At 40.3% G+C, this 64,917-nt stretch overlaps 1 protein-coding gene across 1 annotated transcript; it reads right to left on the minus strand.

Moving 5' to 3' along the window:
• Positions 1-3,504: 3,504 nt before the first annotated feature.
• Positions 3,505-60,723, minus strand: SYNJ2 (synaptojanin 2). The gene is made up of 26 exons (XM_009582192.1): positions 60,645-60,723; positions 51,270-51,540; positions 48,613-48,838; positions 39,347-39,430; positions 37,454-37,515; positions 34,495-34,591; positions 31,068-31,240; positions 30,578-30,659; positions 30,208-30,357; positions 29,945-30,110; positions 28,475-28,666; positions 26,228-26,312; positions 24,842-24,982; positions 22,324-22,516; positions 20,465-20,623; positions 20,093-20,249; positions 17,929-18,046; positions 15,632-15,850; positions 14,363-14,441; positions 12,899-13,067; positions 12,358-12,510; positions 9,574-9,708; positions 8,294-8,406; positions 7,443-7,551; positions 5,913-6,115; positions 3,505-4,275 (listed from the first exon to the last, which is right to left on the minus strand). The coding sequence occupies exons 2-26, from the start codon at positions 51,371-51,373 to the stop codon at positions 3,505-3,507; spliced, it is 4,140 nt and encodes a 1,379-aa protein (XP_009580487.1). The 5' UTR covers positions 51,374-51,540; positions 60,645-60,723.
• Positions 60,724-64,917: the final 4,194 nt, after the last annotated feature.

The raw sequence follows: 64,917 nt of genomic DNA on the forward strand, positions 1-64,917 counted from the left end.
CCTCAAGACTGATAGCTATCACTGAGAACGTTGGTTTCCACTGATAACGTCCTAGTGAAAATGGGCAGCAGAGCTGAGGACAGAGCCGTGCTGTGGGCTCCCTAGTTGTGGACGCCAGCTAGCGATGGTTCACGTTACTTAGCCTCTTTTCACATTGTGGTGGGGCCCAGCTTAATCCTGAATGAGAAGGAAAGAATCACCGCCTCCTGCCGTCTGAGTTTTCTGTAGTGGTTTCCCAAAGGCAGAGCAAGTCTGGCCCTGCTTAGCTTCTCCTGAGCATTAAAACTAGAACCCAGGTCACAAGCACCTGCCTCTGAAAAAACACTTGGCTGGGGTGTTGGGCACCAGTGAGGAAGATAATATATCGAGACAGGCGATTCCTCATTCTTTGCTGTAACCTTTGCAGCTGGACTGTCTGTTCCTTTCCCTTGATTTGCTGCAATTGAACTGTATATGCTGTCACTGTTAGTATAAACCAGCTAGCTGCAGGGATTCATACTTCAGTGGGCAGCTTGCCACATACATAGACATAAGATATAATGCTAAAGGCTACATACTTCTGTTATTCAAGGAGAGCAGTAAAGCAGATTTTATTTGACTTGTATAAATCCACTTTAATTGGCTTTCCTGCTAACACTTTCATTAACATGTAAATTAACTGTCCTAGAGCTGTTAATTATCTTTGCAGAAAATGTTGGATATGGTCATATAACGTACTCTTTCTTTTTTACTGCTCTTGATGTTTTATACTGAAATGTGCCCATAAATATACACTGTGGGTTTTTTTAAGAGGAGGATGAAGAGGCTAAGGCTCTGTGTCAAAACTTGCTTCAGCATTATTCACCAGCCTGCTACCACGTTAAACTGACACTCATGTAAGAAGCTTAGTGCTGGATTTTATTGGTTTGGCCTTTGAAGGTTTTGGGGATTTTTTTTAGCGTGTCTGGCAAACGAGGGAGCAGAGCAGGATGGCAGGTGCTCAGACAAAGGCAGAATCCTCTCTTACAGGATATCTTGTGTTCAAAATTTGGCAGTGGCAGTGAAACAGGTAGGCATTACAATTAAGAAAATGGCTGAATTCCCAGTTTCCAAGAAGCTGAGAACAAGCCAATTAATTTTCCTATGGGAAAAAAAAAAAACCCACCTCTGAACTTTCTTAATACATCTTTTCTGCAAAAAAAACATCTGAAAGCAAGAGGGTTTTTTCAGCTTCACCAACTGCTTAAAAATGCTCTCCTTCCTTTAATAGTAAAAGATCTTGATGCTTCTCTTAACAAGTTACCATGACAAGTTGCAATCTGTTTATCATTTTTAACTGCCTGCTTTGAACAAATGGCATCTGTAGTGTACAGTTTTACTGCATAGGCAAGGCAAAAGCCTCCGCAGCTAAAGCAGATAACAGACACATTTAGCACCATGGATTATCCTCACCAAAATCTTGGGCTTCTGAGAAGCACGACTGCTGGCTTGCTAATAAACGAGAGATGACTTCATTATGAAGATCAAGTCTGCTTTGAGCTGAGCAGCAATACTTCATGAGTCAGCCCACTGTGGTAAGTGACCTATAGACTCACCTGAAACACGTGTTCTGTGGGCTCTGGTGGAATACTGGGTAAATAGAAGGGCGAAGCAAAGCAGGCACACAGCAATACTTGCCTGGAGTTCCTACAGTGGTTAACAGCGGGTGCTTCCCCTAGCTAGGCTGTCCTAGTCTGAACCATTGAACATGATCATCTTTTAAACCTTTTGTGTAGAACAGGTCAGGGTAGTTGCTCGCCTGTTAGTCTTACTCTGTGTGTTGCAACTGCCTCCTAGGTACATTCCCTGTATGGATGCACAGTGCACCTGAGCAACAGCTTTATTTACAGCGGTGCACATGCTTCTTAAATTTGTCCTGTCTTAGATACAGTTGCCCATGTCTAATTCCATTTCTTAGCCTTCCCAGCTCACGTTCAGTGATCGTATTGTTTCTCAGGGCTGCCTGACCCTCCGCTGCAGCACGGCTTTACAGCTGCTGAGGTGAATGGGAAGCACATGGCAGCTCCTTCCCTGGTACAAAACAGACTGCATAGCTGACGATCAGAAATGCACAGCGAGAGCCGTAGCTCTACACACTTCCACCCCCTACCAGCCTACCAGTTTGGTGTCCATGTTGAGCTTTACTGTGAGTGGGCAAACTCATTATTTGGCTGTCAGAGTCCGTTCCTCCCTGCAAGAGGGTTCTGCCATCCCCAGTTGTGTGCTTGTGGCTTAGTTTCAGGATGTATCAGCCTGTGCTGCACGTGCATAACATTAGGTTCCAAGACCAGCTCTTTCCTCGTCTGCACTGTGGGAATAAAAGACTGACATGGCATTTCTTACAAAGAAGCAGAATGGGAACAGGGACACAACTACTGAATTACTAAACTGCCTTTAGCATAAGACATTAATATGCTAATGACCTGTGTTACCAGCTGGTCTCAACTATTCACCATACTTCCACAATATTTGCATAGATCATACACAAGCAGAATATAGCGTTTCTTTGAAAAGGGGCTGTCATTGTCCACATGCTATTTCATTGTAAAATATGTTGTTTGGCATTGGCTTGCTGTGAACAAAAACCAGGGTGAGTTTTGGAACTGTGGTAGAAAACCAACTAGGGATGCCTTTGCTCTCATTGTAGGTCGGAGCAGTATTTTGAGAGGCTACCCAGTCCTTTTAGAATAGCTGAGGCATGTTATTACAGTGCCATTAACAGCATAGCACTTAGAAGAGGTCTGTTGTAATACGGGGGTTCACTTGCCTGGTCTGGAGTAAGAACAGGCGTTTCTCGCTGATGTGGGGGCACCACCTCTCACGGTTCTGCTTTACAGCCTTATAGTACACACTTTTCCTTTTACTTCTAACACAGGAATGAGTTTAACAAGGTAAGTACTAGGGCCTGCCAACACTGCAGCTAGTTAAGCTCTACAAGATACCATCTAAGCCTTGCTTCCACAGCAGAAGCTTGGTAGCAGAAAAATTCCGGTCTTACTGCTGTAGTTATACTGGTATATATTCCCCTTTTGGATGCTTGCTCCAGAATAACTGTAGCAGTCTAACTATTCAAGATAAGGGTTCTTTATTTCAGGTGACAGAAATTGATTAATATATAAATTTCACAGGAAAATGTTTTTCTTAACATTTTTTCCGTACATCATTACATGTCCTTACATATGATTTGTACCTGAAATGAAACAAAACATCTTAAGATGGATTAATAAAAAGAAATAACTTAGAATAAAGAACTTTGCCAACAAGCTGTAGGTAATGTTAGGTTGTATATACTCTATACAGTTCCCTCCAGGGATAGTATCTTTGTCTTTAAACATGAAAATGAAATGTAGCATGGACAGATAATCTATTTCCTTAAATAAAAATCTTTGTACAAAAGATTTATTTTTATTTTGCATGATATTTCTGATTTCTATAGGAACATTAAAGGGACGAAATTTTACAATTCTAAATCAGTATTTGTCTTCATCAGGTATTTTTGTTTTGTTCTAAGACAAGCAGTTTGTTGAACCCTTCTGACAGTGCACTACTGTCTTCGTCATCACTAAATGTAACCCAGTGACTGAAATCTTTCAAGCTGGGGAGTTTTAAATTTGCTGGAGTGTGTGCTGGAGAAGTAGCTGATGCTGCCTGTATGGAAAGTGGGCAGGAAGAATCCGTGTCCAGGTCCAAAAGATTGGCATTCTCTGGAAGGGAGCTGGTATCCGAGAGCTGTGGATGCTGGCCGCCTGGTACAGGAAGGCCCTGAAGGTTAGCCAGCAATTCTGCAGCATTTGGTGCCAAGTGCTTAGTTGTGGTGTTTTCTGGGCTGGCAGAGCATGTAGGAGCTGAGAGAGCAGACTGCACAGGGACCTGAGAGTTGTGAGCCTGGGGGCAGAACCCAGGATTGTTGTTGTTGGAGTTGAACATTAACCCACTAAAAAGTGGGTTGTCGCTGCTCTGGAGAACTTGCAGATGAAGAGCTGCAGGAGCTGACTTCTTTCTTCGTGGTGGCACTTTTGGGGCAAAGGAAGCACTCTGGGGAGGCAGTGTGATGGCCTCAGCCATGCTTCCTGAGGGGGGCTGCCTTTCACTGCTCCCCCTGCTCTCCTGAGGCTTCCCAGGTTGTGGTGTTCTGGGTTTAGGGACAGGAGTAATCCTGGTCGGACTAAGAATAGGTCTGGCTTCTAGACAGGGCTCTGGCAAGCCAAAAGGAGACTCTACTGTCTGTTGGTCAAATTGCTCTTCTGTAGACATAGCCTGAGGGGGAAAAAGAACAAGAAATTTGAGAACAAAAATGGTACCTTAAACTGAGTCACTTCTAGTGCAAGTCTTATTGATGGTGTTACTGAGAAAAGCTGATGGTACTGGAAGAAAAAAAAAAAAGCAGTACAAAGAGGAGGCTTGACAGCACAGATTTACACTGTACCTGCTTGGTTCTGTTCTCATGCATCGTGCCTTGGACCAGTGTTCATTTACAGAGTGTTATTTGAAGACAAGGATCCTACAACCTGTTCGCTCCCTGTATCAAAAAGACATCTCTTTCTGACCACCTCTCTTTCATGTTAGGATTTTGCTCCAGACCAAATTAACACAGTTCTGAAGAGTTATTTATTTGTTACATCTCTCTGCTGACTAGTATTATTTAAGCAAGAATGCATAGGGAGGGGTAAATGAAGAGGGCCATTAGCACATGCTTTTGGGTATATTCTGATACATATGGTTGGAGGACAATTAGCTTAAGCTAACCCAAGAAATGCATTAATGGCTCTGTCATGTCTCACTGATGCTAGGAACTGAAGATAAAAGCAAGCTCTTGAAATACAATCTAGCATATATTCAATATTTAAAAATATATAAATAACTGGAACCCAGCTCAGTCCAAGAAGGCAAGGGCTGCTTCAGATTTCTCAAACTCAGTGTGACTGAACGAAAGCATTTTAATTCTTTATTACTCACCCATAGTATTAAAAGATAATATACAGGCTTTTTAATGCAGTCAAAATATTTAGTCAATATTTCATGACGGACATATCCCCTGCTACTTCTGTCTATATGCTGCTGTTAAGTTGCCTACGTTTGACTGCATGCTTTTTTTAACGATGGAGGTGGTTTTCAAGTACGCAAGTCCCATCTGAACTCACTCAGATGGACGAAGGAGCGGAAGTCTGAAGCAGAGTCAAACTGAAATAGATATATTCCTGCAGAAGATTTCATATAACTAACACCAAAATAGCAATCCAGGTTCTGTCAAAGGGAGAATATAAAAGGTTATATTTGTCTTTCTCTTGTACTTAAATTGCTTTCACCATTAAATACTCATTTTAGCAGCTCTAGAGATGAAGAACTATTATCTCCGTTGTAGAGACCTGACAGAGAGACAGATTAAAACCCCAACACCTACAGGTTTGTATTTTTTAAGACCCTGAACTCTTGAGCAGAATCCAGAATCCAAAGTGAAAGGCTGAATGCCATTATAAGGTGCATGAGAAAAGTTTGATGTTTCTGAACAGGACACAGAACAGCGTACTGCTCAGGAAGCTGCCTCAAATCGATACAGAGCAGACCACTCATGATGTGGTCAAAAGTAAACACTGTGATAAAGAAGGGATGAGTCTTAAATCCTGACGAAGTTTAGACAACCCAAAAGAAAAGTAACAAAATCTAAGAGAATGGACTGGCAAATAGAAAAGCTGAATACAGCTGAGTAAGGAAGTCAAAGCTCTTTTTCCTTTCCGATTGCCTAGTGCATTTTTATGCCTTGATGGCTACAATACACAAAATCATTTCAGTACCTGCTGGCTAAGAACTTTAAATTACAGGACTTCACACAGACCGTTTAACAGCCCACCCCTCTTGTAATAGAGGCTGGATGCATTTTGCTGCAACTATCTTACATTTTCCACCTTGACTCCGGTCCTTTGCAGAGGTACTGGCTTCTTCGTAGTTGGAACTTTGGGTGGCGGGCGATGGGGCACAAGCACTGGTCCTACCTGCGACCCTTGAAACGATGCTGACTTTGTCATGCTGGGAAGAGGCTCGGGTTTGGTGAACATTTGGTTTCTAGTTGGAGCAGGCTTTAGTGCATCTTCCTGTAGTCCTGAAAAGCAAAACCAGTTAGCATCTTGGCTTGATCAGAATGTAGGTTGAAAATAATTAATTTCACAATCATGTTTCCCAAAATGTGCATGCCTAAAGGGAATGTGCTCAGGCCAGGAAGGTAGGTTTTAGAAATAAACACAGACCTTTGCAATCCGGTCACTCCCCTGTCTGAAATAATTTCATGCCAAAACAGCAGTGCTGTGCCATCGTTTGGCCAAGTGGATAAAACACTGGCTGGGGGTTCAGGAGTACTGAACTCAAGTCCTGAGTCTCCTTTTGCCTTTGTTTCCTTATGTGGATAATCAAGATAATGATACCGACCACGTCTTGTAGAATACTTTGGGAAGAACTGTAAATGCCAACTGGTAGTACAGCACAAGGGACTGAAAGTGATGTTGACCGGACTAGTTTTCTTACCCACACTGAGTGAAATGCTTAATGTGAATTTCAAAATGAATGGAGAGTAAATCTGATTTCAAAAACAAATGTACAGCACACTCTGAGAAACAAACATCAAGATGCCTTTATGATATTTCTAATTAAATTGGATTATTCCAGACTGCATTTGCTCCATTTACAAATGAAAAGGGATGTTTTTCTCCTGAGCTGAGAGCCTTGCAAACTTGGGTAGCGATCTTGGAGTCATACTGCATTCTTTCTCATTCATACAGCATCAACAGAAAGACTACTTGTAACCATGGAAGGTAAAGTCACACTGCCTAAGTTTCAATAGCTAAGCTAGTTTCCTGCTTTAACTTGCCCTTGCAAGAAGCTTTCTTCTCCAGGGATTAGATAGAGAGCCTAAACACAGAGTAGCCTTTTAGCTTAGCTATTCAAGCTGAAGTGGTGCAAGCTTCTATCTAGGTTACAACTATACTTGCTGTCCAAATGTGAACAGAATCCAGGTTATTTCTCCCACAGCTGTATTTGCTCTCTAGTTGTGCTTGCAATAGTGAGCATTCACCAAATAGAGCAGCAAATATCTTTTATGCAACTCTGAGCTAACACAGGCACCATCAGTTTAGTAAGATCCCATCTTTATCTTTTAATTTTTCAGACTAAATCAGGACATAAATAACCCAAGGTGCTCCTAGTAACAGGTTCTACAACAAAATATACAACTTGAGTCATCTTGAAAAAGAAGATTAATATTATCAGAACTGACAGAGAACACCAAGTACCATCTTGCAAGAATGTGTATGTCAGTGTTCAGGTGAGCTTCTGAACAGAAATATGTGCATCGGGGCTATGACAGAAAGGATGAATACACCTACAATTTTCTTTATTTAAAGATTTCTAGAAGTCAGTTAGAAAGCTGTGCTCACCTCCTTTAGCTTCCATAAGACATCTAATAGCTGCTTCTGCTTCCTCAGCTGTGGTGGTTTTGATCTGCTTGACGTTGTAAGGTTTACTTATTCCAGTCCGGACTTTAGGCTTTAAAAAAAAAAAAAAAAAAAGAGGATGAGTAACCTTCAGAGAACTGTTTTTTCTTGTACACCTTTAATCTTACAGCTAAGCTCACACACCTGTAAAGTTCTGGTTTTGCCAGTGGCTATTCAGCAATCTATAAATACTACAGAAATGGTGGGGAGTCTTTTGGCAGGTATTATAGCTTTGTTACCAGCTGACAGACAGGCTGATGGCTTACTGCCACAGCTGGTCCCTTAGCCATCCCTTGTTCAATACATCCAACAAGACAGGGGTGGGGAAGTGTTCCCACATTCCAGTCTTGGTCTCCTCAGAGGGGCTAGCAGCCTTGCTGGCAATGGTCAAGACTTTTCCTGTACGCTGGGCGCTAGCATGGCCCATCAAAAAAAGAGGCGAGAAAAGAATTAAAGCACATTATTGTGGTGTTGAAAATTCAAGTTAGCATCTGTCAGAAAGCAGCACGTGGAATAAACCAACAGTGCCCTGGTCTTGCACCATTCTCTCTCTCCCTCTTCGGCCTTTCTAATTCCTGGCAATTTAATAACATTTTTCTGGTGTCTAGCAGGTCCTAATGTCTAGTAGTACATTACAAGAAGTTCATCGTAGCATTTCCAGCTCAGGCATATGATGGACTTCCTTCCTTGTACGACAGGTATGTTGTGTACGTGATGCTCAGTGTCTACAGTGTCTATGTAGATGGGGGAGATCAGGGCAACGCTAAGTGGCCATGCTGAGCGGCAGGACTCACTGGCTGCTGAGGGGCTCCAGGTAGCAGCTTTGCCGTTGCCAGGATGGAGCCGGTGGAGTGGCTTCCTGGAGAGAGGGAACCATCTGAGGGGGACTTTTTCCCTGATGTTCCGGCTGAAAGAGGAATAAAAATGACTTTTTACATTGAAGAGCTGGTACAGCATTTTATCTGCAATGGAGCAAAACCAATGTAATTTGAAATTGTTTGCGATAAATAAAAGAGATGCTGTCGCCCTCCCTGCTCCTCCAGGGACAGACATATTAGGCAAGACCTTGCTGTAGGACACTGGGGACCTTAAGTCCCTCTGCCTAAGTGCCAAGAGCAAGACACTTCGATCTAGAGGAGTGATGGGCTGAACTGTTACTGGTCTAATCTAAGGTGGAAAAATCTCAACACAGAATAAAATGCTGAAATCTTGAACTGTTTCAGGAAGCAGTTTCCTGTTAGTCTTGCTTTCATTTAATCAGTTCAATAATCTCAGCTAAACATTAACATTGCATTCCAGGCACAGAAATACATATACCAGTGTTGTCACTTCTGTGCAACAGACTCAGAAATGAATGGGAATAACCCTGAAGAACTTATCTTCCAGCAGTGAGTCTGACAAAACCTTTAATTTAAGGCTGGAAAATATATACAGAAGAGAGACTTTTGGACTGCAAGAAAAATGTGATGTATAGCTTGTGTCATACAGAAGGCAAAGATGATTATGCTGATCTAGCAATCAGTATTCATGCAGAAGTAGCCACAAAACAGGAGCAGCATAGCACCGATGGCATCTCAGGTGGGTAGAGCTTAGGTAAAGAGCATCACTTCCCCTTTGTGCCTCACTGAAAATCATAAGCCACTTTGCATTTCTTTCATAAAACACAAAAGCAAGCAAGAACTGCTTGCAAAGCAGGAAAGGACAAAAACTGTCCATAAGTACTTTGTCAAAGCTTTTTAAAAGGAAGATTACAATTAAATCAGGAAAAAAACAAACTATAAGAAAACACTCAGTGACTGGTCAACTTGCTAACCTGAGTGATGAGTTAGTATGAAACATATGGGCTATTCCATCCTCACTAAAGGCATTTTTTGTGGAGTATCTGTCATCTCAAAGACAAACTTCTCCCATTGCTAACTGCAGCCATAGTCAGGCTGAAACAGACTGGGAAGCAAGTACAAGTACCTCAACAGCCTGACATTTCAGAACAAGGTATTGCTTGCTTTGTCACCCAGAAATGGCAGGCAAACTGTTCAGCTGGGGCCAACACAACATTAAAGAACATTAAACTCACCAGGGGGGGGAGGCCTCTGTGGCGGCTGAGGTGGCCGAGACCTGGTAGGAATGGACAGAGACCTGCTTGGAGTCCGGCGGTGGCGTTCCCCACTTGCCTCCAGCTCTCGCTTCAAATCGGCCAGGTCTGTATCATCTAGGGAAATTTTAGAAAGGATCTGTATTAGATACCTGCTGGGTGAGATGCACCAAATCTGAGTGGTCAGAAGAGAGGTGATTATGAATGGCAAGCCTCAACCAGGTATCTCAGCAACATGACGTGGCTCCTTTCATACTATTTTGCTCTCCCTGAACGCCTCCCTGCTCCCACTCCAGGAAACGTCTACCCTTTTGTCAAATACTTCTCTCTCTCCTTTTCCAGCATTTATTAATTGTTTGTGCCAGCACACAGACTGCCTGCATCTGATTTCATGGTTACTAGTCACCTTGTTAGATTCTGAGCTTTTCACAGCCAGACATGGTGGCAACCCGCTCTCATTCAAACTGTCATGGCAGCCACGAGGAGGCTAGTCATGGTCAATCCCTTGCTCTTCCTTTCTGAATGCAGGAATTCCCTCTGAGGATTCGACAATGTTCCTTGCTCAGGAGAACTGTTTTTTATGCCAGAGAAAAATCTGTCTGAATGGCTCACTCATCACATCTCTGCTTTCCAGCAACGTCTCCTAACAGGTACACCTACCTCAAACTGATAGCGCTTGGCTGCACCTTACATGTCTAGGCTATTACAGAGTCTTTCATCCCATCTTAGCCTCTCTGACAGCTGGAGAGGTGAGGAGTAGGGATTGCTTTAGTCTCCCAGTCTGCTGAAGTGAGGGCTTTCACTTCAATTCTCTCACCTCCCTTCCCTGCCCAGCCATGTAGCTATATTCTTTAGGGCTCCAAAATCCACTGGGTTTAGTTTTGTCCCTGTGGTTTGGAGAGGATGGGGAAGGAATTGTGGTAGCAGCAGTCTCTCACACTTCAGGCATTTTTACACAAGTTTCTGTTTTTCAGAAAGCTGTGCTCTGCAGGGAATACTGAGCTGCCTCTCAGTTTCCTACTCCCACTCAGCAACGGATGGTGGCCACAGAGACACAGCCTGTGATCTACGCAACCCGCCCTCCCCCTTTTCTCTGCATTTTCAATATTTCTAAGCTGCAGATATGGGCTCATCGGTAGGATCCAAGGAGTCAAGCAGGCGCCTAAACGCACAGCTTGAAATTCTGGTAGTAACGCTGAACACAAGACCAGCCACCACCACTCTATCCCTTCCCCTAAAAGGCTGCTGGTTTTAGGCAACGGCTCCCAGGGACATCAGTTTTGTGAGGCTATGCCCTTCTCTGCCCTCAGAAACACACATACACACTGTTTTGCCCATCACTAGTTTCCATCTCTGTCTAACACCAGCTATGCAATCATCATACCTTTGATTAGGAGTTACTCAGGCAGAATTGGAAGCTTATGGAGGCATCTGAAATTGCAGAGACTTTCAAGATGGCTTGAATATATTATATTCTGAGTTGTGTGAGATCATGACCCCACCTTGACCTCCTTCCAACTATACTTTATAATCTCCATTTACTTTGTGATATTTTTTGTGGAGAAGAGTTAGTGTGGGTGAAAAGAATCACTGCAATTCTCTGTAGCTTAATGAATCATCACACAGTAGGCCAGAAGTGTTTGGAGGGCAAGGCATCAGTGATTGGCTTTACAGTATTTAATAATGACAGATTACTCCTTGGCTCAGGGCTAGGTTTCTGGGTCTGGCCACACTGCACCCAGCCTATGACTCAAGGTGGGCAAGAAAGCTGTATATCACTCTGATTGTTTGGAAAACCTGTCTGTATAAACTTACGAATTTCATTTAATCTTTTTGAACTCTACTTCTGACTCAACCTTTAAAAGTGAAAACTTTAATACCTTCATGTCAGAAGACAAAGCACTTCTGAGAGAATGCGGAAAGACAGCTTCTGAATCACTTGCTGTCGTGATGAAGTGTTTAATACGTGACCCAGCCTATCAATGGCTGGTCACTGAAGCATGTCCTGATCACATTCCAATTAAGACCACCACTGGCTTGGCTAGTTCTTGCTACAGTTTTTATCTGTATTGTCTTCACAGCTTTATCTTCTCTTTACCAAGCCATTTAACAATAATGTGCAAACAAGCCAGGTGACCAGGAAAAAAGGTAGCACGTTTATGAAGCACTAAAAGAATTAATATACCTGTTGTGTGAACCTCGACTTCTTCAGAAATAAATAAAATAGGAATAAAGGAGAAACTTTAGGCTTCTTTGAAGTAAGTCATTTGAACACAACAACCTCCTGGACTGTCCAGCTTGCGCCTGACTGCACTGCCACAGCTATTGCTCAAAGGACAGGGCCAAGCCCATCACTGAATCAACAGGATTCCTTTGGTTTGGTTTTGCTCTGGCCCTCACCAATAAGAAAATAACGGACAATTTTTTGTTGTATGCTCTGCTGCTGAACAACATCAAATGGATAAAAAGACTTAATTTCTCTAATTTCTACAAAAGGAAACCAGCATTTTTCAGCACTCCTGCCTTGCCCTAGGCTAGAAAGAATGAGGATCTAAGCTTTATTATTTGTACTGCTGTTACGCCTGAGGGCCTCAGTTACACTCACTAACTCAAGGGGGGTTGAGCACTGTATGAACATGTACCAAAAAGATGATCCTTATCTTTAGAGGACCTACAATGAAAATATAAATGAACAGGGAAGTAGAGACAAAAGGAGAACAAACAACAAGCCTTCAGGTCTTACTTTAAGGAATGCAGATAGTTTACCTTTATACAGCCGTGGGTTTTGTCCAGATTCGTCTGACTGACTTATGGATGCGAAACGTCCACAGCCTTCAGGCATATCTTCTGCTGTGTCTGCTACTAGGTGTTGACACAAAGCATCATCTAAATAATCATCTTCATCCTCCACTATATCACCTGAATTAAAATATTAGATAAAAAAGGCTTAGTGAGCAAATGCATTCTCTGTTTCTCTCTATTACCAATCAATGAATTTAATATATGTGTTGGGCAAGCTTCTCGTGTAACCCATGTGTTTCATTACAATTTGTTTCTATACAGACAACAGTACCATACTTTGGATTTGCTAACATATGTTATAACACTAAATTGATAGGATGCTCTAAGCAACAGTTCTCTGCCTAGGCACAGTGCCGGATCATTGCTGTAGTTACAATCCTCTTTTTTAAGAAGTGTGGCTTCGTTACAAATTAAGATACCACTAACACTTATACTGTACCTTCTCTGTGCAACCAAAGTCAGCAAAGCAATTTCTCACAACTTAGCTTAGAAACCTGCTGCTCACCTTCTGAGTCATAGTCCAAAGTTGAGAAGTCAAAATTTTCATCCAGAAGACAGGAGTTTGCCGTGGGGGACATGGGGGCAATGCTGTCCCGTTTTCGAGCAATTTCCTCCTGAAGGCCCTTTAGCCAGTCCTTGGTCTTGGGCCGGATCTTCACTGTTCTGCCTCTAACCTAATGCAAAGAAAGAATTGTTTTCCGTTTGCCAAGCAACTTCACAAAATGAGAATACTTGAACAGAATAAGCAAGTGCTGCCAGTCTATTGTATAACTGCTTCAGAAACTGATGTAACTAAAGCTTCATTTTAGAAGCTAAATGAAAAGGAAGCACTATTCCTATCCCCATAACCAAGTTTTCAGACTGTAACAATATTCTTGAAAGAAAACTAGCTTCACAGCTCAAAAGCACTGCTGCTGCATTTGGGAAATATTTGAGAAATAGGTGAAACATCAAATATCGTCAAAACAATACTGTGATAGTAATAATGGTGTGGGAGGGTTCCATTTTTGAGTCAGTAGCTTTAAAACACACAAGAATTTGCTACCTGATGCCATCTGTAAGGAGACTCTCTGCTCAAAAAAATCCCTTATATGATGGTTGATGTATAAGGGAAGTATATTATTAAACAGATTAAGACCACGGCTGCTTATATGTGTTGCTCCATGACATTTGGGGTGAGATGTATCCAAGGCAGCAGCTTCAGCAGCAAAATTACTTTGGAAAGTTCCTGAATCAGGTTCCCAGCACCTTCACACATTGTGCACGTACAATTGTGTTTGGGTCTGTGCTATAGATTACATCAATGAAATGAGCCAAACTAATAGATAAAACTCCAAATACGAAAAAAGAATGAGGGTTAAATCCATTACTTTAATGTTAAATTTATAGTGCAGCCCCACAAACAGTTTTGTCGGAATAAATGAGGGGGTTGATGAATTGTAGAGTATGTGCGTGGGAAGGAAGAGCAGGGATGGGAAGGTAAACGCCTACTGCTAATGCTGAGTTTGCCATGGAGGCCAATGAATCATGTTGTTCCAGCTTGGTAGAAGCAGTTTATTTGATACACTTAAGAGAAACAAAACATCTCCAAACCACAATCGTGAGGATGCTTTGGCAACAGTATAAAGTTACACATAATTTCAGGAGAACCGCTTCAAGTGCCAGAACAATGACCGAGTCCATGTATTCTGCAGCGCTATCAGAGGCCAGATACTAAGCACTGCTTAGGAGCTCCAAGAAAAGTCACCTCCTGCCTTCCTGAAACTGAAATACTGCATTAAAACCCTCAGCAGCTGTGAAAACTAAGGACTTTGTGAGCACTAAGTTGCTTTAAAATAACGCTACTTGATTTAGCTAGAAACTCAACTATCTCATTCTAAGCAACCACCTTTGAGAAATTTGTCATGAAATTATTATTATAGGTTTTATTATTATAGGTTTTATTATTATAGGTTTGAGAGAGGCTTACTTTGACACCATCTATATCCATAACACGAAGAGCTGTCTTGCTGTCTGCAAATGTCACCAGCATTTGACCTCCACTGATCCTAGTAAAAAAAGGCAGAGGAGAGAAAACAGTGCATTTTACTTCACCATTGAATGAAAAGCCTGAAAGGCAAGCATGATAGTTTCGTACAGCTATGTATTTGGTTTTAGTTGTATTTTCCTCACAACTCCATTTTTTGGGGAGGAGCAAGTGATCTATGAATCCTAGTTGGGCTCTTCCTCTCCCCCATCCTCCCCTGTGTGACCCCAGCACCCTGCCCTTTACTGGGTTGCTCCTGAAGCAGCAGATCTCAGCAGCTGTTGACAGGATACCTAGTCTGATATCCACACTCCCCCTCTACTAACTTCCATGGCTCTGCATATCCGTCACCTCAGAGGACATGTGGTGTTCCCAAAGACTAGTATACCATCAAGCTCTAAAGCAATTAAAACCAAAACAAAACCAAACCACCAAAGCATGTTCTTTTCTTGCTCCTTTTCTCCACAAGCAAAATGGTGCTGCTGTTACTGCAGGGCTGTTTTTGAACCCTCAACGTATATTTGGTACTTCATAAAACCATACAAAAACAGGTCATCATTTTTTTCTATTAAAAAATGGGTCAAATACAACAAAAACAAGTTTCTGGTCTTGTTTCCAAGGTCAACTGTCAGGTCTTTTGCCTGTATTTCTCAAAACAGAAATCTCATAGATATGCTGGAGCCCTGTACAGAATCAACCCGAATGAAATTAAACTGCTCTGCCAGAAGCTATCACACTCTCCCTCTCAAACTGCGAGAAGCCATACTATTAAAAAATAAGCAAAATGACCCCCAAAAGAAAGGAGAGCCAGCCAGGAAATCCTAGGAAGTGTGAGAGAGTGCTGGAAGAGAGCAGACCTCCTCAGAGGAAGTGAAGCAGGGCCCCCAGGACCCACCAGCAAAAGCAATGCACGGTAATGAGGCCTGAATCTAAAGGTGATGATTCACATCAAAGCCTCTGCTTTATGGTGCTGTACCAAATAAAATTCTCCTCCACTTAGCCAAGAGAGCCGTTAGACTATTTCCTTAACATGTTGATGAGAGGTAAGAGCTCTCAAATACTTGTATTCAATTTCTAATGAAGCATTCAACATGCAGTAAAGGAATTCAGCATACTACTTTCTAATACAAAGTTAATTCTGTCAGAACAAAAAGGGAATTTCTAGTTTGTGTTTTTGAATAGACGACACGCCATTTCACATCCCAATCTTACCTGACCAGAACAACAGTGCCATAATCCTCAAACATTTGCATAAGCTCTGTACGCAAGTCCTCAGGAAATTCATTTTTCTCTTCAGGTGTTGGTGATAGCAGATTTACCACTACTGTGGCATCCAGTGGTCCCTGGAAAGATGACACTTCCTGGAAAACACTCTCACGGGCAGCCTCATTAACTTCCTGAACTTCCACTTCCACAATAGCTAATACTGGCCTATGTGAAACAAAGCAGAAATGCTTATATAAAATTAAGATCAACATCACCCAACAGGAAATGCTTATATAAAATCAAAATCAATGTCAAGCGGTAGGACAGGTACAAACTTAGTTGTGTGAAGGCCAAACAGTATCTTGTTTAAACTCTATACATCTATGATGATTTTTAAGTCCACGATGTCAAATTTCATTGCAAATATTTAATTAAGCCTGCTATACCTTAGAAGGAAGTGATTATTATGTATGTTCTACAGAGAAAGAGAAGCAGAACAAATTATTTAAGGTCTCACTGCAAAAAAAGCACTATGGCTGGCAATACAACCCAGAAGTTCAGAGTCTGGTAGATTGTTTCATTATTCCTGCAGTGGAAGATCATGCCTTGAGCACTGTTAATTATATTTACCAGCCCTGCATTACCTGAATGTAACAGTGAGGACACACCATAAAGGAATTCAAATAACAATTGTGTGTAGCACTTCTGGCAAACCTGCAGTCTAAAAATACCAGAATACTTCACTCATTATCAAACAGCTGTCTCCCAAAAATTCTATAGATCAGGAAGGCAATATATTATTTTCTGTTAGACAAGGCCACATAAAGATGTCTTCTTCCAAAAACTAAGGACAAGGTACTCTAAGTGTATATTGTGGTTATGTAGCAAACATATGTCAATCCATCACATTATTAACAGTCAACACTGCAAACTTGCTTCTTCAGCCATTTCTTACAAATGACCTCTCTGCATGTTAGATCTAAATAAAATTGAGAAAGCTGTCTGAAAGAGTAAAGCTTGTCTCATCTCAGTGGATGCAATCCACTTTCTCAGATTTCCACCTGCACATATATACAAAGCAGTAACTGGGATGGCTGCTCTTCTAACTATGTCAAAATTGCTGCCTCCTACTTGCAATAGAGCAGGCTCTGGAATACGCATTACCGGAACATATGAAAGCAACAACAGCAGAGCTAAGAAGGAATAGTAAAGGGAAAAAAAAAACCATATACGAAGTCTTAACTATTTCTATAAGCACCATGAATCATAATGCATTTCCATATGTCACAAAGACAGCTAAGCCCTTTCTCCAGCACAAACCCTGGGAAAGCAAACCTGCTGACTGTAATTAAAAAGCAGTTTTTGCAGTCAAGTTTGCTGAAATAGAAAACCAATGTACAACAGCCACGTTTCACAGATTGCATCCTCAGGGTTCTATATAATGAGTGCAGCAGTTCCACTGTGCTTTGTGGAACACAGCAATGTCAAAGCCTTGACACAGAGAAATTGATTGCAAGAGGAATGTTCTTCCATTGCTGGAGGAATACAGAACAGTCCTCGCGCATAAGAGCACCATGAGAAGCGCAGAGCGAGATACTGCGGGTCATTGAGTGCTGCTATGAGGAACAATATTGTAGCATTTCCATAGGGCATGCAAGGGGTGAGGCAAAGATTATTCTGAACGCAAGGGAGCTTTCAAGGTGTATTTATTAAAGAATTTGTTTCAGAGAAGTGAAGTGGTGACAACTTTAACAAAGAAAGGTCATTCATATCCCTAAAGAGAAGTTAGTGATATGGACCAACCAGAGGCACGGGTCTTCGTATTTTCCTCCTTCTCTCATCTCCATTTCTAAGGGAAGCCCAGAAGCCCAATGCTTCACTGCTCTGAAGAGGTCACACCTGGCCCTATATACATGGCTTACACCTCTTCAGGCCACACAGTCCCAACCTCCTCCTCTCCCACAGCAAGCTGAGTGGGAGTCCATCAGAGCAGCTTGTTTTGGTATCGGAGCTTTCCAAAACTAAGCAACAGAAAGCCCTGTTTTCTATACCTGTTGCTGCAACTTATCCAACCCTTGCCAAGATCACAGTGCAGCAGAAATCAATGCAGGACCATAGATACTTACCACTGTGGTATAAAACCCACCACGAGGGGAAAAAAAACCACCAAATGGATACTGAACACAGAATAAGGGTGTAATTCCTGTTACAATCAGACTCGGTCCCTCACTCTGAAGGTGTACTTCAGTACGACACATTCTAACCTAGCAGCCCTTTCTCTGATTATTTGCTTAGGACTTTACCTGTGGTCAGATGCTTGCAGCTCTGCTCTCCCATAGTACATCAAGGCTCCAGGGGTCCAGGTGTGCCTGACTTTAGTTTCAGCATTCAGATCACTGTCTAAAAGATTGATCTCTCCAGCTATGAAGCACAAAACATAATTTAAAACTCACTCAAAGCTGTTTTACTAAGAGTAAAAAGCTATTTTATTAGGATGCACTTCACACACTCTAGCAGTGAGAGGTGGGGTTTTTTCATTCTTGTATACACCATTCAAAGAAGAGCTTGTATCCTAAAAGATTCACAAGTTAGGGACTAGGAAAAAAAATACAGAAAGGACAGGGAGTGCAACAGAGACAGCTGATCACTAGAATAAGACACCTGCAAAATGGTTAACCTGAATGTCACCCAATCAATTACCTGTACAATCTGGATTGACAGAGTCATATTAGTATTTTCCCTCCTGCCCCTTCTATTATTGAGCATAGAAACAGACACTGTACTTGCAAAATACATGGCAATCTGAATGCACAGGGATTGGAGAAATAATACACAAGAGATGGGAGAAAGCAAACCCATGCAAATCCAACCTCCAAATACTTCTTTTGCAATGCATTAAGGTGACCAAAAGTGCTCCAGACATTGTGCTACGTTGAGGTATTATACTGCTGTCAATAACAGGAAAGTTTTTAGGTCAGTGTTTGGGCTAATGGATAACTCTCTCTCTTTTCTGTGCAGTTGAAAATGAGTTAATACGGAATATGGTGTTTCACCTAATCACTCGCACTGGGGCTACACTTTCTTCTCAGAAGGCAAATAGTCCTCTAGCCTATAGCAGCAAAAAGAAGAAAGACAAAAGAATTAGAGCCGAGAGGCAGAAGAGCCTTGCCACCAGCAGTAAAGGAGAGAAACTCTGGCAGCAAACCAATTAGAAAAGCTTTGCAGGGCTGGGAAGATCGGTGAACAGACAAGGTATCAGTCATATACCCATGTGACCTAGCTGTGGGAGGCCTACAAGCTCTAAAGAAAGGAACCTGCCTCAGCTCTTGTAGACCAGCTAGATAGGCCCTACATGCTGTGTCTACTCCATCAACTAAAGTCCTCCCAGGGGCAGGCCTTGCCATGCAAAATAAGGAGTATGTATTGAAAATGCTGAAGGGTTTTCTTTCTCCTAAAATGAAAACAGCCAGCACAAGAGGACTGTTTTAACTTCCTTATTATGTCTCGTACAGTTTTTCTTTCCCAGATTACATTTCTATCAATGGTTTAAGCTCCTCATTTTACTTTATTTTTCATTCCCTAAATAAGAGTGAATAACTCTACATCACATTGACATGTACTCTCTGATTGCCTAGTTTTGCTCTGTAGTTTTTACACTTAGTGTACCCATCGTATGACTTGCATTCCAAGCAGTAGTTCCCAGGCATGTGAAAAATCGCATCTGCAGGCACACACCAAATTACTTCTCCAGCGATTACACTTTTAATATGAATTTGTTCAGATTTTATGAACATTGGGAGATAGATGTACCTGCAGACTGAGGGAATCATTATGAAAACTGTCCCTGGATACGCTAAGAAATACTTTTTATTTTGTTATTGTAACTTTTGAATAACAAGTGAAAACAGCCCTTCTGTTGTGCTGGCCACTCATGATCTCAAAGTATTTTATAAGCACTAATTAATGAAATCTCCCCCAATTCCAGAAACTAGCAGAAATATTCCTAAGAATTACCAAGGCAGAAGAAATTACAGAAAAGTGCTTATACATCTACTGACGACAACAGTTACAACAATCTAGCCATTATAAACACGGGAACTTTATGTGGACTAATGATTCTGTTAAAAAGCAACAGAATAATTTCTAGATTGCTACAGCTGGATTGTTTTCAGTTCCTCAGCAAGCTCCCGGCACCTTTAAATCTGTAGCATGAGCCTTTTTTCACACGCTCAAGCAGAAAGGGCTCTCTCTTATCTCTGCAAGTTACTCCAGTGAAGCTGAAAGAACATCTGCTTGAGTAAAGCCACTGCAATTTGCCTAAGCCTACGGGCACATCTAAAGACAGCTCTGAGCGCAGAACTCACTAACTCCCTTCTTCACCATTCACTAGATTAAATCCCCTTATGTGGGTTCTGGATGAAATCTAAAACAGCTTTCAGATAAAGAAGAAGGAAAGATCCTACGCACCTGTTTTTTCAAAAGGCAATTTCTTTCTCCACCAAAGCACTCTGTCAGTCCAAGCTGGGGTTCTGCACTTATCACTTGTATCATAAGCCTCTGAGCCGACGTCATATTTATATGTTGGTCCAAAATTAATAGTCCCTTCGTGGAAGTCTTTAAAAATCTATGAAAAGAAATACCATCTCTTTGATTAAGTTACAGATGAGGTAGGTGCCATTGTGATGTATCAACTTCCTTGCAAACAAACAAGATTTTTAAAGAAATTACTACATTCATGTACTACAAACACAGGTCTAAAAATGCAACTTTTTCACTCTCTCAAGGAATTAGACCAAGCCAACATGTAGATATTCAAGAAAATGAGACACACTGCCTTACTTTTCCATTGGATTTTTGCTGTTGTAGTTGATCAAATTCCAAAAGTGTCTTCCAATCTTGACGTTTGAGAAAATAAAAGACTTCCTCATATGTTAGATCAATGCGATAGTTAAAATCACCACACCAGAAGACATAGTCATGTGAGAACACGCTCCGCCCCTAGTTTGGAGGTACGGAATACTGTTAATGTTAAATCACATTCATGAATACACCTTTTACATGCACTGAAACGTACCACTCAGTTCCTCTGAATTACTAAATACCGGACCTACTTGCCACATTTTATTTGCTAAAATCCATCTTGTGCTAAAATGGAATGGTTCTTTCAGTGTCTTTTGCACCTCGCTGAGCTGAATTTTGTAAACAAGAGTGTCAGACTCTGACCCCTGTTTCCTGAAGGTATGTCTAAGCTATCGTGAATATTAAAAATATATGTTTGTTTCCCTAACACAGTTCACACACATGTATTTACATATTCTAAATAAAACACAAAATGTGCTTCTGGTACCAAGGCACATTCAGCAACAAAGGTCCTGAGTAAGAATAAGCTCCAAATTTGATTTTACGTGCACATCATAACTTTGCAAATGTACTGAAATAAAACGCCAATGAAAATTCACTCCAATTCTAAGTTTATCATCCTATCCTCTAACTAGTCTTTTGTTGTTTTTTTTCAGTTAAGCTACAAACTTCTAAAACCCAGAGATTCGTAAAGGAAATGTTCCAGAGCTATGGCTGTCACAGCACTAGAGGGCACTCTTTATATGCATTATACACACAAGGTACATTTAGCTATTGTGAATATAAAGGACATAAAATAGTTAATGAGGTATTAGAAGGAAAAAATACCGTGAGTACAACTTTATGGCCATTTGGAACAGATATGCTATGCAGGACGTTCAGACTGTCAGTATTAGTTCTTACATAAAACAACTGATTGATACGCTGCATGTGCCAAGCCTCTAAACCTTGCAAACAACAGGGAGTTAAAATTTTAGGCTTTGCAACCTAAATGTCATTTTTTGCTGACTAATCAGAATACACAAACAGGTCCATTCCCTCCCTGGTTTAGGACCTCTCCAGAGAGGTCTGAGAAAGCAAGCATTGTGGAAAATAAAGCAACCAACATTACGGAAAGCAAAGAGGCACTGCTACCAAATCCCATGGATTATCAACTGGCCTGAGGAGACTAGTGTGAAACAAAACACTAGGGTGATTGATTTGACACGATTTAGGGGAAAAGTTATTCATACAGACCAGTAGTGCCTACTTGCCACACACTGAGAAAAGCCAGCAGTTCCTCAATAGTGACACATTCATGAGGGCAAGATGAAGGGAAGAGAAAGTACCATATCAGTGACCAAGAACTGATATATCGTACCCGAGCGGGAGCAGCTAAAGCACTGATGTACCGAGTGGCACAGATGGTCTTTTAGGAACCCTTACCAACTAGTGCAGCAAGAGCTACCAATACCATGCTCTCCAGCTCTAACACCAGTCACCTAGGTCTTATCCATGAGGTCTTACAGATTTGCCAGTTAAGTTGCACTGTTCTGAAAGATCAACTTGAAAACTGCTCAAAGGTGAGGACTTTTCAAGCACTGCGGCAACTGTATTTTTTGAAAGGCATAGAACTTTTGTACAGCAAGTGCTATACTGGGTGGTATCTGGTCTCCTGTGAAACATGCTTTTTTTCTTTTTTTTTTTTTTTTTTTTTTTACGTTTTCTTTACCAATTTCTTTTATGCCCATTCTCCATGGCACTGAGATGACTTCTTTGATGACCTGAAACCAGCTTTCATAATGTAAAGATACAACCTTTATCTCCAATGTTTTTAGCGTATGTACACCTACACTTACCATTGGAAAGCTGAGTTTCTGTGTGATTTCTTTATAATCTTCATTCCTCTCTTTCACCTGAGTCTGCCCAGCAGTTAAGTGACTGCATATAAAGCAGAAACTGGTACTATAGAACTGAAAACGGATGCTCACTGCCCCTTTATTTCCAGCTTTTCCTCCCATTCCTGTCTTCACGGTGTCTACTGCTACATCCCTGTATTTAAAAAAAAATAGAAAGAGAAGAGAGTAAAGGGCTGCAGGGACAAACATTCAATTAACTTTGACTGCAACATAAAGGAAAAGCCAGTTTACAATGCCATGTCTTCTCCCCTCCAGAAAGCTTGCTGCTTTTAGGCACATCTTTTAGTTTCTTGATGATGTTCATGTACTTTTGTTTCATTAAGTATAATATTAAAGTAAATTAAGTATAATACAATAGTATAGAAATAAAACTATTTGGAAGTATTTTCCTCCTCTTCTTGTCCCTTCCAAACAGACAAGCAAGACATTATTTCTGAAATATTGGGAATTTCTACAGAATATACTTTTCAAGTTTACCTCTACCATGATCTTCAAAATAGTGACAATAACTAAGTTTACTATTATATTTCCTTTTACTTTTGAACATATGGGAATCTGTTTTTCAGACAGTTAACAATGTAATTAGCAACTATGTGTTGAAACCCAACTTCACAGTTGGTGCCAGATTTTTCAGTCAATTGAAGAGCAACAGATCATAATCCATAATTTGTTAAATCAGATGCAATAAAATCAGTGATTATTAGATACAACTATTTATACCTAACTCTTAAAATGAGTTCCGTACTGATGACAAATTGCTTAGGTCCTCCATGTTGTTAATTACATAGTATTTCAATGTCGTGATTAGCATACACTTTACTACAGAAAGATGACTCGCTTGGCAAAGCAGACCACCTGCTCACAGGATAATTTCTCCCAGATAGCCAGTCTACTCTGAGAATAAAGCATGCCTGTCTGATCAGATAAGTAAATGACGAGATCATCGTTGTAAGCAACCCCAGCACCATGCATGTCCTTCCCAGTGAGAAAATTTTACTTTCCAGATAGAAGTCAAGCAGATCTGGACTAGAATATTACTGGCTTTAAGCAAGGGGCAGAAGGAAAACCATTAAGTCTTAAATTTGAGTTACTGTCAAGCATTCATGATCTCAGTGACGCAAGATGTTGCAGGCTCTCTTTTTCCCCTCCTTTTCATTTTCCTCTCTCTTCCCCGCATCCCATCTTTTCTATCTTTTTTCCCCCTTTACTTTCCTCTCTTTTCCTGACTGCAGAAAACCTCCAGAAAAGACACTCTCAAGGGAGGCAAAAGGGGATCATCAAGGTTTTCTATGAAAAGATGGGTTTCAAGCACTCTGAAAGAAGCACGTGTTCAGTCTTTTCACTCTAAGGAGTTCTCCCTTCCTGCTGCCTGCCTACCCAACTGCTGACTGATACTCATCTGATGTGCATTCACGGCAAAGGTTATATTGAGATAACCCACTGTATGTTTAACTTCTTGATTGATGAAATACAAGCATCATCTTCCTGCACTCATCTTCTCAGTAGATATGAGACCAGAGGGAAGAAAGAAGCAGCTTTTGATATTTTAGTCACAAAATGCAGTGGCGAATCAGTGCCTCTAACGTAGAGTAGAGGGCACTATTTGGATCACTCTAGACTTTAAGGACAGTGATGCCCAAAGATAGTTTGGGCTAATTACTCATTTCCTACCCACTCACACTTAGCCTGCAAAATTCTTGCTCATGGCAAAGGCATTTGCAGAATGCAAAAATCCCTGTGGCTTGGTACTCTTATCTTTCCTCTTTAATCAAAATGAGAATCTTCTAAGGGCAAGAGGAGTTTGATCAGTCTCCAGGGACATCGGTGCTAGTAAGCGGAGGACACACAGCTCTGCACCCTCCTGACTAGGCACATAGTTATGGTTCTTGTGACATCCAGGAGAGACAAACACTTAATGGGCTCTCAATTCTATAAAACGTCAGGGGGCAAAATTAGCTTTCTTTCCCCACCTCCCTTTCCTCCTTTTCCACCATTCTTTTCAGGCCTGGAACTGGCCCTGTTTCCATATGGAAACACTAAGGAGAGGGGTAGAAAGTAAAACCTGCCCTTCGGGCAGAGGCAGGCACTTGCCTTCACTTGGTGCTCCAAACACTCTTGGACTTACTAGCTCAGATCATTCCTTTTCCAGAAAGACAGCACCCAAACGAGGTGCTACACCCTGGCTGCCCACCTGGAGCATGCCCGGCTTCTCAGCTGAACTGGAGGATGATATTGGGGCTGCCCGACCTTTGCGCTACCCAGGAGGATGGACTCCAGACTAGTGCTGCCTGGAAACATGTGTCTCTCCCACACTGAGCAGAGACCAGAATCCAGGTTTGCATAATTCCCACCAAGCTGAAAAATCACTCCCACCCTCTCTGGCCGCACTCCAACAGCAGATGTTACTGAAGACACAGGTTGGGGGTTTTTTTGTTTTGTTTTTGGTTTTTTTTTTTACCTGATGAAAGGGACATGATAGGGTCGTACAAAGATGAAAAGACAAACACCAACAAGCTGTGCTGATGTCAGCTGAATGTAGCGATGAGTCCTGGAAATAGCTTTTTGAAGCTGCTCTCCCCACATTTTTCTATTTGTTGTACTGGAACAAACATAAAATCATTTAATGGAATCAAAACAAACCACATACAGTCAATAAAACAAACAGATTAACCGTGCCTTAGGTTTACAGACATCCATTAGGCTGTACACACACTGGCTCCAGAACTGGAAGTGCTGTAGGATGCATGGCAGAGACAGATAATACCTCCTTGTGAGCCAGCCCAGAGTTAGCAGGTTCAGTGAGCCCAGGTACAGTGCACAAATACAGTTATCCCACTTCTGGACCTGAGACGGGTTTTGTCCAATATGCTTAGAAAGATCCATGCTCACATGACGTTCGATATCCCCATTCACTGGGGGTAACTGGAAGCTGATTGTAATAATCATAACCATAAAACTAAAAATCCATGTGAGTCTCAAGACTCGTAAGATTTCTTGTGCTCACAGTGAAGAGAAGATCTTCTCTGGATCTTCTCTGACTGGGAGATGACTGGCTACCCACAGCTGTTGGCTGTTCTTAGCCGAAGGTTTGTGGGTGGGTGCAGATACCTTCGCTTCCACAGAGCTAGCGTTTTCTTATCTCCAAAGTCAACTGATACATGCAGATATACTGCCAGCCCAGCAGCCATGCTAAGAACTGCTGTAATTTGTCATTCCCAAAACAGACAACTAACTGGTCAGCCTGATGAATCAGCGTGGGAAACATTATCTTCAGGGTTCCATCCCTGTTCCTCCTTCAGATTCAAAAGGACCAGTATACACCACAGCCTACTGTATATGCTGACAGCCAAGCTCCGGCTTTGCCTTTAACTCTTCTCTAGCCATAATTTTCACAAATACAATTAGCCACAGAGACATTTCCTTCATTTTAGAATTACCACATGAATGCCAATTATGTTTGTAGTCACTGAGCACATTTTTCCAACATCAGACGGGGATTTAAGGACAAGCGTTGAATCAATGTCAACTATCAGAATCCTCCTCTGCCAACACAAAGACTTAAGAGACTTAGAAAACACAGTGTATTCTACTGTACAGAAGTTCACAGAGAAACAGCACTTTCAACACTGTCCCAATGCCATTTGTTAATGATAAACATATTTCCAGCTATGATTACAAGCAACAGACTTGGAAGGAAATATTCAATACACCTGACCATACAAAGCACAACTCTGGAAGCTTTTGTTTGGCTGGTTCCTTTGGGGAAGAGACTGTTCTTTTGGGGGGTTTTTTTGTTTGTTTTTGAGGTTTTGGGTTTTTTGTTATTTTGGTTTTTTTAACCTACCTGGCATTCACAATATTCCCTGCATTTAATTCAACCATCTCTTCAAATCCGACTGCAAATATGTCAGGAGGGCAGTTCTCATCATCTGTTGGCAAGAGGAAGAAGTCATACAAGAGTTACTATTTTGTTGTTTCTTCTAATGACTTGTTTTGTAATTTCTGTCAGAGATCATTCCTGTAGTTCTATCTTGTGTATCCCCCGCCAAGCTATACATATTCATAGCTCCTTTAATCTAATCTCACAAAACAACCCCTGCAGTTCCTCTGAAATTTCTTCCTGCTTTTCTCCCACCAGTTGGTCTCCGTCTCTCTTGCAGGAAGCAGTTCAGAACAGAGCATTATATTGTAGCAATGTCAAGATGAGAAAATATTCAACGTTCTCTCTCCCTCACCCCACTCATCACTAAAGCCACAACACCCCACCACCCACCATCTTTCACCCATTTGTCATTTTACCCAACATGCTTTTCCTTTTCCTTTTCATTTTTGACACATTGCTATGTAACTGAACTTACTGTCCACACACCAGTATGTCCCTCCCCCTCTCAATGCTTTTAGTAAATTTATCTACTCATTTAAGGAAGCATTTGAAGTTTCTTCTTGTCTTCTTTCTTCTGAGTCTAACTTAAGGTTAGGTTAGGTCACTCCAGAGCACAGTGACTTTCCCTTCCCTGGCCCAGGCCTGTGGATATTAACCTGGTAAAACACCAAAGATCCAACGCTCTCATATAATAATAGTGTGAAGCATATCTGTTGACCCATCAGGTCTGTCCATTGCCTAAAGGGATTTTTTTTTTTTTTTTTTTTTTAAACTGTCATACAACCAAGGTAACAGTAACTTAATCCAGCATGAAGACATAAATAGTAGACAGCCACAAGAACCTAAATCAGACCTGCCTCAGAAAATAAGAATGGAAAGAAAAGTAAAATATGCAGCAACTCTCTGTAGACACAAGGGTGAAACTAGCACATGACAGCTAGCCTCCTTTACTGGCTTAACATGACAGGCACTGTCATATGTGTATTTCCCATTAATAACTTTGGACATTTGTCTTTGACACTTACCCATTGATGTAGGCACTGCACTGACATTACCACGAACACAGACATTTGCATGGTCATACCCTAGCTCTGCCCCTTCACATAACTCAGCTCCCTTCCTTAAGCTGCTTAAGATCTATCACGTTATGGCTGCCTGTACCATTTAGCCCTGCTCCTCCGATTCTCTCAGGGGAAGGCCTGGCAAAGCTAGCACATGACAGGCTCTCAACAAATTCTGGTATCGCGGGCATAGTCATGTGCTAACACATCTAAACTGTTTCTGAAACAGACTGGACCTATCACCCACTCGAGCTGCTCAGAATACAGTTGTCTGCACCTAATCACATATCCATGCACTCAAGCACTAAGGGTTCAAACAACACAACTCGTTTAAGTAGCCAAGGATTTGAGGAATGAATTCCTGAGCTTGAAAGTTAGGCACAGGAATATCCCTGTGATGCCTGCAGGAAGATAAATGTTCCACCATAACAATAAAAGCTCAGGTTTTGCCATAGTTTTGCAACCACTCAATTTTTAAATGACGGAACATTCACTTTTCATTTTCCTTAATAAAATCTGTAAATCAATTACAATACTTGACCTTGTTCTGTAAATAAGAAATTCAGCAGCCAATTTAAGCAAGCCACAAGAACAAGAGCTTTCTATAATGATAAAGAAAGGAAATTGCCTTCAACAAATGCAATAACATAACTCTTTTTGTCTGCAGGTTTTGACTATAACATTTCCAGACAATCTCAGAATCCAGATTGTACAGATAATTTAGCTCCAGATAAAGACCAAGGAGACATTCTGAGGGCACCTAAGCATGTAGCTCCTACTCGCAAAGAAGAACAAAGGACAGAGATATTGAAGGGAAAAAAAAAAAAAAGGAATGCAGAACAGGCAGATACATCCCACAATGGTGTGAAAGAGATCTCTAAATTCTGAGCTGCTGAAGGTTCAAAGCAGCCACCTGGCACAGACCCATGAGTTGCTCTGTCAGGAGCCCTTCACATGCACCGTTCCACTGCTGAGGGGAGGCAGCACAAGTCTACATGGGGCTGAATACACCCCTGAGAACTGACAGAAAATGCTCTCCAAAATGCACTGCCTTTGAAAGGAACAGCTGGTCAAATCTGTGTCCCAACTCGCTGTCCCTAAAAATGATAACAAATACTGCTTACACATTTTGACTGTGAAGTCTTACCCTGAAATTCAGAAACTCCAGAGAGCTTGGGAGAATCCAGCAGCCAGTCTGTCAGCTCGCTGGTACCAAGGATGTTGCTTCGAAACTGCTTCCCTCCGTTCACGTTCCAGGTCCCCGTGGCAACACGAACACGCTTGAAGCTTGTGAATTCAAACTGACGCTCTGACATGGCCTTCAAAATACTTGGAGTTACTGACAGAAGAGGGGAGACAGAAAGAGGGCGTGTAAAAGAAGAATGTGCTGTAAAAGGATAGAAAGCATACAGACAGCAGCAACACAGTAACTGTGAAACAATGATGTTACCCTAACAGCAACAACACAAAAACTAAGGAATAACTCCAATGGCAATAAGTACAAGATAACTGGGGTTGATGTCAGCAACTTCTCTTCCAGAAACCAGGTACCCTTTGAAAGCTTGTGAAGCTACTCACTTTCAGCATATGTTTTCCTGCACTTCTTCAAGTAATAAGCAAACAAATTCTTTTTCCACCCTTAATCTTTTTAGTTTAGCCTACAGCGATCAAGCATGTCACAAGTTATGACTTAAACTGAAGCCCTAAGAAGTTTAGGGTGTGAGGGGAAAGGCAGAGAGCAGCACAGAGTCTCACATCAGTCCAAAACTAGCATTGTTGTGGCTCTCTAGCCTGGTCAGAACTCCTCACAGGAAACAGTTTTATTTATTTTTGATGAGTAAAATTAGCAATGTGCTTTTTTTGTGTGAACACCTGAGGTAACCTTAATCTTTAACTACCTGATTTGCATTGACAGTCAGGCATAGAGAAGCTATCTCTATTTTCCTTGTGGTCTGCATCAGGAACAGCTCCAGTATTGAAGTGGCACTGAATGGTTCACGTCTATCCTATTAAAATCCAGTAGTTCTCTGGAGCAAACTGACCACCTGATACTGCTTGTGGGTGCAATTATCCTATATTTTGCACATAAGTATCTTCACAGAGAGAGCTAAGCTGGTTTACTCTAGATGAGTGCAAACAAATGTGTGTATGTTGTGGACTATCAGGGCCTGGAGTAAAGCAGGGAATGAACCAACATAACAATGTAAATGTGCCTTTAAAGATCCAAATGGCTAAAAGCATGTGCAAAGTGCAGGCCAAAAACAAGGAGATAAAAAATCTGAGTTCAAGAGATTTCCTCAAGACAAACTCAGACAGGATCAGACTGGGAATATAGCCCTAAAATCTTTCCCTCTGGTCCAACTCCTCTAAACTGTCAGAGGAGATCATCATCAAACAGCAAACATACTCAGAAGTCCAAAACAAAATACGAGAAATAAACACAGTGGAATTAAAACACACAGATTTGTGCTATGGTCACTTGAAAGCAGTGTTTCAAGCAATAGATTTGTGCAAAAAGTAGCTTATTTATTGATTTTTTCAAGAGGGTGCAATTGCTTATATCAGACAGCTAAAAACAGACACAAAAGAAAAAGTGAAGGATTTCCACTGGCCTTACCCAGCAGTGCAGTGTGGTCCATGAGCATCTTGCCTTTGTCTGCATATTCCTCGCTGAAGAAGTCACCCATGAGCAGCAACTTGATGGCTTCCTGCTTTACTGCATCAAAAAAATTTGACTGAATGGTGCGAGACACAGAGCGGGCGCCATCCTTGAGTTTCCCAACCTACATCAGACAGGAATCATCAGCGCAAGTGACACTGAAGAGTAAATCGGACATCTTTCTTTACTTGTGAATAAACAGTTTTGCCATTTTTCTTTACCTTGTGCTTCCCCTCAAGGGCACGACTGCCAGTAAATACTCTGCTCAGATTATGACCGTTGAGAGTCCACATTGCTTTGTAGGATTCCACAAAGCGTTCAATAATAGATTTAGAGTTCAACCCAAGGCTCTCCAATTGAGCAAGCAGGATCTGGATTAGGTGCAAAAGGAGAAAAAACAATAACGTTGTTTTTAAATGTGGTTTTGCTTTTTATCCTCAGTTTAAGTATTCCCACCAACACCATTCTGTATCATAGAACTGGCAAGACAGACTTGTATCACTGAGGCTTATGCCCTCTCTCCTGTCTTCCCCACGGAACAGACAATGTACGCAGAACAGGCATCCATGAAAGGTCCTCTGACAAACTCACCTCCAGTGCAATGAAGGACTGTACGCTATTAGTACGATCCAGGCAGTCCAAACAATTCATTCGAAAAGTACCTGTCTGCAGACTTTGGTAACCAAATACAAGAGGAGGAAGGAAAAAAAGGTATATTTTAAAATAACATCTCATCATGAGTTGATTGAACAAGATCATCAAATGTTCAGCCTGAATATACCCACCCACATTTTGACAGTGCAAGCACATTGTGCACAATGTATTCCATTAACATGTCTAATTACTTGACTACATCTGCAAAACTGTATTAGCAAATCCATGCACTGGTAATTTTCCAGATTTCAAATAATGGAGATGCAGTTAAGCCAAATAATCTATTTAGCACCAAGACTACACTTTGTCTCAAAATTGTATTTCAGGATGGTCATTTATGTTCATGGTCCAAACACAGCAAGCAACCTGGGAAGGCCAAGACAGGTGGTGCCTGGCTATGCTGGGACAGAGGGGCAGGGACACTCACCGTAGACTTACATTCTCGCCCTTTGTGAAGATTCCAAAGTCTTCCCAGTGCAACTTCAGCTGAGGCCTCAGCAAATTTTCCAGTTTCTCAGTTTTCCCACCTTTTGCAAATTGGTGGTAGTCAAAGTTTATCATGGGAGTGTCTTCTGCATGGGAAGAGGCCCATAGCAGTTTCTGTTTAGATAAAGAATGAGGGAAAACAAATCCTACTCAAGCCACAGTGTAAGGATTGACACCAGCATGCTTTTATCATTACTAAACTTTGACTGTTTATCACATTTTTAATATTGAGAAGTTCATAGGGAATTTCGAAGGGCCAGACATGGCAACTGACGTTCCCTATTTGTTTTCTTTCCAAAAGTAAACTGGATCTTTAGACCACAATTTTTCTGCAGGGGAACTCAAACTGTAACTGCGAAGTATACCTCAGAATTGCTGCTGTCTGTGCCTTGGCTAGTGGCAGCACTGCACCAGTGGGCTGCTACCTCTGTGCCTAAGGGTGCACAGCAACAGTGATGCTCTGGGCAGGCTCAAGACTGGGACCCTGATGGGAAGGGTGTCCAGAGCTGCTTAAGGTACAGGAGCATAACAGTGCATGGGTGTGGTTTTTAACCATTCCTGAAGTGCCGAGATACGGGAAAACGTGCCCCTAAATTTAGGTAGAGGGTGCGTGGGGAGGAAGTAAGAAAGAAATTATGTCCCAGGAAACATATTATAAAATGTTTCTGGTAAACAACAAAAGTGAAAGAAGAGGCACGAATAGCCTCATTATTTGATCTCCAATTTCCATGATCTCACATGCATTTCCATAATCACCACAAACTTCGTTAAGGTATCTGTAATAGATATGACAATAATACATCCTGCTCTCCATGACAGAGCCAGCGAGAACTGTTATATTAACTCTAACTGTGGAAGCCTTTGTGTATTCCCTTCCCTCCTGCACGTTCTCATCTCAAGAGACGGCTACTTTACTCCACTTGGATTGTGACACAAACTGAACAAAACAATTCTGATATTACACTAGAAGTGTACATGCAGCAGTTATGCATACATTACACACCAGTATAATTGTATCAAGTAAGCCATTAAGCCTTCCCCGCAGAAACAAATTTAAAGGTGTTGCATGGTGTTTGGAGAGAGACATGCAAAATGCATTTCACTACAGTTACAAAAGCCAAAACACTTGGTATCTGCTTCTCTGTTGTTGACACCTCAACTTGCCTTTACAGCTGCTGGCCCTTGAAGATGATATGTACCCACTGCCTCAGTGTAAATCATTGTCAGAGTATTCGTAACTCTACACTACGGCATTGCTTTTACTGTAAACATAATTACATCTGTTATAGGGGATGCTTATGAGAGGAACAGCATTACTGGGAACAGTATTGATTTTTGGTCTGGTAACAACTGAAGGTAAGTTGGTCATTTACAATTTTTCATTTGCTCCTGTTGCATAAACAAACGGTAGCGGTGACATTCTGATCGAGGAAACGCAGCATCAGTAATTACAAGAGTATTTTGAATCAACTCTGATAAGAATTACTAAGATTGCAGCAAGAGTTGGGAAAAGAGGAAGGAATACAAGCAAAGGAAGATGGAGAAAAAAAGAAATAAACTAATGACAGAAAAGGAGAAAAGTTTTCATTCCTAATCATTCCCCTATGAATTACTTTCTTTTTAATTCAAGCTCTTTAAAATTATCAAAGTAAAAATTAACTATATATTCTTTCCAAACATTCATTTATTAAAACACAAAGGTAAAGAAAAGATCAAGAGGTGGTTGTTTTGATCGGGTACAAAACTTCAGTTTCCAGTGCTGTCAGTCTACATTCTTTCAGCTCACAGAGTGCTTTCATAATTTATATTTTTAAACATCAATAAAGTTTAACAATAAAACAGATCTTTATTTAAAATAAATGAATGAATGCAAGGTCTTTATTCTAGAGATGCCCTGTTTCTGACTTAATCTCTGTTTGTATGATACTGGCCAGAACACTGTCTTCAAGAATGCGAGTGTTTGATAAAATATCAGTATTACATTAACAAGAGAAGTCAGATTTGTATCCTCGTAAGTTATATGAGCATTTTGCAAGTGATCATCTCTTACCCCTAAATTTCAATGTTTTTGCAAAATAAACTATAAAAACTATTTTACAGATAGCGAAATCAAGGGACTATAGACGCTTACCTGTGTCATGCAGAAATGCAGTAAGAAACTGAAAACAGAAGCTAGGACTAGACTTCACTTCTGTACCTTCCTTATTGCCTTGCAAGCTTTAGTCATAATGGCTTTTTTTAGCCATGTTCTGTACAGGGGCAGACTTTCACTTTGTCACTTTCCACTGGGGAAGCTGATAGTCCTCCCCAGCTCTTTTGGAGGAGGAAATAGTCACACAGAAAAACTGCCAAAAAAGTCAAGATACTCCTTGTCCCGAGCACATTATTCCAACAGACAGGGAAACAAATCAGGAACTATTATTTAACTACAATGTCATTTTGCTTAGTTTCACACAGTAAACATTTGAACTCAGAACTCTTGTATCACTCTTTACCAATGATAAATACATAACACTTACTACAGGTGTGTACTTAAACCATTCTTCATATTATTCTTAGGAAGATATACTCCAAAGTGTCTATGTCAGATTTCTAAAGCAACAGGCACTTAGGAGGCAGACTTCCATCAGACTCCAGCCAGATACACGCAGCTATGCATTGCTGCAAATCCCGCTCGGTGCCAACCTGCGTCTTCAAGTACACATTAGTTTTAAAAATCTGGCCATGAGAATACTGCACTAGAACTCAGCGCAGCTTTAATTCTACAATGCCTGACATCCTGAAAGCACAACCCAGATGCTTTCAGGTATTAGTTGTGCCTAGGGACATGTAGGGGCTAGGAAAACCTCTCTCTTCGTACACCAGACTATCATCTGGTGCTCAGGCAGCCAATTCCCATCACAATCAGTGCAACATAGCTATCTCCCATTACAACCAGAGCAAGACAGCTTGCTTACGCCCAGTGAGCCAGGGTCAGGGCCTGGCCCTCAAGCAGTTCTGGCAATCCCATGAGGCATCTGACTGCATAGGTGACTACATACTATGACAAAGCTGACCACGATTCATTTTTGCAAATGTGAACTACTCTTAGGAGAATTAGGGCAATCTTTTTTTAAGTCTGGTTAAAGAGAATGTGCATAAGCGTCTGAAGAAATAAGCAGGAAGGCAGTGCTGGAAATTAAGCCATGAGACTATGAAGCACCATTCTCTCAGTATCTAACATCTAGTAAAGAGATAACATCATTTCTTAAGATATACTATTCATCACCTACTGGGCCAGAAGGGAAACAGAAGGACATGGAGGCTCAGGGGAAATTACCAGTTTTTTAAAAAAAAAAAAAAAAAAGAAAAGAAATCTATGCTTTTACCTTAAAAGCTCTGTTGAGTACCTCCTCCCCTCCTCTGCTTCCCAACAGGTTAACGATCACTTGTTTTCCATACTGCTCTTTCAGAAGCATCATATGCCTACAGCAAAAGTAGCCATAATAAGTACTAAACAAAACCGTGTTATGTTGCCTACTACCTTTTTCAAATACAGAAGTAGAGATCCCTGGTTGTTCCATCCAGCAGAAAGTTTCAGCCACAGCAGCTACAGACATCTTCCTCAGTTTCCCTGCAATCAATTATTACATAGTACAAAAGGTGAAAGCATGCAATTAACGGACACAGTATTTTGTCCTGAACTTAAAGAAAGAAGCATATTAGGAAACAGGCCCCAGATCTTTTATGTCACTGTTAGCTTTGATATTGCCCTTTGTATGCTCCTGCTTCTCGGCTATCAGCCTGGGAACTACACAGGAATGACAAGAAGAGAGGAAAACATATTACACTTCAACAGGAATTGCCCAGCATCTTGCAGGGCTGAGCCTACAAAGAGTCAGCAGCGGCAATGGGGCCTAGGACTCCCATGCCAAGGCCAGAGAGGCACAAACACACATGTCATAGGTGACAGGGTTCAAACATCTCTGAGCTACTGCAACATTGAGACATTCACTCTCAACTTAATTAAATTAAGCAGGAAGGTTAGTAATCGTAAGAACTGCTGGATCAGACCAAAGGTGCTTTTAGCCAAGTGGCCTGGCCCAGATTCTTCAGGAAAAACACAAAACAGGACAAGTATAAAGTAGTATTTTTTATTACATATATCCCCAACCTCTCAAAGCCATTTAGGGACTCTCAAGTCAAGAGCTTTCAGCCAGATGCAGAGGCACCCATTCTCCCCTCAATAAATTTTTTTCAAGTTGGCATGTGTGTGCTACAGGAACTGTGCTGGCTGATCAAGAGACAAGTAGATCTGAAAGCCACCTTCCATCATGTACTAACAACATTGTAGTAGTACTTAAGAGGAAGCTGTATAGAAATAGACAGGAAGAATAAAATAAACATTCACACAAATGAAAAGCTATTACATGCTGCAAAGCAACATGCAATGATGGCAAAGTGTCAGAAAAACAGCAAGCACACATCTTCTGGCATGCACCTTTAAGTCCTATAACCAGAAATAAGGCACACAGAAAACCATGTAAGGGAAGAAAAGAAAGAAAAAATTATCAGCATGGCCTTCAAGAAACATGGCTAAATGTATTTTCTGGTGCTATTTATGTTCCCGATTCTGCAACCAGTTCTCTGCACACCAACTCTCCCTGTACTTTTGCACCCTTCTGATCCCAGCATCAAGATCCTACTTCTCCACCAATGTTGCTTCCTTACAGCAAAACTGCTGAAGCTCAGGTCACCTGCTTGAGTACTGTAAGCAGAGCTCGCCAAGGATTTCTCAGGGAGAGGGGACGAAAAAGATCCACTAACAAGATTACATTAACTTCTCACAGTGCCTTCTCAACATATTAACCTATCAGATGGGAAAATGTAACAGGCTAAATCCACTCTAACACTCTCAGAAAAGCCGTAGCAGGTTGTTAAGTTTCTGTGTCTTTTTCCATATAAGCAGTCGCTTATTCCTTGCCCATTTTCAAAGGACTGTCTTTTGCAGATCCCTAACTTCATCTAACCTAAAGGCTTTACTGAGCACAAGGGAAAGAAGGAATAGTGCAAGTTGATTCTCATCTTCATGTTTCTTACAAGAAAGCTATTCACCAGTTGCATCAGGGTCAGAGAGAAAAGATTCTCTGAGCTAAGTGGTTTTAAGGAGTTGCTTCTTGCTGAGGTACTCTCAATTTCTTGGGCAGCACAAGAGGATGCTGAATAAGTTATTGTTTTCTTCTTATATAAATTATCTCTGCTGTGCAATGCAAACCTCTAAGATGGAGGTTCATGGACACTGGCAGGGCAAGCTATCATAGCACCAGATGACCACAAGACCACAAGTCTCAAAGGCATTTGAATTCAGTAGGATTTAAGAGACTTAAAAAGTTTGGACAATGTAGGCCAAGACCCTTCGGAGCAAGGACTGCTATGGTACATAGTCCCTTTAGATTCTAATCCCTGTTTTAGATTCTAAAGACCTGTTTGGGTCTTTAGTGCTGCAAAACTATTAACAGTCACTAATGTCATGTTTGCTAACAGTTGCAGTAAATGAAATCAAGGAATTAACAGGCCTTACCCAAAATCAACATAAACTCTGATTTGCCAAAACCAGATCAAAACAGAAATTAATCACATGACCTGGCACTTACAAGTTGAAAATTTCCCACAGGCCAAATCCTTCATGTCCTTTTCAGGCAATGTTCCCACTGATGTCCATGGGAGTTTGCCCTTCATAGTCAGACATTCAAAGGAATCAAGCATATGTGTGGCTTTTTTTACAGTTTCCAGCTGACAAGCGGTGTATTAATGGTTTAAAAAGGTTTACAAGCCAGTCTTTGGGTAAAGTAGAAAAGCATCAACATTACAGCATCATACAACACCGATCATAGAATAAGACAGTGTTATTTCTGTATAGCAGTAAAACAATGAGGAGAAAAACAAATCCAGATTGGACAGGAAGCAGTGTTTACTTTTTCATTATCTGGTTTATAACGGTAAAGAACACATGTTCTGTGTACCTTAAGTGTAAATTCACATTTGTTGGCTCACAAAAGGTTACACAGACCTTCCTTTTGCATACCACTCAGTATTTCTTAGCTTTTACAGAAACAAGCCAGCAGACCAAATTAATTAAACTAGCATTGAAAACAGAAAGGAAAATGCACAAAAATAAGTGAATAAATAAAGTAAACCCACTTAATAATCCCGCAACACCTGGGGGATTGGCAACACCATCTGAGACATGTTTCACATCTCTCAGGATTTACTAGGAAGGCATAAAGTTGTGGAATCTTGGTTAAACGCCAGGCTGCTGTGTTATTGCCGAAGTGGAATGAAGCTTACCTGTCGAAGGCAGGAGCGTTAGCTTCCAGACCTCTGTTAAGCCTTAGATGATGAGAACCCACCTAAAATAAAATATTGGAAAGAGAAGAAAGAGAGAAATAACTTCTTAAATTGCTAGAGTCTTAAATCACTAGATGTCTCCCTTTTTCCTTCAGAGAAAAACATCTCTCTAACAGCATCAGACACCTCTAACACGCTCCGCACACCCACACACATAATATCCTTAATACAAAAGCCACAGCTTTTATTAGACAACAACATTTACAATTATAAGTGAAAACACGATTATCATTAAGCAAAGGGATACCTACACATCTTTTTATGGCCAAACAAATTACATCCCTTTGCCAGCTTCCTCCAGCAAATATCCCACACTGCCTCACACGAGCATGCTGTGTGCCCAGCATTGCTCCTGCCCTTCCCTCGGCAGAAAAGGCTGCAGTTATGCCAGTTCCATGGGTTGTGTCCCCTGAGTTCTTTCATCTTTCATTATTTACAGAAAATAAAAAGCATCAGAACAGTCCTTTGAAAACATGAAGGATGAAATCCTGTGCCATCAATCTAATAGGACTTTTAATATTGATGTCGACAACAGTAGCTTCAAGCTCCTTTTGAATGCTAGCTACTGTTATTACAGTATGCAGAGGGCTTCTTTCCTCTCCAAAAACTACACTGCTAATTATTTATAGGATCAAGCATTGTTTCCTGTACTTCACCATCTTCCTTTGTTTTTCATGAGATTGGTTTCTGCAACTCTTTCTAACACCAGTGCCAGCACACTCACATCTAAGGAATAAGTTATGAGTATTCGCCAACATAAATGAAAGCTGTATAACCTAATCCAGATTAGGCAAAAAAAGCAGACTGTCCCTACTAAAAAGCTGAAAATTCTGTTTAACTAGAGATGCTACCCACTACCCAAAAATACTTGGGGAAAAGCTCTGTGGCTTCATAACATACAGAACAACAGTGCTGGATACAGCTCCACCATACGGGCAGACCTGCTTTATAAAAAGAAGCAAGTACTGTACTGGATGGTGCTAACAGACAACAACACAGATTCTTTAGTCATCTTCCTTTTGCGCTAAATCAGTAGTTCTGAATGGTACCTAGGTGCTAGATTTAATGATAAAAAAGTATCAAATAATCTTTAAAAAAATCTAAAAAACCAGTTATATTACGTATTCTCTCTACTAACATATATGCATGTATGTGCATACTCATTCCAGTTGCTTATCCCTCTGTTCAGAGAATGCAAAGAGTGCTAGGATGATTCTTATTTGAGCTTGTAACTGTATATAAACTGTAAGTCACAGACCATATGTAACCCACTAGGCTTGATGCAATAATCTCCTGATGAAACCCTACATCTCTGCCTTGCAGAAGATCAGATTAGATCACCATCACCCTTTTGACTGAAATCTAGCAAACACGCCATCCAGACATTATACTTTGTTTCAAGGTAACGTGCTCCTATAGAGCTCCTGGTATCCCTAGATACTCCAATTTTATTGTGGAGGTCAATATCATCAAGCCAACCAGGCATTTCAGAAGGAAAGGTTATTCCAAATCAAATCGAACATGTTATAAAGATATTGCTGTAAGCTTCAGCTTAGGACATTAGGACACAGTCCCTTACAAATAGTTCCCTTTAGAGGCACACGAACACATGAAAATGTTAAACTTCAGTTAACTGTAGCCATTTGCCTGGTTTAGTTCTGTTTGTCTAAACACGCAAAATTTCCTACACGGTAAACCTAGAATGAAAGAGCTCAGCATTTTCACAGAATGAGCTTTGCAGCTCATTTAAAAAAACAATTAAATTTTATGTAACTTTTAAATTATAAGTAGCGAGAGAGATAAGTAAGGTAGGCTTTTTGATTATTTGTTTACCTGAAGCCCCAGTTGCTCCCAAAACAGTGGAACAGAACCTCTGATCTGCACAAAGGAAGAGACGTCATCATCCAAGTAAATTGTCTGCAAAAATAAAATAAAGGGAAGGAGTTCTGCACTTAGATCTATCAGCCTGTGACCCCTTCATCAGGTGACAGTTTAAGACACTGAACTCAAAGGGTAAAAAAAGTAAACCACGTATCTCACTGTATCCACTTACTGCTCAGCCACTTTTCCATAGTCTCACAGGCAGTGGAACAAAGCATAACGTATTTGCTTTCATGTCATCACAGTAGATTCAATTCACTACTCACCAGAAACAAGAGAAAATTTAAAACACCACCACTGGCAAGGAAGGAAGGAATCTTTCATCCACAATGAAAATGGATTTGATCTGGTGGAGACACTCAGGAAGACCAGCCATATACTCTCCCTCTGTCTCTCTCACAAAATTCAACTGTGCAAAATGTCATTGCTCCTTGTGACCGATGATGGGTAATGTCAGGTGTGGGATAAGCTTATCTCTTGCTTTATTTACTATTTCTTATTTCACTGCGCGTTGTGCTTTGCCAGTGTCCAAATAAATCTCAGTGAAACCAGCCGCTTTGCCACTCCCCTTCTGAGATACAGTGAACAGCATATGATCTACTGCTTTTCCAGGAGGCTTATAGCAAGAGGCACCAAACTCCCCATTTCCTTCCCTCATCAGACCTCAAACCCTCCCTTAATATTTGTTCTTATGATCACTGGTAACAAGCTGATTTTGAGTCAAATCTATGCGAAGTACAAAGACTGATTTCCCCCTTTGCCTTCCCCCTCCACCAGCCCCCAAGTAAAGCATTACATTACATGTTAACTTAGCACAAAAGGTACTGTCTTCGGATTCAGTATGACCACAGAGCAACTGTGCAAAGCCCGGCTCACTCCCCTAGCCTATACTTAGCAGTGGAATCCTGGCTGTTTTCCATGGGGAATACATGATACACATGATACGCATCTCCGTTATCTCATGCATGACAACGAGTCTTCTGCAGCCCTGTGGAGGAATGGTATCCAGGTCATCCAGGTAGCTGATTCTCTAACCGCATCATATCGTTTAGCACAACTGCTGCCAGCTGGCTAGTAGCACTCAAAATAGAAAAGAACATGAAAATGGGTTACTCTACAGCTTTAATGTGGTTTGTGCTTTTGGATTTGCCACTATATGTGCTGGCTGGGTGGTTCAGGGGAAGTGCCTTCATTTATCTTGACCTCTCATCTTTATAATTACTACCAATGTATCATTTTTAGAGCTACAGGTGAAAAGAAGTATAGATACACCAGAGAGGTACATATTTAAATATTCTGTCACCATTTTTATCTAGCTAATCTTTACAATATTTTTGCAGAGCACTTACAACTATTCCCATTTCACTAAGATGAAAGTCGTAAGTGACTTCGTCAAGGACACAATGTCAGTGTTAGAATGATGGCTAGCCCAGATGTAGTGCAAAACTGTATGTTTTGATGTTTTTAGCCTCACACCAATGAATTAAGAACCATTCTCTGTTGCACCTCATCCTAGCACAATCCCCTGCAAGAGAGGGGGTTGCTCAGAGAAGCTTCCTTGCTGAGGCCTGCCTCACAGCTTGAGTAACATGGCTCTAAAACATGCTCTCCCAGTAAAGTTTTCTAAATGTTGCCAGTATCTGAGTGCAGGAGCTAATTACCATGGCAACACACCGGTGCACCTCTCTTTGCGCTTCTGTGCTCAGAAGAGTTCATCCTGCATTTGGACTACAGGAGGAGCAGGCTCATCTTCTTCCTCTTTATCACATCCTCACTGAGACAGGTTGTACCAAGATGAGTCAGTGACTGCTAAACACTGAATCATCTCTTCTCTCACAGTCATGGACCCAGAGGAGCCAATTCTAAGGCAAAGCAAATTTGTGTAGCTCCACTGACAGCCCCAGCATTATCCTGACTCACACTAAATGACAATCAGGTCCTGAATCTATGCAAAAAAGAGTCAGGACTGGCTCAGTTCAAAATTTGACACGAATCATCACCTTGTAATGAGTTGAAATGAAACATCTAATGATGACGATTACAGACAAAGTTTCATATGAACTACAATTTGGCCACTCAAACAGCTTGCTACAGAGGATCGGTTTTCTTTACAATCTTCTGGAACACCCTGCTTCCATAACTAACTGAAAAATCGACAGCTCAAGTATCTCTTTGGCCAGCTCTTTTAAAAGTCCCAGCTGCAAATTCTCTAGACCCACTGATTAAAAGATAATAATTCTAATTTTAACGCCTGCAGTTTAACATCTTCCTGCGCTACAGTTTAAATGGAAAGTACTTCACAGTTACAAACCATGAATATATAACCTGCCTTCTTTATGCCAAATACACAAGAGAAAAACAAACATTTCTGCCTTTCTGCATTAACAGATGCTCACATTTCCACTTACTAGTGATTCAACATTGTAAGAGTTAACAGATGTTTGGTACTCCTATCACTCACATTTTCTGTTCACTGGTTTTCACCCATTACCTCTTCTAACTGTTTTCTGCTCATTAAACTGTCCATTTGGAGAACTGAACAACAACAAAAAAAATTCAAACTATTTGTGGATCATTCCTGTGATCTAAACAGGATGCCCACATCTGATGTGATGGGCAGGGGACGACCTCTGTCAGGATGAGGTCTAATACAGAACTCCCCTATGATGATAGGGCATTCTAAAGAAACTGACATTTTTATGCACATTACCATGTACCTTTTAGAAATTCAGATGTGTCTGAACCGGGAGCATGGCCTCTCCAACACAGTCATTCACAAGAAAGTTCTCCACATTAGCACATATTTTTTTTCTTTTCACTTGCAACACTCATCATTCTGTTCTCTGGAGCAATTCTGCAGTCTTTCACAATCCTTTCACCTCATTTTCATGACCCAGATGAATCCAAAATTATTTTCTTCAAAGCTGCCAGTGAGTTGGAAAAAGACCTAGTATTTTTTAATGAGTGGGAGAGTAACACCCTTTTCTGCCAGTCATTCCTTCCTAAACAGACTGTAAGCATTAAGCATTACAACTGTGCAAATCTTCCCTAAATTTCAGCAATACCCCCTACTCTTCATTCACCACCCCAAGGAACATGACCCCTGATCTTTACATTGCCTTCTACTATGTATGCCACTTGACTTTACAATAATAGTGGCAACAGCCTTCCTACCAGCAGACGTATTAAGCGAGCAGGTTGAAAGACTGAGACTAAGACGACTTTCCAGTTCAGGAATGGACATAATCTTAACACCCATATACACTATAAGAAACCACATTTGTTAAAATCTTAAATAAGCACTGATAATACATCCAGGTTAAAATTACACTCATAAATAAAAGATTCCAACTTCATTGCTTATGCAGTTCCAGCATTTATGCATGATTAAGTACAGAATTTCTTTTCTCATATTCTTCCAAGCCTTGATCATTTTCGTTCACAATGTCATGTTTTCTACAAGCACATATCTGCCCCACTTTTTTGTCGTTCTAATTTTGACTTTATTACCCTGTCCTCTAGCAGATCCATTTCTCTTATTCTAAGGCACTACACATAAGCTGAACAGTTCTTTAAGAAAAGAAACTATTCCTTCTTAAAAAGCACTTTATTTCCAGAATTTTCCTGTCCTCTGTTTTCCTTAACTCACGGACGAGAAATACATCCAAGAAGATCACACGAGTTTTCCTCTAACAGTTCAACAACAATCAGTTACATTTTGGACAACACTTTGATACATACTGCTAAATCTTTGTCTTTGGGCATCATAAAACTATTATGAAGTCTTACCTTTTGTCTTAGATCCAAAATGTCAGCAAGTTGTTACCTACTTGCCCCAGGAAGAATGTTCATTCCTATCAAATCCTCAAAACACTCAAGGACTACTTCATTAATCTCAAAGGGCCTGGCCCATAGAACAATCCAATCCAGTCAGCTGGATGGATTTTCAGACACATTTCCTGCAGTTTCCCATCAGACAACATAATAGCAACTGGATACTTAACCCATGTGGAGGATCTCTTCGCCTTGATAATAGATTGCCTGTCCTCCAACCTCTGGTATTAGAATTTGCCGTGTTTTTCTTTCAACTTCTGCTGTCTCAGACTCTTTTTGTGGTCTCTTTCTCCAACTCCAGGATCAAGGGTGATAGTGCTGACAGTTCAAGAGAACATTTCTCAATCTTTCTATTGTGTTGCGTAGGGTCAGACCCTGCCCCTGTGATCCAAAGACCTTTCCTGGAACACAGGCTTCATGCACAAGTACTGCTAGCAAGCTTCTGAGCAAGAAGCAAATTGGTACCAATTCTGAGCAAGAAGCAAATATCTACATCAATCAGTTGGTGTTCTAATCCCAGTGCTGCTCCCGTTCATCACTTGGAATAATTTATTCACTAATCTCCATCACTCAGCTTCATTAGAAGAAAATAATTATCCAGTCACAACTTCAAATGGCAAAATTCATTACAGACTCAAGGGGCACAGAGACACAGTCCATGACAAAATGGATACTTACATGGCCTGTTCTGGGATCCCCAGCTCTGCCACACAACCCACAAAGTGCATGGATAACAGATGGCCTAAACATACCTCTCTGTGAGTCCCTTTAACTCAGGACACGAGATCCAAGGATATACTTGCAAAATAATCCTCTTTGCCCTGCCTGGGGCCATACTAAAACTTGATCCAGAAAATAAATTAACCACATGATTGCATCCGTTCCTCTCCTGGAGAGCTGTTGGTCTAGGGGTTGTTGTGAAATAGGGATCATTTTTCTTAATCCATGCCCGACATTTTTTTCATAAACTGGAAGAAAGGGAAGGTTAATCCAAATTCATGGCATTTCCTTTTAATGCCTTGTCAAGGTTTCCATTTTCTTTATTGAACAGTTCCACGAAGGGGAAAACAACTGAAACCATTAATTTATCTTTGGTAAATTAGAGCTGTTCCCTGTAAGTCACATACTAAGATACTAAGAATTTAGCACAACTCTTTGGAGGGTAACTGGGGGAGGAGCTGAAATGTAAACAGTGACAGGCACACAAACTAAATGAAAAAAGCATGCTTGTTTCTCAATGCTATCAGCAGAAAAGAATGCGATACAGTCTCAACTTTAGGGGATTAATAGGGGAGGAAGAAAAGGGTGAAGGGGAACATTAAAGCTATCACTGGGAAACAGAGTGTGATTTTAAAACTACTTGAGGATTAACCGCAACACTGCAAGTAGAAAGGGCTGCCATCCCATTACAAAATACTGGCAGCAAATCTGGAAGTAGACATTAGAGAGATTTCAAAAAAGCCCTATTTTCTCTTCCCGTCATGTTTTGTTTTTCCTTAAGTGTTTCCTACCATTTTTTCTTTCTTCTTTTTTCTTTGTAAAGATGCAAGCCAAATGATCAAATATCTGAAAGATCTACTAGTAAGTTGGGGATTTTTTTGAAAAGCAAAAGTGAAGTGAGATATTTAACTTTTTCCCCCTTCTTCTCAAACACTGTGAGTCACAGCAGTTAAGTGAGCCCACAAAAAATGACTCATTGCAGAGTTAAAATGCCACAAGGCTAACTCAGTGGGAGACAAAAGCATACCATCTATGCATAAAAGAGCTGCCTGGAGATAAGACTAATTGTTTCTCCCTCTTCTAAAACCAGAAAAATTTTAGAAGTAATTCCTATAAAGGGGGGAAAAGTCCTGGCTTTTCAGAATCCTTGGGTGCTATTTATCTATGAAAGCACACAGCCAGCATGCCATTATACTGTACAGGCTGCAGCAAATGGCAACAAAATGTTATTCAGCCAAGATATTACCTCACAGGCGATTAGTCAGTAGTCTACTATGAAAGTAGGAGAGAGTTTATTCTAGGACTCTTCCTTCCTAATGCTAAGTGGATGCCAGCTTGAACTGGATCTCTGGCATCCCAGTGGTTAGCCCAACTTCGCTTTCTTAGGACAGGCATTTTGGTAAAACTAGTATTTCTCACCATGAGCAACAGCAACCTTCTTTTCTCCTTTAAAAACAAAAACCAAACAAAACTACACAATCCTTTAAAACTGCAAACCCTTGTTATAATTTTCAACCTACTCGAGCCTTTCACCCTATAACCGATTCACTCTTGTGCTTTTGCTTACTCAGTTGCATAACGCTCAAAATCCTTCAGTCCTCCCACTTCTCAGCTGCCCCTGGCTGAACGGGAACAAAGCACAGCAGTTCCTGTGAAGGGTCTGACCCAGACCCCGCTAAGGGAAGCATTAGCAACCAAGTACTGTTTTGCCACTTACCAGGAGCCAATCCCCAGGTTTTCTGCTGGGATGCAAAGGCCATATCATTTTTCATGCTAATCACTTGCAACATAATGTGCTCCAGGAATATAATTAAATAGAATGAGTTACTTCTGACCCAACTAGTGAGCAGAAGTATTTCCCATAATTAGACAACTGCTAAGTGCAGTGCCGCACTGATCTGAAAGCGTGAGACTGATCTGAAAGAACGCTGACATCCCTTTCTAACATTTTCTTTCCTCTGCATTTCAGCAACAGAACATTCTTCAAATCCCGAGTAACTTACTTTGCACTAATGCTCATGAGAAGGCACTCAACTAAAATAGCAGACTGTACCAAGTTATTACTTAAAATGGCATATGTCCCTTCTTCTGTTCCCAAGTCCCAGGGGAAAATTCCTATCTGCAGATAGGAACAGACCTATCTGCATCTCCCAATGCACTGACAGACTTTCTAGAAAAGATGCAGATACTGCAGGACTTGACTTGCAGTTGCTTTGGAGCAGAGGCACAAAAGAGAATTATTAGCAGAGAATTCAGAGACTGATATTAGAGACCCAAGCACTGCAGGGGAAGAGTTTGCATCCAACAAGCAGAATTTGTGGAAGCCTGAACACTAAGCAGAAAGCTGCCAGGCCAGCCTACTGAAAATGCAGGCTAACCAGGAAAAGGAGGGAGATGAGCAAAAAGCCACCCACATCCCTGATAAGAACTCTGACCACCAGGCAGAAAGTCACATGTGTAACATTGTGCATGCTTTGAGCATGTCTTAGGGATCAAACCTCACCAGCAGACTGGGGAATACCAGTCTGCAACTCCTCCAGGCCTTCTGCTGAGCAATGCAGCGCTGTGAAGTCTACATGTGTCCTTAGGCAGAACCAGGTGAAGAGGTTAAAGCTGTACAAGGCAACATCTTCGAGTAAATTTTGAAAGTGCCCAAATATTGCTGGATTTTGGACAAACAGGTGCCTGCAGGCATGCCTACCTCATGCAGTGGGATAACAGAAAGGACAGCACTGAGTGTGAGCCACTACACTCACACAATGGCATGACGAAATACTAGTGCTAAAGTATGGGCACTTTTGAGGGGGGATGCCACCCTCAGCAGTCAGGCACAGTCCTACAGTGACAGCTATAACTCTTCTGGAACAAGTAATGACACTGCTAGCTTAAGCATGTCTATGCTACACTCACTGAGTCACATAGAGACGTCTCACCAGCCTCCCCTTATGAGCATCACCTAAGCAATCTACTTTCATTGTATGTGTACCTACATATATAGACACATACATACACATATAAAAACAATCTACACTACATACACAGTTTTGTGGATCTGCCCAAGAAGACACTGAAAACAATCAAATTTTAGAACCCTGTTGATCCTTGTCCTTTGTTGATAACTACTACCAGCCATTTATCTATTCTGCTTATAGAGACATCCATTTCTGTGTGACGGTTCTGACTGCTAGTAATTACTACTTCTATTCAAAAAGGAAAAGGTGATTATACTTGAATAAGAAAGCACTCATTTCAGCTGGCACAGAAGATTTCAGATTCTTCAGGGTCCACTGCTTTTTGTTCACTTTCAAGGTAGTAAGCTCCATGTGTAATAAAACCAACTTACTCTGTGTTATTTTGTTTGGCTGTGTCAATCAAGGGAGCCTGCTGAATGCATTTCACCCATATATTTTGTCTCAGCATCAGCTGGAAATAAGGTTTGTACCATGTATGTATAAACACCGTGTCATACCACCTCTCACTGGAGAGAATCCCCCACAAAGCAAAGGGGAATATAGAGCAAAGTCTCTTCCAAAATGAGTTGCTCTGGAATTTGCCTGACTCTAAAAAGATGGTGTTTTTTCTGTTTCCTTTACTAGCCAAAGATTATTTGATTCCCAGCGAACACTGCTCCTTTGCTGGGCAGCTGCCTCTTAACTAGAATGATATATTTGGGCGCTGAGAGTTCTTCTTCACCATAGCACAGCATACACAACTTGCCTTCTACAAATGTTGTCCCCACTGGTCTGCAGAAGTCCTGTGACGCAGGAAGTTAATAATCACCCTCATTTTATAGCTGAAAAACTTACTGTACAAAGAAGTGATGGATTCAATCCAATAAGGCAGACAGGAGTAACTTGAAACATGAATATTTATGATCATAAGATTTTATATGATTCTAAGTGACTTCCTTACAGCCAAAAGCAAATCTCAGCTCTAGTCTTTGCTGAAAATACCCCCAACATCCCTAACCAAATTCTTTTACATCAGTGTAGACATAGTTATGCCACTGTAGTGCAAGGGACTTTCAGTGGCTAGCCCAGCAAACCTGGTGGTATGGACCAACAGAGATTCTTAAAATGAATGAAAGAGAAATGAAATGTAGAGACCATTACTTTCTAGAAAATCTTTCAAACTAGTTCTTCTCCAACATTCTATAGCATAGGAAACATGATGAATTTTAGAAAAAATGTACTTTAAAATGTATGCAGAATGTATAAAAGTAGGACACTTATTCTGGAACAGATTTGAAAACATTCTTTTGTTTAATACATGGGCCTCATGACTGATAATGCTAAGCAAGTTTCGTGCAATTGAGAAACTTAGTGTTACACATGTTGATTTCGCATGAATTAACACACAGAGCTCTCTGAATGGTTTAAGAACCCATGTCTGTATTTCACTACGATATCAAATGGCCAGACTTTCACATTCAGGAAAAAAAATCAAATGTATTAGTGAAAATTGCGTGCACGGAAAAGTCAGAAACACAGAAAAATAACAGATCGCAAAGAAATGCTTAATGGGCAAGAACAAATAGATCTGTCATGCAATAATATTTTAAATATTCTTGGAAAAAACACTTGCTTTAATTCTTGTTGGAAACTCTGCCCCAATTAAACTTAAGTGGACTGAATTATTCAAAGCTATTGGATACATCCACTTACCTGCTCTGTCTCAACGAAGTTAGACACATGTCCATCATCATTGACCCCTCGAATATGAAACCGGGCACCAGCTCGCTCACAGCTGATACGAGAGATGAGGCAGGCTTTCGCCTTCTTGTGGGAAGCATAAACAGTGCGAATGTCCACTACACCACAGATCACTTTCAGCAACCAGTCAGAGCAGTTCACCTGGTAGTGTTTGAAGGGCACGTGCAATAGCTGGTTCCTGAAAGGTTCAACAACATACAGATACATTACTGAATAAAATAAGACAGACAGGCATGGGTGCCACCCCACAACAATCACTAATTTAAGCACTTAATGTTTTGTGACCCTTTTTCTATTGTACCTTTACTTTATCCAAAACCAGGAAATTTCAGGAAGAAATCCTTCTGAACTAGTACAGTGAACAGAACATGGCAAATTTTAATAGCACAGCTGCCACCAAGGTGTTGTCCTTATATCTTGTACCTCTGTCTTATAAATTTAGATGCAAATGTCACCTCTTTCAGCTCCAGAAATACATTTATCTTTAGTAATCTTTTTCATAAATTACAGTGCTGTCAAGCTAATTTTGAACAGTAGTGCCCGGACCTTAGCATACACTACAGGATGAAGAGCCATTTTAAAACCCACCAGGATTTTCATGAAAATTTTTCCAAGCAGAAACTGGACCCATAAGTCAACGGAGATATTGCAAAAAGTGCTACTAAAATTAAGAGGAATGCCTGTTTTAACCTTCAATTTATTTTAAGATCAACAACCCAAGAAACCTATCATGCCTGGTTAACAGTGATGCTAGTCTCTTCTATTATGATAGTTTTCCTCATTTCATTTTTCAAAATGTGCCTTTAGTCACAGATGAGGGCCAACAAAATCCCTTTTATGATATTTACTGCTCAACAGCAGATCTGTACAAGAGTTATTACATCTAGCGAAACCCCTGAAGAATTGTTCTTCTAGAGTACAGCATTTCTCTGAAAAAGGTGCAAGTCATTCTTACATTTTTAAGCTTAAGTATGTAACAAAAAGCAGCTCTAAAACAATTTTTGGTATCTCTTCCACCTCCTTCTAGCTCTACTCACAGAGGAAGTCCTCACTCAGACAAATTCCAGTAGAATTCTGTTGTTGTTGCAGTTCATTTAATAGGCAGTTTGTGTTGCTTATAACTAAGTTGTCTTTTCATCACGTAACTATTTATCCCATTGTTTACTTTTCTCAAGAATCTATTGTTTGGCCTGAAATTTCCTATATTACATAATTGCCTTAAGATAAATTTTCTTTGGAACATCTTTTTGCCCTAAATGCGATGTTGTCGCCATTCATCCCTGCTCTACAACATATAGGAGAATGGAACCTCTTCAAGGGCTACTTCTAGATTAGCCAGAAGCAGCAAAGAATGAAAGTTCAAATACTTATCTTCCAAGAAGAAAAATTTCAACAGACAGTACAGGTAAAAAGAGTTGCTTTAAAGGTTGTTTCTTTATTAAGGGATACTGCCACCTCAGGAGTTTCATCACTGGAATATAGCTCATTTGTGCTATGTGTCTAACTTGACATGCTTGGAGAGCTTTTTGAGAGGGATGCGTAATTAGCACAGCTGAAAGCAAGTTTTATCTATCTCTCTTCTGAGTTAAACTAAAACACAAGATCTTACCAGTCAAAATCACATCATAGCTAGAAAGATTATTTAGCCTGAATGAACTGCTCTCTCATGTTTATTTATCACCCATTATGAACTTTTTTGCTTATTTAATATTCACCTACTTCGGGTAACAAGACTTATCACACATTCTAGCAGCACACCCACATTTAACTCTGCCAGTTATCTTCCACCTACATCATATAATCCTAATTTATTTCCAGTTCATCTATGCTTCCTGTGTGACTATATTTTTGTTTAAAAAGAAAAAAATTAGGGTATAGGAATTCAAGCATTCTGCCAGAACTTGCAAAGCAAACGAAACTGAATTACACCCACCTAGGGAAGAAAAAACCCAGCATCTGTGTGTTTTCCTTTCCACTCAAACAATACTTACCACAACAAGAAATACTTTTTATTTGCTTTATAAGCACAAGAAAGTAAGAAGTACAGAGCAGAGTATCACAGGAGTTTCCTTCTGTGGAACATACATTTACACTGAGCTGCAAACATATTAATATTGATGTTTTCAACACAAAAAGTAGGGCACATTATGGAAACATTAAACTACAGACTTTAAACACATACACTTTTAAGAAATAGAAGATACTTCAGCAGAGATGATGGGATTTATGAACAGTTCAAGTGCAGGTTTCTATTAGATAACTTTTAAAGCAAATTATTAAAAAGAACTGCAGGGGAAACTATTCATGACATGTAGAGACATGTTTCTGTAGTGTGAGCAATACATCTTGTGTTTCCTTCTTAAAAACACAAAATGTCCAGTTATTAGAATTGCATTTCACTGTCAGATTAATTTTAATTAAACAGAAGTTACTTATTTGACTCAGGTTTACCATGAATTCACTAAGGCTACATGCCCTGTAAAATGACATGACAATGAAATGAAGGGGGTGCACCTGAAATGCATACGTTTGTTTCCCTCTGAGAATGTTTGACCAATAAGATACAGGTGGGGATGACAGAAGACTTCGGTATAACATGCAGTACTAACCAGAAGAACGAGTTACCAGATTCATAGTGGTTATCACCCTGCTTCTGAGCCCGCACAGTCAGGTCAAAGTTTGAGCCTGCATTAGGCCAGGAGAAATAGAACATCCCAGAGTTCAGTATTTTCTTCAAGGCAGTAACACGCTCCTCTTCCTTGGTTTCTTCCTGGAGAGGACAGAAATCTGTTGCAGTAATTTTGTAAACTTCAGCGTCCAGGATTTTTCCCACTGATGTACAGCCTGTCACCAGGACCAGAAAGTGCAGCCGAGCGTTACCTAGAAGGTGACAGACAGTTACAAAAAGGTTACAGGTGGACACAGGCTATGCCATTTTGCATCTGTCCTGTCACATGCAATGCTGACAGGGCTCCAGCAGAGGCCAGTATCTTTGCTTCAGAAGAAAACAAATACAAACAACAAACACATAGCCTATGTTTGTTTACATTTCTGAATTCCTTTTGACTGCAGGTAAGTGAGTGCAATTGCATAATATTCCACAATACTTACACATTCCCATCCTTTGCTACATTAGAATGTGGTTTTCCCACTTACTTTATGAAGTGGAATGAGCTTGGTGTGGGGATACTACTCAAAAATAAAATTTCATCACCCTAGAAAACATACAGTTTTCATTGGATTTCATTGAAGGGAAAGGTAAAAGACTGGTCATTTATGAGATAAAGTGTATTTCTCACTATGGATTTTTCAACTGACTTCTGAATTGTAAAGATATGAAGCATTCAGATTTCTTACTGGCTTCAGATGAAGCTGGTGTGTTCAGCCATTCAGAAAGTTTCAGTATTACCAGTTCTCGAGATTTTGCTTTTTATGTCACAAAAGAGTGTACATGATTAGATGACAACCTCAATTATCACTAAAAAGAATTCCAGCTCTTACGGCTGTGAAGCAAAGTGTGAAATCATGAAGCAGCTGAATTTCAGGGCCCCAAAACTAAAAGATAAATTTTGAAGTTTGAGAACACCACTGTAATCCGATCTCTCGTACCCAGCAGGATTTCAACCGCTGCTCATTCTCTCTGAAATGATAAAGTAAATAAGAAACAGCAGAACAATTGTTCTGAAAACACTGGTTTTGCTAGGAAGAAACTGTTCAATTCACTTAAATTGGCCTTTAATGGAGACAATGTCATCCTATTCACTCCAGTTAGTAAGAAAAGGTGGAAGTGAGCCAAGATTTATTGCTCTAGCATAGCAGAAACAACAGCTGACCTGCCAAGAGCAAGCTAATTAGCTAAGGGCACAGTGACAATCTGGGACAGTATGGTTTCAGTCAGCAAAAGGGGACACTTTGTAGGACCACTCTTCAACCCTCCACAGCGACCCACTGCCCAAAAATGCAGACCAACGCTCATGCAACAACTAGTTTTTTTCTGAAACACTGGCAGGGGAGTCATTGCTTCCAGGTTGCAGGTTGGCTACGGAAACTTGAGTTAGGGGTGGTTTGCAGCAGGGCCAGAATATTTGCGTAGGCACATGGGACTGGAATGGCAGGACAAGGTGGGGGATTAGATCTTATTCATTCTGTTCTGCTGACTCCAGTTTTGCATAAAGGCCAGTGTAGGTGGTGATTACTAAAAAGCCCTGTTCACCACATTTCTTTCTGTAACAAGGGTATGCTGTGTTCTCCTTCTTGAGTGTTTTTAAGAAGTATGTCTTCTGTATTTTTCTAGATAACACTGTAGTGGAGGGTTAGAAATATATAAAACCTGACAGTTTATTCCTCCTTTGCACTTGAGTGTGCACAATTATAAAGGATTAAGTGTAGGAGATACATCAGTTATCACTGCGATAGTTCATACCCGACTAAATACTGTCTTGCAGCCTCCAGAAGGGGTTAGGAGGAGTTAGCTATCTCTCAGGATAGCTAATAGCTTCTGTGACTTTGCTGAAACCATGCAAAACTGATCAGCTCAAAGTAAACTTCACACATGAGAAGTTGGAAGCAATGTATAGAAAAACTATTGATATGCCTTACTATCAGTCAGCTTCAGGGACAGAAAACCAGTAGTGACATACTCAGAGAGCTAGCTGGCTGAGACAAAGAATACAAGCACTTTCTTTGGCTTCAGTGACTTTAAACTTTCCTAGAGGGTTCAGAAGAGATCGAATGAGAAAGTCAACATTAAAATAGCCAAAAAGAACAAAAATTTAATAATAGTGGGCTTTTTATCTGTGGTTCTGTCCTTTGAGGAGCTCGTAACCTGCAGAAAGTAACTGGATCTAAACAAAGCAATTCTTTAGTTTAAGAAGGCAACAAGTAGAAATAAAGCATGACAGAAAAGCCAATCAAAACTACAGTTTTGCCTTACCTAGAAACTTGCTACTCCTTAGCAGAGACTCTAGACTCTTCTTACTACCTTGTCCACTCAACCACTCACCCCCAAAATGGGAGACACATCTACACATGCAGAGGTCCAGCATCTCCACTCCCCCAAATCACTAGCTAATGAGCTCAAAAATAGTAATCACAGCTAAGAAGCTACTGCATTGTCCCTGAAGCATCAGGAGATTGATGGCTTTCTGAAGCTGTAATATTCTTTCCTGCCACTGTGCAGTAACCCCACATAAGAGAGTTGGGGTTGCTTAGCCTGGACAAGAGATGGCTCTGGGGAGACCTTATTGCAACCTTTCAACACATAAAGGGGGCTTATAAGAAAGAGAGAGAGAGACTTTTTACTAGGGCCTGTAGTGACAGGACACGGGGCAATGGTTTTAAACTGAAGGTGGGTAGGTTTAAATTGGATACAAGGAAGAAATTTTTTACAATGAGAGTGGTGAGACACTGGAACAGGTTGCCCAGAGAAGCTGTGGATGCCCCATCCCTGGAAGTGTTCAAGGTCAGGTTGGATGGGGCTTTGAGCAACCCGATCTAGTGAAAGATGTCCCTGCCCATGACAGGGAGGTTGGACTAGATGATCTTTAAAGGTCCCTTCCGACCAAAACCAGTCTATGCTTCTATATACACAGAATAAGTCTTTACAGTACTCCATGGAGCAGCCTTCATCCTTCATGCATTTTTCATGATGCCTTTGAACAGAGGCAGGCTGGCGAAGAAGTTCACACTTACAGGCCAGAAAATTGGAGAAAAAGGAAGTAAAGAGACAAATAGATTTAAGCTACGATAAAGCTAGCCTGCTTTGCCGCTTTTGTCCTCCTAGACTGCTCTGTGAGCTGAGGTGGTCTTCAGATCAACTCTAACCTCTCTGATTTGCTTAGATCACTCAGGATATGCTACAAACCAGCCAGAATGTAGAAACCCTACAACACCACAGCCCCAGCTTAACACAGACCTCTGACTCTGTGCCTTGGAAAAAAGTCCCAAGCCCTATCCCCTGATACCACCTTCATCCCAGGTGGTATTTGGACAGCGTTCCTGGGAATCAGCTCTAGACTATCACTGCACTATCCGGGGGAGGAAGATCCTTGCCCGATGTGCATGCCACTCTTGGCACAGGGAGCAAGCTAATCACAATATTCTATTGACAGTGCTCAAGCCTGTGCCCTGCCCCATTTTTATTCACAGTACAGATGGCAGCCACAGGGTCCTGAGCAGAAGTAGGGCTCCCATCAGCCTTTCACCCTTTCAGAAATTCACACAGCAAAATTAATGCTACCAAAACACTACTCCACTATTTATCTTTTAATCATGTCTCCATTAAAGTCTAAGAAATTACCCACCACTAAGCTATACATATACACAGTGAAACAAAGCTTTCCCCGTCTTCCTTTCTTTGCCAGCAACATCAGTTTATGTCTGGGAATCTCTTCTTTCAATCCCAAACCTTTTTTCTCACACTGTTTCCCCTCAACTCAGGCTGCCAATGTTTTTAAATTTATCGATAATTACATTGGACAAGTTTGTAATGGAAATGATAACTGCGCTACCTCCACTCAGGCTTTCACTCAGGCATTTTGTCAGATTCAAAATGCTATTCCAAGGAATAAAACAAAAGCATTAATATCCAAATAGTACCTAATATTACCTAATAGTACCTAACATTACCAGCCACAGGAAAAAAGCTTCTGCTTATTTGCCAGTCACTGCAAGTCTGATTATTATTATGGATATATTAAAGCAAAAAATCAGTCCATTTACTTCTAAATTTAAACTTTAAAAAGCCAATGTGGTTTCTTTTCTGGCATGTAAATGTCAACAAGCCATAATCTTTCCTGTTGAAAATAGATACTTATCATGAAAACAGCTGTATCAGCCACAACCCTACCTAAATGTACTTAAATTTAAGGGTAGAAATTGCTTCAGTCAAGATGGATGCTGTTACCGGAGCAAGTAATTTTTATAAAAAGCAAAATTAAAATCAACTTTCTCCATTTCTAAAAATTGCAGATACTAAGATATTTGGTAATTGTTCATTTATTGCAAGGAAAATAACATTTTTAGCTGACAAGAATTTACTGAAAAATTCTTTTAGTTCCTAAACAATTCATTTTTATTATCCAGTAAGTCTCACAAAAGAATGCAAGAAGTTGCATTCCTGGTTTAGTACACCCACCCCCCCAAAAAAGAATTTAAAAACCCAACAAAAAGCCAAACAAACCAACTAAAACAAAAAAAAAACACCCACCAAAAAAATCCTGCTATCAACACAACATGGAATTTCCTACGATAGGTGGATTTGTGAGGCCATGGCACAAGAGAGAGAGGATTTTTTTAATTAAATTGGTTTTGCTGAGCAAATTGAAAATATCACAACTTTAATGAAATAGATCAAACTGAAACACCCAGACATTCCTTAAAGCTAGAAGGTACTTCCCCTTAAAACAGCCGAGACTATTCCATTAGTCCCTGCAGCCTTAACTTTTGAACACTGCAGCTCACTACCATTTCCAATTCTGTAATTATATTAAAAATACTGTTCCTTTTAAGTTTTCAGTGAAACTGTTTTTATGCAAGTAGCACTTGAAGTACCAGACTAACACCAATCACAACAAAAATACATCAGATAGTCCAGTCAAATCCACCTGGCAGCATCATCAGGAAGCATATTATGGGTTACAACCTTCGAAAGGAGCTAAACAGTCCAAGGTATTTATGTTTCTTCTGTCCAGAACATCAACAGCAACATGGAAAAAAAATACTACAGCCATGAAATAAGCAGTCACCGCTTAAGTGTAAGCTCAAACAACTCAGGAAGCTGAGTTTTAAAATGCTGGCAGTGCATCCTCGAGATCAAAGGGAGAATTAATGCTAAACCAATTCCCTAAAGTCAGTGGCCCTGCCAGTACTACTACTGCAGCCAGTCTACGGAGGCTCCCTGCTCTCAGGAGCTCCCTCCATATCTGGAGTAGGGGACAGGCCAAACTCCAGTCTTATTTCTTGAAACAGGAGCCGAACAGTTCCTACCAAAAAAAGTAATTAATGGAAGTACACTGGGTGGAAAATTTATGGTAATTTTCCCTTGATTTCATGTGCAGTACAGTAGCAGAAAGCATGTTATATTCAGCCAGCAGCTGCAAAGTGCATGACGAATGCGGCCAGCACCTAAGGCCAATAAAAAGCAACCCAAAAAAATGGAAAACTTTTTCCTGTGAAGCAGTCAAGGCTCCAGGTCTGGCTCTTACACTTCACTTTGTACCAATAATCACATCAGCTGCAGACTATTTACCAGGCCCCCCACCTTGGAAAACAACTTTTTTTTTTTTTTAAACCTTTACAAGTAGTCTAATGTACAATCCTGCTTCATATTAGCCTTTCTAAACTTTACACGTAGATGAAAGTGATGTAGGAACACAAGAACTGCACCTGGCGATCATACCTGTGGAAATGTCCCTCATTTCCTTAGGATACAATCTGGAATGTTTTAAAGAAATCTCTGAAACAATTTTAGAGCAAGAATTGAAGTGTTCCTTACTGGTCATGCTTTCTACAGCAACACATTTATGAAAAAGCAAGACCCACCTACAGTACTAAAGGAAGAAAAAAATCTTTCAAAGCTTATGGACCGAATTTTGATCTCAGATAGATGGGTATAAATGCTCATGCATCATGACCAAGATCATTATTTTGCCCCATTACAGCTATAAATCACCACAACCGTCTGTAAAGAACACTTTCGAAGAAATGTAAGAAATGTTTTGCTCACAGCGATATGTGCTGAATGCCCTTTTATCAGGTTGCACAAAGGAGGCAGAGGATGAAGAATATTTGGCATAGAAACAAGACAAAAATAACTTGCATCCATTTTTTTAAAAGCTCTTGTGAAACCAACTGCCTTAATCCAAGTTGAACAGGAAACACAGTTCTGGTATGTCACACCCTACAATAATAAGCTGCAGTTTCTGTATTTAACCTGTCTACATGACTCAAGACAATTGTTTCCCCTGCAGTTTATGGGATGACTTCAGAGTTGCTTATTATGAGCTGCAGTGAAAAGGAGGAAATATTCAATTCTTATTTTGTCCTTCTTAACTGTAAATATTTCACTCAAGACTGCCTTTTAAAAATGAATTCGCTCCAGTTTTTGCTCTTTCTCCATTCCAACACAGTCAAGCCATTGCCTTATGTTCCCTCAGCCTGTTCCATCTCCACTCCACACGTACATCCACTTCACTCTATAGTCCACTGAAAAACAATTTGCAAAGTATTTTTGCCTCTCATCTGCTTTCAAAATTAACCACAGAACACAGCATAGGAGCAGACTCTAAGCATCTAGCTGAAAATCTCTGAGGAAATCTACAGCAGAATTATGAAAAGAACCAAGATTTTCCAAACTATAGTTTTAGTCTCAAAGATACTTTCTCCGTCTTCTAAATACAATTACATACTAGGAAACGTTCAAAAGGAATAGAAAACAGGTACTTAGTTGTCCTTTTTGCCTTTGAAACTTCTTCCTTTCAACTACACATTGTATATGTGCAAGTGCAAGAGTATATACACAGTCAAATTAATTCAGAATGCCTCCCCAAGTAGAGCAGCTGTATTAAACTAAACAACCTGCGTGGTGATGGTGTCAAAATACTACCTTACGTACATACCCCTTCCTGACATCACAGTGCCTAAACCAGACACTGCAAAGCCAGGTCTTTTAACACTTTGCTTAAGATGTATTTGCTAGATCTTCTTCAGCAGCAAAATCTTGGCTGAGATACAGCTCAGAAACGCCGTACAATTCATTCTGCTGCCATCCATCTCACAAAAGAAAGCAAAAGAACTTAGTGAGTCATGTTAACAGACATAAGTACATAGAAGTGAATGTTATTACTGGTGGGAAACATTAACTTTGTGAGTCAGTTTCACATATTTAATCTACTTTCTTGTGAAAAGCACGATCTACTTTGGCAGGCATACAGTGTGATTTATTTGGACTCCTAAGTAGTGATATTCACAGATTAATTAAAGTGCTCAAAGACATCTTTCATGTCTTGGAAAAAAGTCTCCCCTTCTGCTTTACAAATATACTCTTTTAATATCCCAGTGGAATGTACTTTCACAAATATTTTCAGTTAATTTAGTACTTATGGTCTGCAGGTTTCCAGTAGCAAGGAAAAAATACTGATACTCCAAAAAAGTCTATGTGATCACTGATGCCCAGTGAAGAGCTGGCCAATTATACCCTTGTTTGCAGCTGCTAGAATACATTATATATAAAAAAAAAAAGTTACATTGCATTCCTTTCCAGTGTTAATCTTTTATGTAAGCAATAGCTAAAGGGATGGAACTAACTTACATGTAAGATGGAAGATCTAAGACTGTGAAAAAAAACTGGGCTAACTCTTGAATGGTGAGATGGCATGCAATCATCTTTGCTTTTCTAAACATGTTCAGCAGCAGAAAATGTTTGCTTACCTTTGCTTACCATTACAGCATGACCCTCCTGACTTTTCACTCAATCACAATTAGAAGTTTGCCTCCAGTAGTTAACTTTTTTATCCAATTACCAATAAATTTTTTAACAATACTTTCCAAAGGAAGTTCTGTACCAGGACTTGTAATTTAATGCTAAAACAAGACAGAGATGCAGTGACAAAGCTCAGAGAGGAAAAACCTCACACTTGAAGCGCACTGAAGTTAAGCAGGTGTTGTTCAAAAAGAAGTAAGGACATGGGAAACACAGAAATAAAAGGAGAAAAGAGAAAAAATAAAGCTGAGAAGATTTCATACCCCATTTGAAATCATTCACCTTTTAATATGAAGACTAAAATCGTATCCATTTAGTTCCCATCACATACAAGAAACTACCCTCATCTTTAACTTGAAGAGCTTGAATTCAATAGCTACATTCCTTTACTATTACAACAGGATTCATTAGACTCCTATGAAGAAAAACAGGTCCAAGTGCCAAGAAAAACTAATCACAAGCCCTCCATTTTTAATTACATTAACAAATCTCCATAGAAATGACTAATTAACTCCACAAGAAACAAAACAAACAAAAAGCCCACATTCATTTGAAAAGACTAGATGGGCCTACAGTTTTAAATTATGACACAGAAATCTTTCAGATTACAGTCGCCTCTTCAGATCAATCTCAAGTCATATTACTCATGCCATAAAGTGGTAAGTAGGCTATAAAAAGATACACTTACATCTACTGGTCTAAATACACCAGCGCTCACACCACCACTGCCTTTGGCAGATTCCTTGACCAAGCATCAAGTTATATGGAAAACAGCCTTGTCATTCCTCCAAGTCAAAATTAAGGCTTACTGTAAAAAGACCATGGGAACAAGGCATATAGTGCTTTTTGTTTTAATGCATCTTTTTCATCAGTGAATTTGAAGTCTGCTGTGTAAGGTACTATTACCTTCAAATCAATGACTGCTGTTCTTTTCCTAAAACATGCTATTTGCATTAACATTCCTGTAGGCAGTGTAATAGCAAGTCCTTTGCTAAATCAAGATTCCCAAACTGTACAGAAATTTACAGCAATGACAATAAATATTCCTTACTATACTAGTTGAAGTTAAAGGCCTGCTTCTGCAAATCCTTATCCATGTAAATTACCCAATTAAAGGCAACTGGGCATTATAGCAAGGACTGGGAATCTGTAGTACTGCAGTCTCAGATGACCACGATTAATCACTGTTTAAACATGATCCTTCAAAAAAAAGTAAGACATTGTAGTTTGCCTTGGACAAATGTGGTAGAGAAAAAAAAAAAGACAATTATCTTCAGGCAGCTAAGAATGTTAGACAAAACAAAAGTTAGAAAAAATCCAAAATTCTTAGACTATCACTTAGCAGTATGTTTTTGGCACAGCATAGAAAAAGAAATAGATCTTTTCCAGACTGAACATAATTAGCTCTCACAAGTTAAGGAATCAGACAACTTTAGCCACTTGTTGTTGTCATTTGGCATTGTCTGGGCATTTTATAATCTCAGTCATACAGATGGTCACTTACCACATTTAAGCTGAAGCTCTCCTAAGCAGCCATAAGCATCTATGAGTTTTTCATATTGTCCTTTAATTGCATCCTTTTCTTCTGGAGCTGAAAAACACAACGAAAGGCAGCAAACCTTAGTTTTCCAGTATTTATCAAATTTTCAAATTGCTACAGCCTACACCAATGTTTCCCAGCTAATTTCGCTCAGTAAACAAAACTACAGTACAAAGGTACGGTTAAAATGCTGTAAGAACACAATGATTAAAAAGCGATGGGACAGAAATGCATAGCCTCTCCACACATCACCCTAGAAGAAAGAAGAGCACTAGCTACCCTTCCAAACAACGTGATCATGAGTAACGTTCTTATTCTATGGTACAGGTGCCACATCAGTTTCAGAATAAGTAAAAGAGCATGCAGGCACATGTAAACTTTACACCATTCTAAAATAAGAACAAAAATAATAATTTGTCTGGCCATAAGCTAAAATACAATATATCTTTTCTTAATGTGCAAAAAGAGATGGTTTCTGTTTCCAGATTCTCACAGTCTAATTTTAGATAGAATCAGATTTTTTTTATGCAAGATAACATAATTTGATGTAGACATATCAGATGTTGATTTCAAGAGGAATTAAACTTATATTTTAGTGAAGTAAGAATTAGCTCTTTAAAAATAAATAAAATTAAAGGGTCAGATGCTGATGTTAGATTTGTGTGTTTCTGCAACAACTGACTTCAATAGGCACAAACTGAACATTTAGACATTAAGCCAGAACATGACTCAAACTTGTCACTGGCTACTTTAAAGTAAAACCAAAGCACTTCCTGAATGAGTAAGTCTGCGTTTTGTATATATTTCCTAACGAGAGCAAGGTTAGCCTCATGAATGAGGAAAACAAGCTGTGACCCTCAAATGTCCATTTACTTCTCAAACCACAGATAAACAGCAACATGGTACTCTCGGAGGTTAGCTAATACTTTAGAATCTTATGCCCCTAATAAATTTTAGCATTTAAAAAAATCTGAAACCTCCAGGCATAAAAAGGACAAACTGAACTGCCTGCAATGGATGATGGAACAGAAAAGCAAGAAACAGACTTCTCTTTATAAACCTCAAGTGCTCAGTGAGAAGCATGGAAAACAAATAAGTATCTTGTATATCGCTGACATTTTGAAGTGAAAGGAAGGACACTTCCACTCACACAATTCTTGTGGAGTCCTTAGTAGAGACAAGCCCCAAAGGAAATCAAAACATTTGTCTCAATTTTTGCATCCGTGACAAATAGAGAAGACTTGTTAATTTTTTCCTAATTTTGTTTTTTGACATCAGACTTTCACAACGTACCTATTTTGCTTTCTTACAAACACTGAGTGAATTAGAGAAACTAGTAAAACATTGGTACCACACACACCAGTGAAACAAAACATAAGCAACAGAAAGAAGAGAAAGGGATTTTTATTGAGTAAGGTAAACCTCTGGACAGCAACAATTTAAATATTCAGTATCAGCACCTCTTAATTAAGAGTTGAGACTCTGGAAGCTTAGTTCTCTGGCACTTCAAAAAAACTTCAGCAAAAACAGTTTCGATAAAAAATGAAACATTGTTATAGTTTAAAAAAAAAAAAGACTCCTTCTCAGGCCTTCCTTACGTATTTAAAAAAAAAGTTTAAAAAGTGATGTTTCACTTTCCACGGCGCCTTCTCTAGAAAAAAGCAGCAACAACATGCTAACTTTTTTCTTAAATTTGTTCTCTGCCTTAAAAGCTTATCTTAGTTCCCTTTAAAATAAAAAGGAAAAACCATAAACAAAATTCTTACTCCAAATATTCCACCTCTAAGAAGAAATAGAGAACAATAGAAATAGCAAGAGATTCAGATCTCGGACTGATGCAAACTTGCAGGCTAGGCACAACCTGAAAACATTTAAGAGACATCTTGAAAGCACAGTAATGCTCTTCAGAATAGAATTATGGGTTGGAAAGCTGGCTGTTAAAGTGTCTGGTAAGAGCATGATCCAAAAGAATGGAATTTATTTCAGTGTGGAAATAAGCAACTCACAACTCATGCTGCTAATGGCAAGAAGCACCTGACACTGGCACGTACAGAAGCCACCAAAGTTTCCCAGGTCAAGCCAGCGGCATCACACGCACATCAGCTCCTGGCACAAGACTTTTCCAAATGCACAAATAGCTGTGTGTTGCCAATAGTGGTACAGAAACATCCCGTCGTTCTGGGCAGGCCATTTGACAGAACATTCGCCTGCACAGTAGCATCAGCCAGGGCATCAGTACCAGCAGAGCTGCCTGGAAGGGAGAAGCAGGCTCCAAACACAAAGCTCCAGGAGGACTCTGGGCTGCATTGCCACTCTTTTTAGCTGGCTAACAACTTGCCATAACTTCTACCGCATGGCAGATTCTGTTATTTATTCTAGGGTTCATTTAGCTCCTTGAAGCAATTTAGACTCAGAAACCAAAAAAGCAACGAAGTGATCTTTCCTTGACATATCCATGCACGCTCTAAAGATACAGCATGCTCTAAGACCTCACCTGTGGATAGTCCGAGAGGGAAGGAACATGCCAAACAGACACAGCTACGCCTGTGGTTCATGCAAACGGAGAGGCCAAAATATTTTAGTGCATAGAGACCAAATTCGTGTGGCAAAAAAAAAAAACCCTTTCTTACAGATACTGATGGAATTTGAAGTCTACTGTCCCATTATACTCCTCTGTGTTGCACTGCGACCACCGTCATTTTGCGTGGGCCAGGGCAGGGGCCTCAAGCAGCAGCTCCCACATACTGCACCCCCTCCATAAGGGCCCTTGTGAACTGGGGGGATGATGGCGCTGTCTTGCTCCATGCCTTGCCAGTGTGCAAGTGAGGATACAGGTGTCACCTCTGCAGCACTGGGAGGTCCTAGCTGGCTTCTGACACACCCCAGCCAATTCTTTCATTTTTTCAGAGGGGGTAAGGGAGAAAGAGGAAGAATCCCCGACAATCATTATAAAAAAGCAATACATAGAAAGGATGACTAAAGCGTGACTTTAAAACGACATTATTGCAGAGGGCTTGAGACAAGTTCATATACTATTATTAGAAAGAAATATTTATAAATCTTAAAAATTTCTTATTGAAATCTTAAATCACTGTCATCAAAACCCAGTCTGAAACATCTCCCAGAGTATTTGCAAACAGTACTAGGACACAAGAGCCAGAATCAGAAAGAGAGTGACTAGACAGAGAAAAAAACTCACTGATGTGCTACTGCCTTTGCTGCATGAAAAAGAGAGTTAAAGGGGAAAATTACTACAAAACTCTAAAGGATTGTTGACAAAAAGGAAAAATATAAACCATTTTCAACAATATTGAAAATACTGTTTTAGCAACAACATTTGACAGCTAGATGTGTCCAAAGACATGGCACTTTTCTAATCGGTAACATGAAAATGATTTCCATGTTTCTCTGTTAAATGTTCCAGAGTCAGGATTTTTATTCTGCAATGGATTTCATAAAAGCTCTGAAATGCAGAGGCAGTGAGAGCGGTCTGCTTGAAAACCTAGGACAAGGACTGGATGTTTAACTATTCTCTGCTCACATGCAAAATCCTTCCTTTTTCAAGCCAGACAGCTTGAGATACATACATACATATATAGTTAATGCACAATACTGCTACAGAAGTTAATGAAACTCAAGCAAAAGCTTTCTACTTAGAGAACAAGTCGAGTTTGCAAATACATAGTGCATTTGTTTACTACTTAATAATAGCTATAGGTACTAAAAAGTACACATAGTAATTACCAAACTCCACTAAAGCTTTCCATTAATATTTTTAGCAATCTTTCCTTCCACTAAGCATATAATTGAGTATACACCCCTCTGCAATAATTACCACAACTGTGTTGTGTTCGTAACAGCCTTACAGACCTGCACACTGTCTGCATTCCTCAAGCACTTTTCAATTATGTAAAAGCTCCTGATGTAAATTATATATAAGGTTGGCACGTTAGCTCAAAATCTTAACCCTTGCAAAACAAGAGGCACACAATAAATCAATGAAACTAAGCTACAATAAACTCAACTAAAAGCGATCTTTTTCCGTTTGTAAAATATTTCAGAGACAAAGAAAAACACCACGAAAAGACGCACAACTACATATACCATATGGCCTAGCCAAGTGCAACTTCCTGCTTGTAAAAGCTGCAAATTCGATTTAACGGCTAGCAGGAACTGGCCAGACGTACAGAGTTTTCTTTATTCAACCCTTCCTTAGGGCTGATCCCCCAGACTTCAG

Source organism: Fulmarus glacialis, unplaced genomic scaffold, assembly GCF_000690835.1.
Source record: "Fulmarus glacialis isolate BGI_N327 unplaced genomic scaffold, ASM69083v1 scaffold42927, whole genome shotgun sequence".
Lineage (NCBI taxonomy): Eukaryota > Metazoa > Chordata > Aves > Procellariiformes > Procellariidae > Fulmarus > Fulmarus glacialis.

Bases quoted from the DNA above. Each gene is read 5' to 3' on its own strand.
- SYNJ2 (XM_009582192.1), bottom strand. From the start codon at position 51,373: ATGTTCTATTTCTCCTGGCCTAATGCAGGCTCAAACTTTGACCTGACT. The intron at 20,250-20,464 runs GTAAGGCAGTGT...TTCTTTTCATAG, and splicing joins AGCAAAAATCCAATGGAAAA to ATTTTTAAAGACTTCCACGA. The intron at 12,511-12,898 runs GTGAGCAGCAGG...ATTTTAATTCAG, and splicing joins TTTGGACTATGACTCAGAAG to GTGATATAGTGGAGGATGAA.